The 72,089-nt window shown below is 42.9% G+C and overlaps 4 protein-coding genes across 4 annotated transcripts; all 4 read right to left on the bottom strand.

Moving 5' to 3' along the window:
• Positions 1 to 9,797: 9,797 nt before the first annotated feature.
• Positions 9,798 to 10,676, bottom strand: LOC139312449 (vomeronasal type-2 receptor 26-like; the record flags this gene model as incomplete). Its single annotated transcript, XM_070937246.1, has 1 exon — positions 9,798 to 10,676. A coding segment is annotated over one exon (879 nt), but the record flags the coding sequence as incomplete, so codon positions are not given.
• Positions 10,677 to 32,846: 22,170 nt separating this feature from the next.
• LOC139312454 (uncharacterized) lies at positions 32,847 to 43,157 on the bottom strand. The gene is made up of 5 exons (XM_070937259.1): positions 42,843 to 43,157; positions 39,896 to 39,906; positions 39,509 to 39,754; positions 38,488 to 38,779; positions 32,847 to 33,725 (listed from the first exon to the last, which is right to left on the bottom strand). Exons 1-5 carry the CDS (start codon positions 43,155 to 43,157, stop codon positions 32,847 to 32,849), a joined length of 1,743 nt encoding a protein of 580 aa, XP_070793360.1.
• A 7,740-nt stretch (positions 43,158 to 50,897) lies between these two features.
• Positions 50,898 to 58,846, bottom strand: LOC139312460 (vomeronasal type-2 receptor 26-like; the record flags this gene model as incomplete). The annotated part of the gene is made up of 3 exons (XM_070937272.1): positions 58,592 to 58,846; positions 57,377 to 57,434; positions 50,898 to 51,760 (listed from the first exon to the last, which is right to left on the bottom strand). Coding segments are annotated over exons 1-3 (1,176 nt in total), but the record flags the coding sequence as incomplete, so codon positions are not given.
• Positions 58,847 to 64,318: 5,472 nt separating this feature from the next.
• Positions 64,319 to 68,646, bottom strand: LOC139312465 (vomeronasal type-2 receptor 26-like; the record flags this gene model as incomplete). The annotated part of the gene is made up of 3 exons (XM_070937286.1): positions 68,586 to 68,646; positions 67,936 to 68,196; positions 64,319 to 65,175 (listed from the first exon to the last, which is right to left on the bottom strand). Coding segments are annotated over exons 1-3 (1,179 nt in total), but the record flags the coding sequence as incomplete, so codon positions are not given.
• Between the last annotated feature and the right edge of the window lie 3,443 nt (positions 68,647 to 72,089).

The following is a 72,089-nucleotide window of genomic DNA, read 5'->3' on the forward strand; positions in this document are numbered from 1 at the left end:
TAAAGAATAATCTAAGAGTCAAAAGCTTATTATATGTCCCTCCAAAAAAACCTACTTTTAGTTCCATCTTTGGCTTCTCTGTGTGATTTTGATCTCTCTCTACTCCATATTGTATCCAGTGGAGCTCTCTTACCTGTGGGACCTTAAGAATGCTGAAAATGGAGGCCATCAACCTTGAGGACTTGGCACTGAGACCACCAATGATGGACAGCAGAGTGTCCTGCAGGTGACATTTGTACCCTAGAACCACTTGGCCTCGTGAGGAGAGCATGGAGAAGCTGTTTAAGGAAATCTCAATCTCCCTCTGGGAATGGCGGTAGATGTGGAAGCCAAGGGTGATGTTGGGGAGCAAAAGAAAATTATTATTGACCCCGGAGACAGCAAACATCAATGCAAGGAACTGCTGGTAGTAACTGGTGAGGAATCTGTAGTAAGAAAAACATTGGAGAACATTACAGGAAAGCTTGTGCATGGTTGTAGAATTTGCTTCACTTTTTGGCAGGACCTTTGAGGGCAGAAACCCCCAAATTTCATTGGGTTGGGTTTTTTTTTCAAAGGATTACCCTTGGCTAAACTTGGATGATTTTGTGAGAAAGAAGACAAGCCTTTCCATAGATATTATGGACTGTTTTATACTCTCTATCATCCCTGCCATATTGACTTTGCTCCAGTGGCTGAAATCCTTTCCAACAGCTTCCCTTTCGCCGTAAGTATTTAAGGTCTCTCCTGGAGCAGCTTCTACAGGTGTGGTAAAGATTGCTGAGCACAGGACTACAGTGGGGTCTCCTCATAGATTTACTGAAGGATTCATCAGCAATGCTGATTCCTAAACTGAGAGGGATTTTTGTAACTCCTGAACACTGGAAGAGGATTGAGCTTCTTTTTGAGTTATTATCCACAAGTTACTTTTCAGATTATTATTATAATTCGACTTCTTCACTAGGCCAGGACAGCTTCCATTTTTATTTTTCTTGTTTATCATCTATCTGATGAAGAGATTGAGAATTCCAGCCTATTTGAAAAGCTTGCTATTTTATCGAGAAAAGTGCAACATGTGCACTACACCAGGACAGTTCAAAGCACTAGAAGTAGTATTTCTGAATTTAAAGCAAAGAAAATAATTATCTGCATGTTTCACCTCCAGTTGAGACTTACACATTCTGTAGATGATGATTCACTGTATTAAACTCTAGGATAGGAGACTCTAAAATGGTTCCCAAGGGCAAATTCCCACCAATAATGAGATCACCAGGCCTATAGTAGCTCTCCTTTAAATCGATATAATCCTTGAACACACACATGGTTTGCAGCCTCTTTGCTGTAGTTGGAGCCAGGAGCCAGACGAGCATCAGGATCAACAGTTGCATGACTCCTGCCCTTTCATTCTTATCACCTTCCCTCCTAGAACAGAAATCAAGGTTTATGCAGAAACTGATTTAAAAGTTGCTCCTGAAATCTCACTGGAACTTTAGCAGATCAGACACCACCTGTGCTACCTGGATGGCCTCAAAATAACTTTATATCAAAAATTATTCCTTTTACCTGTGTTTGGGCTGTGACCATAGAGAGAACAAAGGCATGTGAGTCTCTTCAAACCCAGGAGTGAGCTCTTTGCAAGACAGGCTCACGTGACATGTTCTGCCCTCCATCTGGTGAACTCAGAGATGTTTTTTAAAGCAGGTTTTATCCTGGAAGATCTTTGTGTCTAGAAATCCACAGGGGACACATGAAGAATGACTGTTCTTCTGATAATTGCAGGGAAAGACCATTGTCTTATCCCAGTTGAAGTCCACAGGGTGTGAAAGAGCCAAGTTTGCCTACCACTGTCCTCTCCCCTTAGCAACAGCTTCTCTTCATGCAGCAGAATGGAAAACATGTTGGTGTCTCTTCTTGTAATTCACAGAGCAGATGGAGTCATGGGGAAGCTGTGTAGTTGACCTACATGAAAGTGACCCCTGCACACAAGGTGGATTCTGGCTTATGCCCTAGTTGGGTCAGATAATAGGAGTGCTACTTGGGTATAATGGCACAAACCAGAAATGTAATTTGATGAAGTTTCTCAGGATATTTGCACAAACTAGGGCATTGTGTGTGGGATGGTGGGCAGGTTGCTTGTCCCACGTTTCTGGCGGAGCTGGAGTAGGAGATTTGGATGGCATGGGCTGAGCCCTGTGGTGGCAGCACCAACAGTAGGTGGAAGCAGATGCATGGAGGGTGGAATGAGATTTGGCCTGCAAGGTGGCCATGTGGCTGGCTGCTATGTCTCAGCCAGGATGGCCATGGGCAAGCAAAAACAAATGGTAGGACAAGAATGGGTGGGTCAATGGGCAGCCGCCAGTGCATTCAGCAGGCCAGATCACTTGCCTCCTCTATGCCTCTGCCACCACCTGCTGCTTGGATGGCCAGCCTGGCATTCCCAGTGTTTGGACTCAACTGCACAGCATGGGATGTGGAGCCCAGTGGGCTCCAGGAGGCTGTGGCTACTGCCAGACCATTGACCCCTGTGCACTCCTCACCTCCTATGCATGCACGGGCCTTGTGTTTGACCTATCTGAGCTAGAGCTTCTATTAAGGCCCACCTCATGGCAGTATAAGCCACAAAATGTCCCAGTGGTCTTCCGGGTGCGCTTCAAGGTGTTGGTTATCACCTTTAAAGCGCTCCATGGCATAGGGCCTAGCTATCTTCGAGACCGCCTGCTGCCACCGACGATCTCCCATCGACCTGTGCGCTCCCACAGAGAGGGCCTCCTCGGGGTGCCATCAGCCAAACAGTGTAGGCTGGTGACCCCCAGGGGGAGGGCCTTCTCTGTGGGGGCACCTACCCTCTGGAATCAATTGCCTCCAGAGATAAGGAGAATCCAAGACCTCGGTGCCTTCCGCCGTGCCCTTAAAACCTTCCTTTTCCAGCAGGCCGGGCTGGCCTAATTTTTTAAGTGTTTTTAAGTGTTTTGTTTATTGTTTTTAATTAATGGGGCCAAATTTATATATGTATATTTTAATTGTATTTTAATATTTGTACTTGATGTTTTTACTTGGCTGTTCACCGCCCTGAGTCCTCAGGGAGAAGGGCGGTATACAAATTCAAAATAAAATAAAATAAAATAAAATAAAATAAATATTTATCCATTCGTATTGCACTTCTTATTGCACTGAGTGATACCCTATCGTCTTTTTAAAGATTATCCAGAACCTTCTGAGTAAGCCTCACATGTAGGTTTTCCTTCAGGCCTCACAGAGGAATTATGAGCACCAGCTTCTCCCTCCCCCCTCCCACTTCCAAGAAAGTACAAACTCTTGAGAACTTTGTATTTCAAAAGGAACCTTTTATTGAAAGGGATGAAAGCTAGTCAGAACTCAAAGCAGGCTCTGGGGTCCCTCAGGGCATGCAGTTCAGGATAAAGGAAATTAGGAACCCCCTCCCTACCTTCTGATATGGATTATGACCAATCTGCTGGTGTGAATATGAATTGCACCAGCCTCTCTGACAAACAGATATGAAGAGCTTTGTTCTGTCCCCCTTCCCCACACAGGCAAACACACCACCAGGCACGCCTGCCAAGATTTTATTAAGCAATCAGACTAGAAACTCTTGCAGATAAGAGTTTTGGCAGTAAACTGCGAAATGCCTGCCAAGTCAGTTTCCATTCACAGTTAGCAAGAAAGAGTTTATCCTCAGTCCGGTTCAGTAGCAAAAAATAATCCACGAAGCAAGAATTAGCCAAGGTCCAGCCCAAATATGCACAAGCCAGATTTCAGGTAACACGATGTGACTCTCAGGTTTTTAACTTTGACCATCACAAAGGCTGAAGAGCAATCACACCCACTTTTATTCCTTGTGGGGTGTGGCTCAGTGACTCAGCTCAATCTCTGGCCCTCCCACGCCTCTTTCGTTGCTGTGCACACTTCTCCCTCCAACACTGCCTGGGATGAGGATTCATCATCCTCCCTCCCTATCTGTTGTTGTTCTGATATGCTTTCTTCCTGGCATATCCCAGGCTGTTCCTCTTGGCCTTCAGATGGAACCTGAGGCATTGCCAGAGAGGAGGGTCCTGGAGAGGGAGGCCTTGTCAGTTCCTCCCCATCACCTTCTGAGTCCTCTTCCTCTTTTAGGACAGGCTCGGGAGTCGGGGTCACAACAAGCTTCTCACGGTCATTTTACAATCCACTGCCCCCCCATCTTCCCTTTCATTTCTAGAGGTGTGAGAATTCTCCAGGCATTCCTGGGACCAGGCAATGGTTATAAATCAGGGTAAAGTTTATACAAAGAGGATCAGGCAAGAAATTGGATACTTATGATACATAGGAAAAGAACTAAATGTGACAACTCCAAATCCCCCCCTTGTTCCATGAAGAATGGCAGATACATAGATCTGACAGGAATTCTCTATGCATCTGGTTGATAAAACTGGATCTGTTCCCAGTTGGAGGCCAAGCATGGTGTAGATCCTCTGGAGATGGTGGGGAAAGGATTTACCCAATTATCTAGGAACAGTTTGACATTGTTGAGCCCAAGGAAGTCAACAGAGTCCTTGGGATGTAGATGTGACCACTTGTGAACTAGATCCATGTCCCTCTTGGCTGGTCAAGGTTACCTGGAAGATGGATCCAAATGATGGTTAATTCATCCTTGAGAAAGAGGTTTTCTCATCATCCTTTAAAGAGATGCTGTTATGGCGTCTGCTCAATAAATCTTTACTAGACCCCACCATGCTGATTATTTCATCGATTCTCCTACCTCCTCTTTTAAGGGAAGGTGATTGAGAAAGTGGTAGGGCTGCACCTTGAGAGGATCCTGGATTAAGTGGATTATCTAGATTTCATATGGTCAGGTTTCAGAGCCAATATGGGATAACAACATCTTAGTCATGGTTTTGTATGATCTCTGGTGGAAGTAGGATGAAGGTCATGAATCCATTCTTGTTCTTGTGGACCTTTAGGTTTCTTTTGATATGATTGATCATGTATACTTTTGAATTGGTTCCAGGATTTAAGGAAGTGAAGTAGAATTTTGTGCTGGTTCATCTCCTTCCTCCATGGACAGTTCCAATTATCACAAGATTATCTCTAGAGGGAATGAGAGTTCCACCACACAGCCTCTTTGTGAGATGCCAGAGGACTTGGTGCTCTCTCTGTTCCTGTTTAACACCTACATTTTACCATAGAATGAGATATATCTGTATGCAGATAATATCCTGTTGTATATCTGTGTCCCAGGTGAACTAGCAGGTACAATGGATGTTCCTTCATGGTGCCTGGATGCTGTGGGGATCTGGATGGGGAACAAAAGGCTTCAACTGAACCTTGGTAGGATGGAGACTGTGTGGGAGGCTGGAGGGCTCCTCTATCTGAGTGTTTATCATCTTTGGGTTTTAAGGGTTGTAATGCCTCAGACTGAGCTGGTGTATAATCTGAGGGCCCTCCTGGACTCACAACTCTTCCTTGAGGAACAGGTGACAGTTGTGACTAGTCAATCCTTTGTGAAACTTCCTTGAAGAACATGAATTCATATGATGTATATTTAATGGAAATAGTATGTCAACACTAACAAAGAGAACGATTAGGGTTAAAATGATAGCAAAAAGATAAAGATTTCCTTTTCAATTACGTCTGACTCTTGGGGATGATGTTTCTTGGTTGAGGGAACAAGTATTGTCTGAAAACAATTTCCATGATGATGTGGCCAGCATGTATGTACTATCTATGTACCAAAGGTGCATAGATAGCACTCTTCCAATATTTGAGGTGCTGTCCCACCGAAGAAGGGGTTAATTTATTTTCCAAATCATTTGAGGAAGGAGAAGAAGTAATGGTTGGAAACTTATCAAAGAGAGACCCAACCTAGAATGGGGGAGAAATGTCCTGATAGAGAGAGTAATTAATCCATGGAATAGGTTGCCTCCAGAAGTTATGGGTGCTCCATCACTGGAAGTTTCTAAGAAGAGATTGGACAGCCATTGGTTCAAAATGTACAAGGACTCCTGCTTTAGGTAAGGGGTTGGATTACGACACCTCCAAGTTTCCTTCCAGCCCTATGATTCTTTGATTCTATCTGGGGAACCATCTCACCCCAATGTTATTCGCCCATCCCACCCAAATTGGCAGAAGGGCCATACTGTAGGCCTTCTTGGTCAGAGCTTCAATTTTCAGGGTCTAGTAGGAGAATCTTTTCTGTGATGGAATATTTTGCTACCTGAGATGAGGTCTGTCCCTTCCCATCTTGACTCATGCGGTGTTTCCCCTGTTCTCTGGGCAGGAGGTGGAATGACTCCCCATGGCAGAATCAGGTTCAGGTGCCTCCTCTAGTCTCAAGTCAGCTGAGGACACCCATAGACACTTGCTTGATGCCCAGACTGTTAGTTTCTGGGCCTCAAATGCTATAAAATGTTTTATAGAGTTTTAAATTCCTTTTGGCTTTAATTTTTATATTTGTTATATAGTTCTTGAATTTGTTTTAATTTAGATCAATATAATAATTTTAAATAGCATATTTTCTCCTTTTAATGTAAGATGTCCTGGACTCAGAAAATAAAATAAATAAATATAATCACTGTTGTTGACCCCACCTGAAACTTCACCTTCACTGGAGCTCCAGAATATTCTGCAATGCTGCACAAACAGCAAGAGGGAAGCAAAACTAATCACTTTGTCACACGGCCACATGGTGCAATTACAGAAGCGGCCACCAGATTCCATGTGACCACAACCGAATGAAGCCACTGGTGGCTGCTTTCAAAATCATGCTGGAAAAGTTTGCTAGGCAAAACTGTCCCAACACTTATGGAATGAGATCAGTTTTCATATACTTTATGGACCTGTGAATATTGTCAGTATAGGGTCTCCCACAATTTCCTGCAGCCCTAACCCTAAGCTCACCATGCCACCCACTCCAATGAACCATTTCCCCCACTGCCTAACCCCAGGCTCCCATCCCTGGTGCTTCTTCCTATCCACCCCTCCCCCACTGCCTCTCCCTGGGCAATTCACTGTGGCACAATTTCCTTGACAGATTTACCATGTGGGACAATTAGCCATGTGCATCTTAACTGTTCCCAGACAAAAACTGGTCCCAAAAGGTCCTTCCCACCACACCGAACTCTTCCTTCTCTGCTGCCTGCTGGAATTAGAGTCCCTTCCCAATTCTCTTTGTCTTCTCCCACATAACGTTTCTCTAGATGAAGAGGGATTGGGGCAGGTGGGCTGGAGAAAGTAAAGGGTTCTGTCTACCAGAAAAGCTGGCAAATGTGGGAGGTGACTGGTGGTCCCTGTGGACACACCTACAGGTTACTTGCTAGGTTAGGGGCCCCTTCCAGAGAGGAGGCACCCTTTGAGTCCCTGTGAGCTGCCCTGCTTCAGTCTCATCTCCTTCCCTCCAGGAGTGATTGAGAATTTGCTCTCCCAGTATAGTTGTATGGAGAGCACAGTCCTGCCCTGCACCCACAGTGGGCTACAGCTCTTGCGCCCTTCTTTGCAAACTGGACACCCTGGGCCACAGCAGGAGTGATACTGCTTGCCCCTCAACTCCCCCTCAGCTGCCCACCTTTGGTTGAGGTGAATGGGGTGAGCACGAGGGCAGGGAAGGTTCTGTCCTTACCTCACAGCACTCAACCCGGAGCTTCAGTATGCTAATGAACGACACAGCCCAGAGGGTCCAGTTTGCAAAGCGGGGTGCATGAGCTGTCATCCACTGTGGGTGCAGGGAAGGACTGCATTCTCCTTACAACTACCTGCTGGGAGTAAATTCTTGATCACTCCTGGATGGAAGGAACCAAGACAGAAGTGGGGCAAATCACGAGGCATTCAAGAGGACCCTTCTCTGGAAGGAGCCTCTGATCTAGGAAGTCCTCTGTATCAGTCTCCATCTGAGACCACCAGTCATGTCCTGCCTTTGCTGGCCTGCTGGTGGACAGAGCCTCTTCCTGCCTGCTGTCCGCCTGGCCCCAATTCTTCTTTGCCAAGAGTGACTGTCATGTAGGAGGAGATGAAAGAATGGGGAGGGCCAGGGACCCCAATTCCAGGAGGCGGTAGTGGAGGAGGAGCTCAATGTGGTGGGAAGGATGTTCTGTGACCAGGTTGAGACACACATAGCTAATAGTTCCATGTTGCAAATCGGCCAGGTCAAATTGTACTGTGGCAAAATTCCTAAGGCAAGGCAATGAGGGAGGGGATGATGGGAAGAGGCTGTGGTGGGTTGGTAAGGATGGGGAAGGTGTGGTGGGATGACTAGGGTGAGGCGATGTGGCCAATTGTCCCATTCCCATAAATGTGATGTATTGCAAAGTTACTATTTCATCATTGTTGCTAAAAAAAAGGACTGTCTGTCATGTTTATGTGGCTATTACAACTGCTTAATCCTTAATCCTCCCAAGACCACAGTGGATTCAAATGCAGGACCAAAAATCAATAATCAAGTCTCACAGCAGAATTATTTGTTGCACCCTGAATAAATTCTCTCCAGAGAATAGTGGGAGGAACTCTTGAAGACCAACGGATGCACTCATATTTCTACAGTTGAGAAAGGAGGAGAAATTGAGTTATGCATAAGAAATAGATGATGTAATCATACTTATTCATAATTTATTTATTTATTATTTATTAGTTCAATTTATATGCCGCCTTTCTCCGGAGACTCAGGGCGGCTTACAATTAACAGTCTATCAGTTATTTTCCCACCAATCTACTTTATTTTTATTTTACTTCAAATTTATATACCGCCCTTCTTCCTGGGAACTCAGGGCGGTGTACAGCCAGATAAAAACACATAATATAAACATTAAGAACAGATTAAAAGGAAATATCTCAATTTGGCCAAAAAATTTAAAAAAACATACAAATTTAAAATCATTTATAAGGATTTGTTAGGCCAGCCCGGCTTGTTGGAAAAGGAAAGTTTTAAGGGCACGGCGGAAGACACGGAGGTCTTGGATTCTCCTTATCTCTGGGGGCAGCTGATTCCAGAGGGTGGGTGCCCCCACAGAGAAGGCCTGCATTGCTTGGCTGATGGCACCCCGAGGAGGCCCTCTCTGTGGGAGCGCACGGGTTGATGGGAGGTCGTCAGTGACAGAAGGCGGTCTCGGAGATAACTAGGTTCTATGCCATGGAGCGCTTTAAAGGTGGTAACCAACACCTTGAAGCGCACCCAGAAGACCACTGGGAGCCAGTGCAGCTCGCTGTAATACTGTTACTATTGTCAATCAAGAAGTATTTCTTTAATAAAATAATATATCAGTTACATTACCTTACATTGCCATAGACATTTTGTTAAAGCTTATGGAAAACCAGAGAATTCAAGTTCACTATTTTATGGGTCAATTTGGAAATACTCCTTCTATGTTTCTTTTTCTCACATGACAGACCATTTGAAGGAAAGGGAGATGTTGTCAAAAATAACTTAATACTGTTAGGGGACTCCAAGAAGCCTCAGACATCTAAGGAAACATCCATATATGCTTAAAAAAACTGATATTGAACCAAACCCTTTAAAACACTATATTAAAAAGTAATTAGATTAAAAAGATTAAAATGAAAAAAATTCCTCATTGAAATAATAAAGACACATCTAAAAATTAGCTTTCCATCCACACAGGGCACTCAACAACACAAGGATACTTTGAAGACATGATAAACAAAAGGTTGGGTGTTGTTCCTTAATGCAGTCATATTGTATCCAGTTGGAGCACTTGAAAAGCAATTCTTTTATGGACATGTTTCTACTTCATGTCATCATTTTTTTCTGAAATCTTATCACATTCTAAAAATGCCTCAAAGACAAATATAAATGTGGCCAGCTATTGCATTAGTTAGAAATTCTTGTTTCTTATTATATTTTCTCTACAATTCAGATCAGGCCTCAGTAGAATAATGTAGCATTTGGGGAAAAAGATACAAGCCAAGAGAGCAGCTCCAGAGGCCAAAATGGAGAAGATCTCCACAGCCACCATGGACTTCCCTTTGGTGCTCAGGTAGGTGGGGAGGAAGCTGATCCAAACACTGCAAAAGACCAGCATGCTGAAAGTAATGAACTTGGCTTCATTAAAGCTGTCGGGCAATTTCCTAGCCAGAAAGGCCACTGAGAAACTAACGAGGGCCAGAAAACCTAGATAGGCAAGGACACCGTAAAACATTAAAACTGAGCCTTCCTTACATTCCAAGATGATCTCTCCAAACAAGGAGTGGAAGTCCAAGTTAAAAAATGGGGGAGAGGTTCCCAGCCAGGTGGTACAAAGGACTGCTTGGATCAGGGGACACGCTAAGACAATGGAGTTGGTCAGTGGTTTTCCTAAGAGTTTCCTTGTCTTGTTCCCCGGTTTGGTGGCCATGAAGGCCAGAACCACCATGACAGTTTTTGCCAACACAGAGGAAACTGCCAGGGAAAAGAGAATGGCAAAGGCAGATTGTTGTATAAGACAGGTGACTTTCCCTGGTTGACCAATGAAGAGGAAGGAGCAGAGGAAGCAGAGCAGGAGGGAGACCAGGAGGATGTAGGTGAGTTCTCTGTTGTTGGCTTTAACAATTGGTGTGTCATGATGTTTATAGAAAATCACCAGGACTGCAGATGTGCTCACAGAGAGAAAAAGAGTGAGAGAAACTAAAGTGTATCCAAGAGTGTCTTGATAGGCAAGGAAGTGGATCTTCTTGGCAATGCATTGGTCCTTGTCCTTGTTGGGATATTGGTCTTCTGGGCAGGGTTCACAGTGAGCAGCATCTGAAATCAAGAATCTTTGGTTAAGAATTCATTCATTCAAGCAAATCATGCTGCATTTATAATGGTTCTAGGATAGATTAGCCAGTGACGAGGATTAGTTCAGTTCTAGCTATCCATTCACTGTGGACTTCCACAAGTAATGTGGCTTTCAGTTTGAGATTGCTGCCTGTTTTCTCCCCTACTTTATAATGGAACACACAGAAGATCGATAGACCTGTTATCCAGGAATGTTGCTATTTGTTTATCTGTACATGATCCCTGCCTTAACCTCTCTGCTTTGTGCTTCAAATGTGTTCATTCAGACTTATTTGATTCCTCCTACTCTATCAAAGAGACACAGATCGATGAATCTCCTCTTTCTCTGGCAGAACTATTTCCTCAGAGGTTGATAGTATTGATGGATGAAGCATGCATTAAGTAATAAGAATTAAAGCTTGGACTGAAAACCCCACTTCTTCAGGAAAAGATTAGAATTTGGTTTTCACAATCAGATATTACAGGAGGAGTTGAAATGCAAGTTGGAGATTCATAAATTCTGCCCTAAAACTATCCTGCATGGAACTGCTGAGGATTAGGAAAGGTGACTTCTGTGGCCAGGACAATTTAGATCCATCAACTGAAAGGTTCTGCTGAAAAGTACGAGTGCATGTCAATCATATCAAAAATGATCACAATAAACAAAATAGATTTAATGAATGTGTTATGGAGGTTTGTGGACCGCAACCTTATCTCTTTACAATTCACCAAACAGATAAGTCTCAGAAGACCTTAAACTAAACTGTTTTTATTTGCATGAATAAAACAAAGTCTATTAAAAGAACATCAGTAGTCACTTTCCTTTTGCAATGTCTGGTCAGCTCTTTCTACAGTCGCCCTGTGCGATTGGAGTTTGGGCCTTTCTTCCTCAGAAGGGAGAGGCTTTAGGGACTTCAGCTCTGCCTCTGATCCCGAACTGGGTTAGCCTGCTGGCAAGCAGCTCCTTATATACTGACAGTTAGTGACAGTTAGTGACAGTTAGGGAAGGCATAGAAAAAGCCCCGGAGATTCAAAACCAGGAGCTGCGCTCTGATTGGCTTATTCAATTATTTAAGCCAAAGGTCATTAATAGGCACAGCAACTGGGAGGGAATTTTTCTCTCACAGAATGTCTTCTTTGATCCTGGAAGATAGCTCAAAGCACATTCCTTCCCCCCTCCCTAGAATGATCTAAGGCACATTCCTTCCCCACTCCCTTTTTCCCACAAGGTACAGCAAAGCAATGCAAATGAAACCCTGCACAACCCCCCCCCCCCAAGCCTCCCCCTCCCACCAGTATGGCAGCATCCCAATAGAGATCTATGGGACCGGACATGTAACCAGTTTCAGCACATGAGAAGGAATTTTTTAATGGACAAATTCCTCCTTCTTGTCAACTTTTTTAAAAAAAATCAGAGTCTAAATGTGCCTGAAAGACAAATATAAATGAGGCCAATCTTTGCATTAGTTAGAAATTCTTGTTTCATACTATATTTTCATTTCCTCAGAGGCTGATAGTGGGGACGGAAGGAGTTTATCCTGAATAATAAAAATTAAAGCTTGGACCTCACACCCCACTTCCTCAGGAAAGATTGGAAGGCAGTTTTTCCAATTGGATGTTAGAGTAGGAGTGGAAATCCAAGTTGGACATTCATAAATTCTGCCCTAAAGCTATCCTGCATGGAACTGCTGAGGATCGGGAAAGGTGTCTCTGTGGCCAGGGCAGTTTAGATCTGTAAACTGAAAGGTTTTCCTGAAAAAAATATTGTTTCATGTCAATCTTCTTAAAATGACAAAAATGACGTAATGAATGTTTTCTTTGATCCTGGAAGATTAACATTTGAAGTCTTGTCTACCTGTCTGATTAGAAATGGTCCCTTCGGGACAACCTTCACAATGGTAGCAGCAAACTGGCTCTCCCTCTGGAACTCTTCTCCTCTCTCCTACATGGCATCTCTTCATGCCACACCTGGCAACGGGCAACTTCTGAAAGACAAAAGATAAATACTTGAGATGACCTAAGCAATCAACCTGCTGCATTCATTCTTTTCCCCATTCCTATTTCCCTCCTGTATTCCTTCTTCTGTGTTCAGATTCTCTTCTAAAGAAACATATTGCCACTGTCTATCAGAAATCAAGAACAGTCCTGAGGGATTCAGGCCAGTGGCATTCCTGACACACCCATGGATGTGGGAGATTGAAACTGGAGTCTCAGCCTGCAGAGTAAGTCTTGTGATGGGACAAGAGAATTTCTAAAAGAAAGAACTGTCAGGATACAACTGAGAGGAAGTGATTCACAGAAATCACTTTTGCTTCCTTTTAATTGCATCCTGTGTTTCAAGCAGAAGTCAATTCCAAGTCTAATTCTTTATGGAATGACATAAATCAGACCTCAAACGTGTTGTGTACAAAGCAGATTTTTCACCAAATGCCATAATTTCTGATTCAATTGATTATTTTTCAAGTTAGAAAGATGTTCTGCATCTCAGGAAGAGAATGAATCTTTCCCTGAACTTACAACATCCTTGAAGCTCACCTTTCTGGCCCAGATGATTCCATCCGAGTTAATGGTGAAATCTTGGCCTGGGGAAGCCTTAGGATTTACTTGCCCAACTTTTATGGGAACAAAGGATCGATTCGGGAGGAGAATCCAATTCAAAAGATCATAACGAGCAGATCCCAGTCCATCTTCTGAGATGGAGACTTCATCTCCAGCGCTGTTGTTGAACTGCACATTCCTCAAATAGGCAAGAATCTGGAATAAAAGAGACCTTTAGAAATAGGACTATTTAGTTAGAGCTACGGTTATGGCCCTCTTTATGGATTACTGCCTTGTCGTGGCAAAGGGGTTTGCATAGCTCAATGAAGCTATGAGCTATGCCATGCAGGGTCACCCAAGATGGAGAGGTCATAGTAGAGAGCTCTGACAAAATGTGACCCACTGGAGAAGGAAATGGCAACCCTCTCCAGTATCTTTGCCATGAAAACCCCATGGACAGTCGTACCAAAAGGCAAAAAGATATGACGCTGGAAGATGAGCACCTCAGGTTGGAAGGTGTCCAATATGCTACTGGGGAAGAGCAGAGGGCTAGTACTAGTAGCGCCAGAAAGAATGAAGCGACTGGGCTGAAGCCAAAAGGAAACTCTGCTGTGGATGTATCTGGTGGTGAAAGGAAAGTCTGATGCTGAAAAGATTTTTTCTCCATAGGAACCTGGAATGTAAGATCCATGAACCAAGACAAGCTGGATGTAGTCAAACAAGAGATGACAAGACTGGACAATGACATCTTAGGAATCAGCAAACTAAAATGGACAGGAATGGGTGAATTTAATTCAGATGACCATCAGGTATACTACTGTGGGCAAGAATCCCTCAGAAGAAATGGAGTAGCCTTCATAGTCAATAAAAGAGTAGGAAAAGCAAGACTGGTACACAATCTCTTTTCATTTTAACATTAGTAATATTATTAAATATTAATATTATTATTATTAATATTAAATAGAATTAGAGCAAACCAAGAGATAAAGGGAATGAAAATTAAAAGAGAAGAATACAAGGCACAGGCCTTTGCTGACAATATGTATTTATTATTGAGGAACTTCTGGAATCTGGCCCCTCCCTAATATGGGAAATAGAAACATATGGGGAAGTATCAGGACTTAAAATTAATAGAGGGAAAACCAAAATGATAGTTAAAAATCTAACAACAACTCAGAAAAAAAGAATTAGAAAAAGAAATGGACTTATAAATTGTTAAGAAAATTAAATATCTAGGGATATGCTTAACAGCGAGGTGTTCCTCGTTAAAGGAGGATATGGTGTTGGTCCAACAAATTAAGAAAGATTTGGAAAAGTGAGAAATGTTACAAATATCACTTATAGGTAGGATAGCGACTATTAAGATGAATATCCTACCTAAACTATTACATTTATTTCAAACAATCCCCATCCCATTAGATAGAAATTTTTTTATGGAACTTAATAAAATTATTACTAAATTTGTCTGGTCTGGAAAAAAGGCAAGGATAAAATTACACTTTCTCCAAGACAGTAGAAGTAGGGGTGGTTTTGGTCTTCTGGCATGGGAACTATACCACAAAGCAGCGACGTTAGTTTGGATAAGGGATTGGGTCAATTTAAGGAATAGAAGAAGAATCTTAATTCTGGAAGGACACAATTTACAAAAGGGGTGGCATGTTTTTATGTGGGACAAAGGGAATAGGATACATACTATTTACAGACATAAAATAAGAGATGTACTAATATGATATAAAGATATAAAGAAGAAACATTATATGAAAATTCCCGGTTGGCTATCTACCATGGAAGCTATGATCCACCCCAACACATTAGACATTAGTAAAATGCCTAGATACGCAGAAATCTTAGATAAACAGGGAAAGCTGAAAAGTAACCAGGTATTAAAAGAACAAGGAATATCCATTAACTGGTGGCCATACTTACAACTACAATCCAGATACAGAAACGACAAGGAGGAATACGGAATAGATTTGGATCCAAGACAATTAGATAAATTGCTGATTGGCCCTGAAAGAAAATTAATATCTAAATTATATAATTATTTATTAGAATTTGATAGAGCAGAGGAGGTGGTAAAAGAACCGATGATTGCATGGGCAAAAAATGTAGGGCATAACATAAATCTAGATGATTGGGAAACTATTTGGAATAAAAACTACATATTAACAAAATTGGTGGCTTATAAGGAAAATCAGTATAAAATGCTATATCGTTGGCACCTAGCTCCAGCAAGGCTGGCCAAAATGTACCCAAATTTAAGCCCCAAGTGCTGGAAATGCAACGAACACCAAGATACCTTCTTTCACGCTTGGTGATTATGCCCCGAAGCGAAAAAATATTGGACCAAAACACGAGAGTGGCTACAAGATCTAACAAACTGCCAATTGAGTTAATTCCGGAAATATTTCTCCTGGGAATATTAAAAACCAAATTTGATAAAAAAAAAATAAGATATCTGATCCTGCATACACTAACAGCAGCAAGAATTGCATTCGCGCAATACTTACCACCAGAGGGATTGATTATTCAAAAAAGATTTGAATGTGCCGAAATGAATAAACAAGCTCCAAAGTGACAGAATGATCTCAGTTCAAATCCAAGGCAACCGATTCAACATCACAGCAGTCCAACTCTATGCCCCAACCACTGGTGCTGAAGATGATGAAGTTAACCGGTTCTATGAAGCCCTACAACACCTTATAGAAATAGCACCAAAAAATGATGTCCTTATCATCATGGGGGATTGGAATGCTAAAGTAGGAAGCCAAAAGATAACTGGAATAACGGGCAAGTTTGGCCTTGGAGTACAAAATGAAGCAGGGCACAGACTGATAGAATTTTGTCGAGAGAATAGGATGGTCATAGCAAACACTCCTTTCCAGCAACTCAAGAGATGACTCTACACATGGACATCACCAGACAGTCAACACAGAAATCAGATTGACTATGTGCTCTGCAGCCAAAGATGGAGAAGCTCTTTACAATCAGTAAAAACAAGACCAGGAGCTGACTGTGGCTCAGATCATGAGCTTCTCCTTGCAAAATCTAGGCTTAAATGGAAGAAAGTATGGGAAAGCACTAGGCTACTCAGGAATGAACTAAATCATATCCCTGATACAGTAGAGGTGACAAATAGATTTAAGGAATTAGATCTCGTAGATAGAGTGCCTGAGGATCTATGGACGGAGGTTCGCAACATTGCAGAAGAGGTAGCAACTCAAACCATCCCTAAGAAAAAGAAATTCAAGAAAGCAAAATGGTTCTCTGAGGAAGCTTTATAAATAGCTGAGAAAGAAGGAAAGTGAAAGGCAATGTCAGGCCTGGAAGCCATCTTTTGTATTAGGCCTTCAGACCTGCTACATTTACTTCTGTGGGAAATTGGGAGGGGGGATTGTATGGAGCATGGGTGATGTATAGTAATACTAACATTCCTTTCTCAAGAAGTCAAAGACACCTTGCCCTGCACCTGGAAGGCTGGAACTGAGAGGCATCTCCAGTTGGAACAATGTTTGATTGGACCATGTGATGGACATGTGGGTGTTGGGCAGGGACTTGAACTTTTCTGTGGGTGGAGAAAACTTGGAAACTTTCAGATTCAGGTTTTCCCAGATGTGTCAATATGACATCTCTAATAAAATGCAACTTTAAAGAAACTCAAGCCTTGGAGTTTTCATTCATTGGAGATGTTACTTGGAACCCTGACAGGCAAGGGAGAAGGAGAAAGATACACCCAATTGAATGCAGAAGTCCAGAGAATAGCTAGAAGAGATAAGAATGCCTTCTTAAATGAACAGTGCAAATAAATAGAAGAAAACAATAGAATCAGGAGGACAAGAGATCTCTTCAAGAAAATTGGAGATATGAAGGGAACGTTTCATGCAAAGATGGGCATGATAAAGGACCAAAATGGCAGGGACCTAACAGAGGCAGAAGAGATTAAGAAGAGATGACAAAATTATACAGAGGAACTATACAAGAACGAGCTTAGCGTCCTTGATAACCACGATGGGGTGATCACTGACCTCAAGCCAGACACCCTGGAATGTGAAGTCAAATGGTCCTTAGGAAATGTGAGCAGCAACAAAGCTAGTGGAGGTGACAATATTCCAGCTGAGCTATTCAAAATCTTAAAGACGATGCAGTAAAAGTGCTACACTCAATTTGTCAGCAAATTTGAAGAACTCAACAGTGGCCGCAGGATTGGAAAAAGTCAATTTACATTCCAATGCCAAAGAAGGGCAATGACAAAGAATGTTCAAACTACCTCACCATTGCACTCATTTCACATGCTAGTAAAGTTATGCTCAAAATCCTACAGGCTGAACTCCAGCAGTATGTGGATCGAGAACTACCAGAAGTACAGGCAGGATTTCGAAGAGGCAGCGGAACTAGAGATCACATTGCCAACATACGCTGGATCGAGGAGATTCAGCTAGGAAGTTCCAGAAAAAACATCTACTTCTGCTTCATAGACTATGCTAAAGCCTTTGATTATGTGGATAACAACAAATTGTGGCAAGTTCTTAAAGAGATGGGAGTACCAGACCATCTTATTTGTCTCTTGAGAAACCTATATGGGGGTCAAGAAGCAACAGTGAGAACTGGACATGGAACCACTGATTGGTTCAAAATTGAGAAAGGAGTTAGGCAAGGCTGTCACCCTGCCTATTTAACTTATATGCAGAGCACATCATGAGAAAGGCAGGGCTAGATGAATTGCAAGATGGAATTAAGATTGTTGGAGAAATATCAACAACCTCAGATATGCAGAAAATACCACTCTAATGGCAGAAAGTGAAGAGGAACTACAGAACCTCTTGATGAGGGTGAAGAAGGAGAGTGCAAACTTTGGCTTGAAACTGAACATTAAGAAAACTAAGATCATGGCATCCGGCCCTCTCAATTCCTGTCAAATAGATGGGGAAGAAATGGAGATAGTGACATATTTTGTTTTCCTGTGCTCCAAGATCACTGCAGATGGGGACTGCAGCTAAGAAATTAAAAGACGCTTGCTCCTTGAGAGGAAAACTATGGCAAATCTAGATAGCTTACTAAAAAGCAGAGACATCACCCTGCCAACAAAAGTGTGTATAGTCAAGGCTATCTTTTTCCCAGTTGCAATGTGTGGCTGTGAAATTTGGACCATAAGAAAGGCTGAGCATCAGATAATTGAGGCCTTTCAACTCTGGTACTGGAGAAGACTCCTGGAAGTCCCTTGGATTGCAAGGCAATCAAACCAGTCAGTCCTAGAGGAGACTGCTCTTTAGAAGGTCAGGTCCTGAAGATGAGACTCAAATACTTTGGCCACCTAATGAGAAGGAAGGACTCACTGGAGAAGAGCCTAATGCTGGGAAGGATTGAGGGAAAAGAAGAAAGGGACGACAGAGAATGAGGGGACTGGATGGAGTCACTGAAGCAGGAGGCATGAGCTTAAATGGACTCCAGGGGATGGTAGAGGACAGAAAGAATTAGAACAGTGGGACAAACTATGGACAAGGAACTATAAACTTACAACAGCAGTCGCCTACAAAGAAAACCTCTATAAAATGTTTTATAGATGGCATTTGCCGTCAGCGAGTTTGGCCAAAATGTACCCAAATTTATCCCCCAAATGCTGGAGATGTAACTACAAATTTGGAACATTCCATCACATGTGGTGGACGTGCCCCATCACAAGGAAATATTGGTGCAAAATTCAAAAATGTCTGGAAGAAATTATAGAGCAAAAAACAGATTTGAAACCAGAACTATTTTTATTAGGAATACTGGACCCGAAAATGAATAAAAAACTTCAATACATCACACTACACATACTCACTGCAGCAAGAATCATATTTGCACAAAACTGGAAACAAAATAATATACCCTCAAACAAAATAGTAATTAGAAAAATTGAATGCACAGAAATGGATAAAATGATTATGGAGCTAAAAGAGAGAGATGATTTGGATTTTTATGAAGTATGGAATAAAATGTACAGTTGGCTCGAAAATAGAAACCAAAACAGGAAATGTTTAACTTAGTACTCATGAAACCTAAATTGGAGTAATTGAAAAACATTAAACAAAGAGATGTAAATATAAATGAATATAAATCGGTAGACAAGAATAATGAATACTACTATATGTGTTTATACCAGTGGTTCCCAAACTTTTTCAGTCCACCGCCCCCATGGTGCTACAAACTCATCCTCAGTGCCCCTCACCCCCACCCCTATAAATAGCATTGTTCGGAATAGCAGTTTGCACGACCCACTAAGGAAGATAGTAACAGTAAAATTCAAAACTGTAACAATGAATTGCACATTTATTCAAAATCCAATTTAAAAATCTTTTGTTAATTCAACAAAATTGTTGAACACGATCCAGTGATTCCAGGTTTTCAAAGCCTGATAGTCATTTATCAAGAACCCTAGGAACTACTAACTTAGTAAACTCAGTAAAATTTAGTAACTACTTCACTGTTCAGTAAATTCTTAATGTGATGGATGGGCTTGATGAAATGATACCAGTTTCCCAATGTCTGGTTTTAAGTCACTTAGCAGGAGTCTTAAATCACCACATTCAGTAATCTGGAGTCGATTTCTTTGCTTGGAGAGAAGTTGGATGACCACACTGAAACCATGTTCCACCAAATACGATGTTGCAAATGCAACAAGGAGCTTCTTAACCACTGTCCATAGTGCAGGATAGCAATCAGAAATTTCCTTCTGTAACCAAAACTCTTGGTACGATTTCTTAAACTTTGGCTTCAGCTCAATGTCATTTTGCAGCTCTATTAGTTGTTCCTCCACTACCCCATCTTCCTCAGTATCTAAAAATGGATTTATCACCCAATCTGGAATTTCCATCAAAAGAAGATCCTGATATCGCTCAGACATATCTTTATGCAGCATGTCCAAATGGTCACAAAAACCTTGCAGATCATCATCTTATATCCTACCTTTCTCTTCCAGCTCGGACAAGCTCGGAAATTGGTATAGCTCACGACGGCCTATTTTGCGCTTGAATAGGGTTAACTTTGAAATAAACGTAGAGATGACAAATTTGGCCTTAATAAGATTGACCTCATTTCCTTGCAACTGCAAATTTACTTCATTGAACTTTGCAAACAGTTCTGATAAATAAGCAATGCCATGCCTGATCTCTTTGAGTTCATCACTAAGGTAATGACTGATGGCCAACTAATGTCTTCGCCTCTGCAGGTTCTCAAAGATTTCTGAGACCAGTGTTGAATATTTAAATTTCAGTAGTCACCAATCCCAGTCTTAAAATGAGTTTAGAATCAGTGGGAGTCACTGATAACAATGAACTATTAGCTACTGAAAATGAGTCCAGTCCTGCCTTTCTTTTCCTTCTGTCCAAGTTTTGCAAGTATTTTTTCAAAGCATATGTTTTATTCCACAGTATACAAACCATTATTGTTAGGGGAAAAATTGCTCTTCCAAGCAATTTTAAAAGACGCTGTCAGAATGACTCTGCTCTCAGCCCCCTTTGTGACTCCTTGAAAAGCATCCCCCCCACACGCTCCAACACCTGAGGAGGCAGGAATGGGCTGCAGGTGTCTAGAATTAAAAGGTCGCTCGAATCCCTAGTATAGTCCTCCTGCGTGAGAAGGGGGTTGCTAGATGACGTCCAAGGTCCCTGCCAACTCTTACTGATACTGGCCCTGGCTTTCCTTGCAGAATGGCAGTGGCGGCACCAGCAGCCAGCCAGGCATGCCACCCCACCAGGCCCTCACCCCACGCGGCAGCCCACCTGCAATTTACCAAAAATTAGGAAGGCGACCCCCTTGCCTCTTAGCTCTCTCCTAAGTCATCCCACTACCCCCCCAGGGGGCAGTACTTTGGTTTATACATTGATATAAAGTTATTATACTACTATCGAGAAGTAAATAGATAGGATAGAATAGAGAACCACAAAAGCAAAATAAGTATGAGGTACACAAAGCTCTAAAATGACCTTAGATGGCATATATTGTTTGCTGTGTTTAGTTTTGTTTTTATGTATTTGTAGTTGTTTTTTAGGTTATTTTTAAAGACAAAATTGTTTAATAAAAATTATTTTAAAATAACAACAATGGGTCTTATGGACAGCTCCTTTGTTTGCATCTCTTCCCCCCCCCAAAAACTCTTCCAACAAAACATTATTCTTAATTCACATTTTTCTAATAATTGTTTTTAATATGCATTGATATAATAACATGCAGACATTTAATCAGTAATTGAAGGAATGCATATGGGAAGCTTCCTCTCTAAGGAAGCCAAAGAAATTACCTGCCATGACTGGAGATTTGAGATCCTCTTTCCAAGCCTCATCATGGTCAGTTGGGCTCTGGATGCAAACATTGCATGTAAAGCGTGTGCCACAACATAAATGGCATTGTAGATCTTGTAACTTTCACTTGTCATGATCGTTTCAAAAACGTAATTTGGCAGATTCTGCAGATTCTCCTTTCCTGTACATTGTTTTGTCCCCATTGGAGGGATCTTGCCTGGTTTGTGGAGTTTGCAATGAAAGACATGTTCCCACAATCCTGGGAGAAAGATGGCTTCTTGTGGGTTCCAGGGGTCTAAAGACAGGAGGAAATGGCTGAATTCAGAGACATCCCCGATGTGGTCCCTAAAATGCAGCACTCCATGGAAAGGCTTTAGAAAGAGCAATGTGTCTTCAGATTCATGCAAACTAAGTTTCCAATGGGAGGTTAAGATCCAAACATTCTGCAATGTTGTGTTGTTCAATTTTTCATGTAAATATAAATGTGACTGTACAGTGTAACTACAACCATAGTCTCCAAACAGAATAATCACTTCAGTTTTTGACCAAGTCTGTAACTTGAGAAGCATTTTTTCTATTCCAATCTGAAGATCATCTAATTTCAACCTTTCAGTGAAGGCCAGGCAGATCTCCTTCTCCTGGAGCATTGGTGTCAGAGTTGAGATGAAATGTTCTCCTCTGTCATCTTCAGGGGCCAGAAGCCCAACCCAGTTCCACTGGAAATACAGGAGCAGCTGCACTAAACCCACATACTGAGGAGATTCCTTGGCATTAATCTGGAAGAAGGAAGGATAAACTCTTCTCTCTCCCTGAGAGAACTCAAAGCCAACACCGAGCTGAAAAACAATGAGATTCATCTTTCAAAGACAAAGTAAAGTCTTAGGGCAACTTTAGGAGTCACCATTGTAAGGATTTTGCTCCACCAGTCAACTTTGCAAGCTTCATCTCCTTCCCTTCTTAGGGAGAGTCACCACTTACACATCTTGACTGATTGTGATATATCAGAAGACAAGAGAAGAACCCAACAACCTGATACAGGAAATAAATGGCACTAAAATGATGGCTACTCTTTTATGAAGAATAAATGAAGAGTCACAGGCTCATGATGTGCCTCCCCCAAACTACTTTTAATTTCCTCTTGGCTTATGTGTGTGTTTTCATCTTTGTCTTATCCATATTGTATCCAAGGGAGCTCTCTTACCTGTGGGACCTTGAAGATGCTGAAGATGGAGGCCATCAGCCTTGAGAGTTTGGAGTTGAGATCACCAATGACAGACAGCAGAGTGTCCTGCAGGTCACATTTGTACCCTGGAACCACTTGGCCTCGTGAGGAGAGTATGGAGAGGCTGTTTAAAGAAATAAATATCTCAGTCTGGAAATGTGCATAGATGTGGAAGCCAAGGGAGATGTTGGGGAGCAGAAGAAAATCCTTATTGATCTCGGAGACAGCAAACATCAATGCAAGGAACTGCTGGTAGTTACTGGTGATGAATCTGTAGTGAGCAAAACATTGGCAAACATTACAGGAAAGCTTGTGCATGGCTGTAGAACTTGCTTTACTGTTTGGGGGGACTTTTGAGGGCAGAAACTCCCAAATTTCATTTGGGAGTTTGGGTTTTTTTTCAGAGGATTTTCCTTGGCCAAACTTGGATGCCTTTGTGAGAAAGGAGACAAGTCTTTCCGTAGATATCATGGATTGTTTTATACTCTTTATCATCCCTGCCATATTCACTTTGCTGCGGTGGCCTTTCCAACTGCTTCACTTTCAATGTAATTATTTAAAGTCTGTCTTGGAGCAGCTTCTTCAGGTAAAGATTGCTGAGCACAGAAAAACAGTGAGGGTCACCTCCAAGATTTACTGAAGGCCATTATTCATCAACAATGATGATTCCAACACTGAGAGCGATTTTTGTAACTCCTGAACACTGGAAGAGTGCTGAGCTTTTATTTGAACTTTCTACCAGAAGTTTCTGTTCAGATTAATATTATAATTCAACTTCTTTACTAGGCCAGCACAGCTTCCCTCTTCATTTTTGTTCTTTATCATCTTCCTGATGAAGAGATTGAGAATTCCAGCCTCTTTGAAGAGCTCGCTACTTTATGGAGAAAAGAATAAAATGTGAACTACACCAGGACAGTACAAATAGTAGAAGTATTTTTGGAAAAAAAGTCCCTGAATTTAAAGCAAAGAGAATAATTATCTGCATGTTTTCCCTCCAGCTGAAACTTACCCAATATGGAAATGATGATTCACTTTATTAAAGTCTTGGACAACAGACCCGTAAATGGCTCCTATGGGCAAATTCCCACCAATAATGAGATCACCAGGCCTATAGGAGCTTTCCTTTAATGGGATATAATCCCTGAGCACACAAATGGTTTGCAGTCTCTTTGCTGTAGTTGGAGCCAGGAGCCAGAAGAGCAGCAGAAGCATCAGCAATGACTCCTGCCTGGTCATTCTTATCACCTTCCCTCCTAGAACAGAAATTGAGGTTCATGCAGAAACTGATCTGAAGGTTCCTCCTCAAATCTCACTGGAAGTTTAGCAGATCAGACACCACCAGTGCCACCTGGATGGCCCCAAGACCACTCTATAGCACCAATGTTTTTTCTTACCTGTGTTTGGGCTTTGACCATAGAAGAAATAAAGACATGCGAGTCTCTTCAATCCCAGGAATGAGTACTTTGCAAGGCAGGTTAAGGTGATATGTTCTTCCCCACATCTGGTGAACTCAGAGATATTTTGTAAAGCAGGTTTTATCCTGGAAGATCTTTGTGTGTAGAAATCCACAGGGGATACATGAAGCATGTATCTGTTCTTCTGATAATTGCAGGGAAGAGCCATTGTCCTATCCCCTTAGCAACAGCTTCTCTTCATGCAGCAGAATGGAAAACATGTTTGTGTCTCTTGTAATTCACAGAGCAGATGGAGTCATGGGGAAGTTGTCTAGTTGACCTACATGAAAGTGACCCTTGAACACAAGATGGATTTTGGCTGGTCCCATAGTTTGGTCAGATAGTAGGAGTGCTACTTGGGAATAGTGGCACAACGCAGAGATGTAATTTGAGGAAGAATGTCAGGATATTAACTGCAATTTTTTGGCAAGATTTGAAAATTTCTGTTGCTGTATCCTAAGGGTAGGAATTGTCATCTGGTTGTCTCTTTTGGTCATTTGGGGTGCTGCTCCCCAAATTGCCAGGTCTGAAATTCTTTTCTAGAAGATTCATTCACAGGACCAGTTGGAATCAATACTACTGTACCAGCCTTCTTGCTGCAAAGCAACTTCCATGTCTGAATCTCTGGAGGGCATTTCACGGTTGATTGTAGTGTTCCCTAGACTTAAGATCTTGAGATATGTCAATTTGCCATCTCTAGAGCAATCCTTAGAGGCATTTCAACATGGCCACCATCATTCATGGCTCAATTCAAAACAGACCACTTCCAACGTGATCTGAGGAGGAGCTATCCTGGTCCCCTTTGTCCTGGCCAGATCATGGCCTGATGACTTTGAGATTCTTTTCTGCTGCCTCTGTCTGCAAGGAGGCTGGATCTCTTTGACCAGTCCACTCTTTGTGTCTGATGGGGTTCCAAAGGGAACTGAGGATTATACCCCAAGCTCTGCTGCATGGTCCTTCTGAGGCCTTGGCCCCTGCCTGGAATAGGAAAGCTACTGAGGTCTTGGATGGGATCAATCACATTATTTATTTATTTATTTATTAGTTTGATATTTATTTATTTATTTATTTATTTATTTATTTATTTATTTATTTATTTATTATGCAATTTATATGCCGCCCTATCTCCAAGGACTCAGGGCGGCTCACAATGGTAAAGATGCACAGTTCCTCATTAAAAGACAATAGAAAATTAAAATTCCAATTTAAAACCATTTAAAATTCATTAAGAAACCCCCCATCAGTCCAGGCTGTGGAAAAACCAGGTCTTCAAATCACGGTGGAACGAGCGAAGGTCAGGGGCCATCCGGAGCTCCAAAGGAAGTTGGTTCCAGAGGGTGGGTGTGCCCACAGAGAAAGCTCTCCCCCTGGGGGTCGCCAGCCAACACTGTCTGGCCGATGGCACCCTCAGGAGACCCTGTCTGTGGGAATGCCACAGGGGCCAAATTTATATATATATATATCATTTTAATAGTATTTTAATGTTTGTAGTTTATGTTTTTATTTGGCTGTACACCACCCTGAGTCCTCAGGGAGAAGGATGGTATATAAATTTGATATAAAATAAAAATAAAAAATTAATGCACCGGGTGATTGGGAATTGTCGCTGGCTGCAGGGGTCCGACAAATATCCTGGCCTAGGCCATGAAGGGCTTTGTAGGTAATAACCACAGTCTTCTCCAGAGGCTCAGGGCAGCTTACAATGCTTTAAGCAATAGCCTTCATACTTTTGTATATACCTGCTTAGTAGGGCTTTTGGCCCCCCCCCCAAGCGGTGTTCTATTTTATACAAAGTCTGCTTATTGCCCCCACAAACCGGGTCCTCATTTTACCTACCTCGGAAGGATGGAAGGCTGAGTCAACCTTGAGCCTGGTGAGAATTGAACTCGCAGTAATTGCAGGCAGCTGGCAGCTAAGTGCTACTTTAACAGCAGTTTAGTCTGCTGCACCACCAAGACACATGCAACCTCTCTTGGTCCATTGTCCCCAACATGCCCCATGATTCAATTGAGGGAGCTGAAAAGGATCAAGGGACATCCAGAGCTCTGCTGAAGGAACATGAGGGATGAATCTAACTGAACATGAGCTGGAGCAGGGGTGTTCAACTCCATTTCACTGAGGGCCAGATCAGGATTGTTGTTGCCCTTAGGGGAGCTGGGTGCGGCATGGCTGTGTGGTTGTGGGTGTCTGGGTGGGTGTGACCAGGGTGGACATGGCGAGCTTGATGTCCCTCATGTTGGGGGGTGGGATCAGGCTGATCCACCGGAGGAGACTCACTGACCCTCTTGGGCTATGTGAGGGGTACAGATGGCAGCATGAGTCATCTGACCTTTGAGCTCCCAGGGCACCAGGACTCCACAGCCCTGCCCCACTTCCCTGAGGGGCTCCCTGGGCTCACTTGCCTCCTGCTCCAGGCTCACTCTCCTTGCCCAGACTGGGCTTCCTGGATTGGGAAGAGGGGCTGAGGGACAGTGGGGCTCCTGCTGGTGGGCTCTGCTACTGCTGGTGCCACTGCTTGAAGGCAAGCCAGGGGGTGAGTGGAGGTGGCCTGACTGAGGGGTCCCAATGTATGCTGGTGTAGGGTATGTAAGTCAGTTCTAGGACTCAGCTCAGGCAAGGCAGGGTAGGGAGGGGAGTCCTGGCTGCCTCTTGGGGATGGGTCTCTCTGCCCTTCCCTTAAACTGGGGCCATTCCAGGTGGGGAGGTGGGTGGGAGGCTCATCCCACGTATCTGGTAGAGCTGGAGGAAGAGGTTTGGACAGCAACAGGAGCATGTGGAAGAAGATGCTTGGGGGAAGGCATGAGGTTTAGTCTGCAAGGGGGCCATGCAGCCGCCTGCCCCGTCCCAGCTGGGATGGTTGTGGGCAAGCAAAAACAAATGGTGGGACAGAGTGGGTGAGTGAGTGGGCAGCCACCTGGTGCATTCAGCAGGCCTGATCACGTGCCTCCCCCCATGGCTCTGCCTCCCCCTTTTGCTTGGAGGACCAACCTGGCAGTCCCAGTGCTTGGACCCACCTGCCCAGCATGGGCTGTGACTACTGCCAGACGCTGTTGGACCCTGTGCACTCGTCCCCTCCTGTGTGTGGACTGGGGTGGGAGGGGCCTTGTGTTTGACATATCTGAGCTAGAGCTTCTATGAAGGCCCACCTCATGGCACTACAAGCCTCAAAATGTCAACATTTCTCCATTCTTTTTGCACTTCTTATAACACTGAGTGACACCCGTGGCCTTTTTAAAGATGATCTGGAACCTTCTGGGTAAGGGTCATGTGTAGCTTTTCCTTCAGGCCTCACAGGATGTTATAAAGATGGTGGACCATAACTTTATATGTTTACAATCTATTAAATAAATGAGCCTCACGAAGATTTTTAAACTTAACTGTTTTATTTACGAAAATAAACAAAGCCTATTCAAGAGAATATCCGTTGTCAGTCTCTTCCTTAAGTATCTTGTCAGCTCTTTCTCCAATCGCCCTGTACGATTGGAGTTTGGGCCTTTCTTCCTCAGAAGGGAGAGGCTTTAGGGCCTTCAGCTCTGCCTCTGATCCCGAACTGGGTTAGCCTCCTGGCAAGCAGCTCCTTATATACTGACAGTTAGTGACAGTTAGGGAAGGCATAGAAAAAGCCCCGGAGATTCAAACCAGGAGCTGCACTCTGATTGGCCTATTCAATTATCTAAGCCAAAGGCCATTAATAGGCAGAGCAACTGTGAGGGAATTTTTTTTTCTCACACTCACAGAGGAATTCTGGTTGATAAAATTGCTTGGATCTCTTCCCACTTGGAGGCCAAGCATGATGTGGATCCTATGGAGAAGGCTGGGGAAAGGACTTTTGCAGTAATTTAGGAACAGTTTGATCCGGTTGATCCCAAGGATATCGACAGAGTCCATGGGATGTAATTGTGACCACCTGTGAACTAGATCCATGCCCCCCTGTTAATGACATGGTTGTTAAATGAATCTAGTTTCCCCATTGACCTGGTTTTTTGGAAAGTCAGAAAAGAGGACCCTGGGACACTGCAACCGTCATAAATATGAGCCAGTTGCCATGGGCCCAAATTTTGACCACATGCCCATGGGAATGCTGCAATGGTCATAAGTGTGAAAAACAATCATAAGTCACTTTCTTCAGTGCCTTTGTAACTTTGAACAAGAATGGCCTGTATAATGTCTCATACAGTTTTTAAATTCCCTCTGCGTTTAATTTTTATATTGATTGTATAGTTTTTGGTTTTTGGTTTATTTAGATCAATAGGCCAATTTTAAATAGCACATTTTCTCCTTTTATTGTAAGATGTTCTGCACTCAGAAAATAAAATAAATAAATGAAATCACCGTTGTTTACTCCCACCTGAAACTTCACCTTCGCTGGAGCTCCAGAGTTTTCTGCAATGCTGCACAAACAGCCAGAGGGAAGCAGAAAGAATCTCTTTGTCACAAGGCCACATGGTGCAATGACAGAAGCGGCCACCATATTCCAAGGGACCACAACTGAATGAGGCCACTGGTGGCTGCTCCCAAAATCATGCTGGAAGTGCTTGCTTAGCAAATCTGTCCCAACATTGATGAAGAACATCATTTATTTATGCTTTACAGACCTGTGAACATTGTCAATGTGTAGTCTAGGACATTTGCCTACATCCACTTCATCCCAGCCCCCTCACCCCAGCTGACCCATGGCATTCACCCCTCCCTAGCTTCTATGGTTCATGCAACCCTCTTTGCAAAGTAAACAACCCAGCCAGGCCGTGGCAGGAGCGATCATGTTTGCCTTTTGACTCCCTTTGAGCTGCTCAACTTTGGTGGAAATGCATAAGGTGAGCATGTAGGCCGGACAGCTCTGCCCCCACCATGCAGCAGCCAATCCAGCGCTTCAATTTGGTGACCAATTCTATGGCCTGAGGTGTCCAGTTTGCAAAGAGGTGCCCACAAGCTGTAGGCTGCTGTCAATGCAGGGCAGGACTGTGTTCTCTGTATAATTATCTGGGAGGAAAAAAAATTCAATCTCTCCTGGAGTGACAGAGCCTCTAATTTAGGAAGCATCATCTATGGCTCTCCAGTTGGGACCACCAGTTGTATAATGCCTTTGTTGGCCTTGCTGGTGGACAGAATGTCAGCTGTCCCAGCTTAGACATTTAGGAAAGAAAAATCCTTGACTCTATTTGTAGAGTTGGGTATACTTTTCCTAAAAGTCAAGTAGTTGCAGTGTAAGCAAAGTCAGATCTGAAGATTCCCGCATAAACCATGTGATTTTTCCTTCTCCCAGGTCTTTCCCCACATGTCATCCGGGTGTCTCTTTTGGTCTTTTGGGTGCTGCTCCCCAAATTGTCGTGTCTGAATTTCTTTTCTTGAAGATTCATTCACAGAACCAGTTGGAATCGTTGCCACTGTACAAGCCTTCCTGCTGCAGGGCAACCTCCCTGTCTGAGCCTCTGGAGGGCATTTCACAGTTGACTGTGGGGTTCCCCAGAGTTATGGTCTTGAGAGATGTCAGTATGCCATCCCTGGGGCAGGCCTTATAGGCATCTCAAAATGGCCACCATCATTTTTGGCTCAACTCAAAGCAGACCACTTCCAATGAGATCTGAGGAGGAGCTATTCTTGTCCCCTTTGTCCTGGCCAGATCATGGCCTGATGGCGTTGATGTTGTTTTATTCTGCCTCTGTCTGCAGGGAGGCCACATCTATTTGACCAGTCCAATCTTAGTGACTGATGGGGTTCCAAAGGGAACTGAGGATTATACCCCAGGCTCTGCTCCATGGTCCTTCTGAGGCCTTGGCCACTACCTGGAATAGGAAAGCTACTGAGGCCTTGGAAAGGATCAATCACATGCAACCTCTCTTGGTTCATTGTTCCCAACCTGCCCCATCATTCAATTGAGGGAGCTGAAAAGGATCAAGAGACATCCAGAGCTCTGCTGAAGGAACATGAGGGATGAAGCTGACTGAACATGAGCTAGATCAGGGGTGTCAAATTCCATTTCATTGAGGGTCAGATCAGGATTGTTGTTGCCCTTGGGGGGCCAGGGTGATGGTGACTGGGTGGTTGCAGCTGCCTGGGTGGGCATGGCCAGTGTGGGTGTGGCCAGTTCAATGTCCCTTGTGTTGGGGATGGGACCAGGGTGGGCGCCAGGCCCTGATCCACTGGCGGACTCTCATTGATCCTCTCAGGCCATGTAGGCAGGCCCTGGAGAGCAGCATGGGATGCCTGGAGACCTGGGCAGCAGGTACACAAAACCTGAGTTCCCAGGGCACCGGGACTCTTCTGCCCAGCCCCACTTCCCTGAGGGGATGCCCGGGCCTGCTTGCCTCCTGATCCTGGCTGCTGCTGGTGGTGGTGCCACTGCTGCAAGGCAAGGCAGGAAGGAAACTGGGGTGGCCTGGCTGTGGGGCCCCAAGATACAAGCAGTGTGTGTGGGTCAGCTCTGGAGCTTTGCTCGTGTGCGGAAGAGTGGGGAGGGGAGTCCCAGCTGCTTCTCGGGGATGGGGCCTTCCTGCCCTCCTGGACTCACAACTCTTTCTAGTTGCATAACTTCTTATAGTGAGCAGTTGGACCTTTTCCTGGATCGGGATTCCCTGGGCTCAGTCACTCATGCCCTGGTCCTCTTGCATTTGAATTCACACAATGGGCTCTACGTAGGGCTACCTTTGAAGAGCATTTGGAAGCTACAGCTGGTGCTGAATGAAGCAGGGTGGACAATGTTAACTACCCTTAGTATGGCTCATGTCATAGCTCTGTTTTACAAGCTGCATTGGTTTCTGCTTTGCATCCATGCCCAACTCAAGGTTTGGGTTATCAAATTGAAGGTCCTCCATGGCATCTTCTTTGATACAATAAACACATCTTTTTGCAGTTTAACGTTTTTTATTAGGTTATTAGATAAAATACAAAATACAAAAGTAAATAGGAAGACACACTGTGTGTGAGGGGGAAACAGGGAGAGGAAAACGAGGAATGGAATAGAATAACAGAGTTGGAAGGGACCTTGGAGGTCTTCTAGTCCAACCCCCTGCCCAGGCAAGAAACCCTACACCAGGAGAAATTGGGGAAAAGAAAAGAAGAAACATTGACTTCTAACTCTCTAAAAGCATTAACTTCAAACCACAACTTTTTTTTTTCCATAGTAATATAAACTATCAATTTCTATAAAAACATATCAATCTAATAGGTAAAACCCAAACTCAAAGTTTCATTTTTTTCCACCTCAAGCACAAAGTTCAGAAGCGGTTTCCATGTGGAAATAAAGGTACTTATATTCTTTCCTTTAACCAAAATGATCAATTTTGCCACTTCTTCCAACTCCATCAGCTTCTGTAGCCATTCATCCATAGTGGGAATCTAAATGTCATTCCATTTTTGTGCGTATAATACTCTTGCTGCTGTCAATATCTATAAGATCAAAATTTTTCTCCAAGTCTTTTTCCATTAAACCGAAAGGAAAAGTTTCTGGTTCCATTTTTACTTTCATTTGAAGAATATTCTGTATTATAATATGAATCTTACTCCAAAATTTCTTTGCTTTATCACATGTCCACCATAAATGGGAAAACTTCCTTTTTTCTTTTACATTTACAACATTCATTTGAAATACCTTTATACATTCTGGATAACTTATCTGGTGTTAAATGCCAGCGATACATCATCTTATAAAATTTTTCTTTTAAATTATAGTTTAGTGTAAATTTTAAACCTTTCATCCACATATATTCTAATTGTTCAAGCATCACATTATATACAAAATTCCTTAACCAGTGAATCATACAGTGCTTTACATGTTCACTTTCCAAATTCCATTTCAATAACATTTTATAAATCTTAGCAATAATATGTTCATCACTACCACACGGTAATATTTCCAATTCATTCTTTAGCAAAATCAAACCCACAACTCTTTTTATTTGATTTAAGCCATTCTTTCAGTTCTTGATATGTAAACCAATGGCAAACATACCCTTCTAATTCAAATTCTTCCCTCAACTTTAAGGTAGGTTCACCAGAGTTGAAAAATAATATTTTACCATACGTCTAGCGGTCTGGCTTCGCCACTATTTATTTTCTTAAAAAAGCTTCTTGAGGGGACACCCAAAGAGGCAACTTCGTATAGAACCTTGTTTTATATTTATTCCAAACTTTAAGTATGGCACATCAAGCAAAGTAATTATTAAAATCAACATTAACTTTAACTTTATCATACCATAAATAACCAAATCTTTATTCCTGGCCCCCTAATCCAAGTAGCCTCTTATTCTGGAGGTTCACCCACTCTTTTAACCAGGCCAGACAACATGCCTCAAAATACAATTTCAAGTCTGGAAAACCCAACCCCCCTTTTTCCTGAGCATCTTGCAGTAGTTTGTATCAGATTCTTGGTTTTTTCCTTTGCCATATAAACTTAGAAATATCCAAAATGATAAACAAATCTTTAACAAGAAGTTTTCCTTCCATACAGGGCACTGTACCTCACTAAGGACACTTTGAAAACATGAAAAACAAAAGACTGACCAGAGGAATATTGTAAGCAAGGATAAGGAATTCTTTTATGGATAAATTCCTCCTTCATGTCATCATTTATTAGAAATCTTATCACATTCTAAGCATGCCAGAAAGACAAATATAAATGAGGCAACTCCTTGCCTTGGTTAGATATTCTTGTTTCTTACTATATTTTCTCTACAATTCAGATCGGGCCTCAGCAGAATAATGTAGCATTTGGGGAAAAAGATACAAGCCAAGAGACCAGCCCCAGAGGCCAAAATTGAGAAGATCTCCACAGCCACCATGGATTTTCCTTTGGTGCTCAGGTAGGTGGGGAGGAAGGTGATCCAAACACTGCAAAAGACCAGCATGCTAAAAGTAATGAACTCGGCTTCATTAAAACTATCAGGCAATTTCCTAGCTAGAAATGCCACTGTGAAACTGATGAAGGCCAAAAAAGCTAGATAGATGAGGACAATGTAAAACATGAAAGCTGAACCTTCCTTACATTCCAAGATGATCTCTCCAAACAAGGAGTGGAAATCCAAGTTAGGAAATGGGGGAGAAGTTGTCAGCCAGGTGGCACAAAGTACTGCTTGGACCAGAGGACAGGCTAAGACAATGGAGTTGGTCAGTGGTTTTCCTAAGAGTTTCCTTGACCTGTTTCCAGGCTTGGTGGCCATGAAGGCCAGAACCACCATGACAGTTTTTGCCAACACAGAGGAAACTGCCGGGGAAAAGAGAATGGCAAAGGCAGATTGTTGGAAGAGACAGGTGAGCTTCCCTGGTTGACCAATGAAGAGGAAGGAGCAGAGGAAGCAGAGCAGGAGGGAGATGAGGAGGATGTAGGTGAGTTCTCTGTTGTTGGCTTTAACAATTGGTGTGTCATGATATTTATAGAAAATCACCAGGACTGCAGATGTGCTCACAGAGAGAAAAAGAGCGAGAGAAGCTAAAGTGTATCCCAGGGTGTCTTGATAGGCAAGGAAGTGGATTTTCTTGGCAATGCAGTGGTCCTTGTCCTTGTTGGGATATTGGTCTTCTGGGCAGAGTTCACAGTGAGCAGCATCTGAAATCAAGAATCTTTGTTTAAGAATTCATTCATTCAAGGAAATCATGCTGCATTTATAATTATTCTAGGATAGATTAGCTAGTGACGAGGATTAGTTCAATTCCAGCTATCCATTCACTATGCAATTCCATGAATATTGTGGGTTTCAGTTTGAGATTGCTGCCTGTTTTCTTCCCTACTTTATAATGGAACACACAGAACATCGATAGACCTGTTATCCAGGAATGTTGCTATTTGTTTATCTGTACATGATCCCTGCCTTAACCTGTCTGTTTTGTGCTTCAAATCTGTTCATTCAGACTTATTTGATCACTCCTACTCTATCAAAGAGGCACAGATAGATGAATCTCCTCTTTCTCTGGCAGAACTATTTCCTCAGAGGTTGATAGTATTGATGGATGAAGCATGCATTAAGTAATAAGAATTAAAGCTTGGACTGAAAACCCCACTTCCTTCTTCAGGAAAAGATTAGAATTTGGGTTTCACAATCAGATATTACAGGAGGAGTTGAAATGCAATTTGGAGATTCATAAATTCTGCCCTAAAACTGTCCTGCATGGAACTGCTGAGGATTAGGAAAGGTGACTTCTGTGGCCAGGGCAATTTAGATCCATCAACTGAAAAGTTCTGCTGAAAACAGAACTCAATCTTATCAAAAATGATCACAATAAACAAAATAGATTTAATGAATGTCTTCTTTGATCCTGGAAGATCTATTTTTGAAGTCTGCTCTACCTGTCTGATTTGAAAATGTCCCTTCTGGACAAGGATCACACTGGTAGCAGCAAACTGGCTCGCCCTCTGAAACTCTTCTCCTCTCTCCTGCATGGCATCTCTTTGTGCCACATCTGGCAAAGGGGATGGTCTGAAAGAGAAATATTTGAAATTACTTAAGCAATCAACTTGCTGCATTCATTCTTTCCCTCATTCCTATTTCCCTTTTTTATTCCTACTTCTATTTTCAGATTCTCTTCTTAAGAAATAGATTGCCACCATCTATCAAAAACCAGGAACAGCTGCTGGGGGACTCAGGCCATTGTCACTCCCAACCTACCATCAGATGTTGGAGATTGGAACTGGGATCTCAGCCTGTAGAGGAAGGCTTGTGACTGAACTACAGCATTTCTGAAAAAAAGAACCACGAGGATACACTGAACATCAATGGTCCATGGAAATCACTGTTGCTTGCTCTAATTGCATCCTGCATTTCAAGCAGACATTGTTCCCAAGGCTAACCCTTTGTGGAATGACACAAATCAGGCATCAAACGTGTTACATGCAAAGCTGATTTTACACCAAATGACTGCCAAGATTTCTGATTCAATTGATTATTTTTCCAGTTAGAAAGATGTTGTACATCTCAAGAAGAGAATGAATCTTTCTTTGAATTTACAACATTTCCTTGCAGCTCACCTTTGTGCCCCAGACAATTCCATCAGATTTAATGGTGAAATCTTGTCCTGGGGGAGCCTCAGGATTTACTTGCCCAACCTTCTTGGGGAGAAAAGATTGATTGGGGAGGAGAACCCAGTTAAGAAGATCATAACGAGCAGATCCCAGTCCATCTTCTGAGAAGGAGACTTCCTCTCCAGCACTGTTGTTGAACTGCACATTCCTCAAATAGGGAAGAATCTGAAATAAAGGAGACCTTCAGAAATAGGAGTATTTGGGCTAGAGCTATGGTTATGGCTTCTATCAGAACATGGTGACCATCTTGAGAAGATGAGTTCATGTCTAAAAAGCTAGAGGAGTTCTCTTGGTGGAGAACTGAGGAATCTGCAGTAACACCAAATATTTAACTCTGAAACTACAAAAGGTTTTCCTTTGGTCCTTGGTATCATGTTTGCCTCAAATCAAGCTTTATCAGAATAAGTACACTGAAAGATTTTAGTGCCACATTCCAAAATTAATCATATGTTTTAAATTAATTAATTGAATTTATTTATTTGTCAATCATATATAAGATAACAGGTAAAAGTATAAACAGAATTTGGATACATGAAAAAATTAAATAAAAAGGAATATAAGGACAGGGACATTAGGCTTGTTGGGATGCTTATGCACGCCACTTACAGACGTCTTGGGAATGGGGTGAGGTCAACAGTAGAAAATCTAAGGTTAAAGTTTTGCGGGTTTGGGGAAGTAACCACAGAGTCAGGTATTGCATTCCAGGCATTGAGCACTCTGTTGCTGAAGTCGTATTTTCTGCAATTGAGTTTGGCGCGGTTTACCTTGAGTTTGTATCTATTGTGTGCTCATGTATTATTGTAGTTGAAGCTGAAGTAGTCATTGACAGGTAGGACACTGTAGCAGATAATTTTGTATACTACACTTAGGTCAGACTGAAGGCGGCGTAGTTCTAAATTGTCTAATTCCAAGATTTCAAGCCTGGTAGCATAAGGTATTCTGTTGTGAGCAGAGGAGTGGAGTACTCTTCTCGTGAAATATCTCTGGACTCGCTCAATTGTATTAATGTCTGAAATACAGTGCGGAGTCCAGGCAGATGAGCTGTATTCAAGAATTGGTCTAGCAAAGGTTTTGTATGTCCTAGTTTGCAGTATAATATTACCAGAAATGAAGCTTTGCAAGATTAGATTAACAACTCTTAATGCTTTTTTGGCAATGTTGTTACAGTGAGCTCTGGTACTTAGATCATTTGAGATGAGTACTCCAAGATCTTTGACAGAATGAGGGTCGTCTACGAGGTCATATATGGTTTTCCTCCTGTAATACTTGATTACATGTAGTTTTAAATATTTACTTTGTCCTGGGGTCTTGTAACCGATAAATTCACTTTAGCAACAATGAAATAATTTGTATGAGAACAGAGTACAATTCCTCTGATTTTCTCTGTCTGAGAATTGAACAGAGCAAGAACAATGTCTGATGAAATGGACATCAAGGAAAAGGAAAGGCTTGCCCTGGTTTTTCTCTTCACTGTTCAGAGAAGTTCAAGGTCTATCCATTAATGCAGAAAAGTCTGATGTGTTTGAGACAAACAACCCATTAAGACTATTTTGAGTCCTGCTTTATGTGCTCAGGTGAACAAAGATTTGCTGCATTCACACTACAACCTGAGCAGTACGATAAATGTAAAACTGGACAAATTGGGTGGGGTCAAACAGGATGTTAACTGATAGAAACATAAACCAAGGGTAAAAGGAATTGAGTGTCTTTCTACAAGTTGGATTTGGGTTATATGCTGAGGGAAACGGAGGTTGTTATGCAACTGTCTCAAGTAGGACTTCTACTGACTTCTGGAAGCTTCTTTCTCAAAAACAGCCAGATTGTTCTTTTGGTCTCAGCTGACATATACTCCCTGTCATGGTTACCTCTGAAACTCTGGCAACTATTGAAGCCTTTCAGGACTTTACGAAGGTCTTTCTTCTATCAATCTTATGGACAGCTCATTTGGTTTACTTCTCTTCTCCCCCCCCCCAAACTCTTCCAACAAAACATTATTCTTATTTCATATATTTGTAATAATTGCTTTTAATATGTTTTCCTTTCTAAGGAAGCCACAGAAATTACCTGCCATGACTGGACATTGGAGATCCTCTTTCCATGCCTCATCATGGTCGGTTGGGCTCTGGGTCCATACATTACATGTAAAGCGTGTGCCACAGCAAAAATGGCATTGTAGATATTGTAACTTTCAGCTGTCATGCTTGTTTCAAAAGTGTAATTGGGCAGATTCAGCAGATTCTCCTTTCCTGTACATTGTTTTTTCCCCTTTGGAAGGATCTTGCTTCGTTGGTGAATCTTGCAGCGAAAGACCTTTTCCCACCATGGAGGGAGAAATACATCCCCTTGTGGGTTCAAGGGGTCTAAAGACAGGAGGAAATGGCTGAATTCTGAGACATCCCTGATGTGATCCCTAAAATGCAGGACTCCATGGAAAGTCTTTAGAAATAGCAAGGTGTTTTCAGTTTCCTCCACACTAAGTTTCCAATGGGAGGTTAAGATCCAAACATTCTGAAATGTTTTCTTCTCTGATTTTTTATGGACAAACAACATTACCTGTATACTGGAACTACAATTGGGGTCTCCAAACACAATAATCACTTCAGTTTTTGAGCAAGACTGGAAAATGAGAAGTAATTTTTTGAATATAATCTCAAGATCATCTAATTTCAACCTTTCAGTGAAGGCCAGGCAGATCTCCTTCTCCTGGAGCATTGGTGTCAGAATTGAGATGAAATGTTCTCCCCTGTCATCTTCAGTGGTGATAAGTCCCACCCAGTTCCACTGGAAATACAGGAGTAGTTTGACTAGACCTACATACTGAGGATATTCCTTGGGATTAATCCAGAAAAAGGAAGGATAAACTCTTCTCTCTCCCTGAGAGAACTCAAAGCCAACACCGAGCTGAAAAACAGTGAGATTCATCTTTCAAAGACAAAGTAAAGTCTTAGGGCAACTTTAGGAGTCACCATTGTAAGGATTTTGCTCCACCAGTCAACCTGGCAAGCTTCATCTCCTTCCCTTCTTAGGGAGAGCCACCACTTACACATCTTGACTGATTGTGATATGTCAGAAGACAAGAGAAGAACCCAACAACCTGATACAGGAAATAAATGTCACTAAAATGATGGCTACTCTTTTATGAAGAATAAACAGAGAGTCACAGGCTCGTGATGTGCCTCCCCCAAACTACTTTTAATTTCCTCTTGGCTTATGTGTGTGTTTTCATCTTTGTCTTATCCATATTGTATCCAAGGGAGCTCTCTTACCTGTGGGACCTTGAAGATGCTGAAGATGGAGGCCATCAGCCTTGAGGACCTGGCATTGAGACCACCAATGACGGAGAGCAGAGTGTCCTGCAGGTGACATTTGTACCCTGGAACCACTTGGCCTCGTGAGGAGAGCATGGAGAGGCTGTTTAAGGAAATAAATATCTCCCTCTGGAAATGGCAGTAGATGTGGAATCCAAGGGAGATGTTGGGAAGCAGAATCAAATCCTTATTGACTTCGGAGACAGCAAACATCAATGCAAGGAACTGCTGGTAGTAATTAGTGATGCGTCTGTAGTGAGCAAAACATTGGCAAACATTACAGGAAAGCTTGTACATGGCTGTAGAATTTGCTTCACTGTTTGGGGGGCCTTTTGAGGGCAGAAACTCCCAAATTTCATTGGGTTGGGTTTTCTTCAGAGGATTTTCCTTGGCTAAACTTGGATGACTTTGTGAGTAAGGAGACAAGTCTTTCCGTAGATATCCTGGACTGTTTTATACTCTTTATCGTCCCTGCCATATTCACTTTGCTGCGGTGGCTGTAATCCTTTCCAACTGCTTCACTTTCAATGTAATTATTTAAAGTCTCTCTTGGAGCAGCTTCTTCAGGTGTGGTAAAGATTGATGAGCACAGAAAAAAAGTGAGGGTCACCTCCAAAATTTACTGAAGGCAGTGCTGATTCCAACACTGAGAGCGATTTTTGTAACTCCTGAACACTTAAAGAGTGCTGAGCTTTTATTTGAACTTTCTACCAGAAGTTTCTGTTCAGATTAATATTATAATTCAACTTCTTTACTAGGCCAGACAGCTTCCCTCTTCATTTTTGTTGTTTATCATCTTCCTGATGAAGAGATTGAGAATTCCAGCCTGTTTGAAGAGCTTGCTACTTTATGGAGAAAAGCACAAAATGTGAACTACACCAGGACAGTACCAATAGTAGAAGTATTTTTGGAAAAAAGTCCCTGAATTTAAAGCAAAGAGAATAATTATCTGCATGTTTTCCCTCCAGCTGAAACTTACCCAATATGGAAATGATGATTCACTTTATTAAAGTCTTGGACAACAGACCCGTAAATGTCTCCCATGGGCAAATTCCCACCAATAATGAGATCACCAGGCCTATAGAAGCTTTCCTTTAACTGGATATAATCCCTGATCACACAAATGGTTTGCAGCCTCTTTGCTGTAGTTGGAGCCAGGAGCCAGAAAAGCATCAGCATTAGAAGCAGCATGACTCCTGCCCCCTCAGTCTTCTCACTTTCCCTCCTAGAACAGAAATCAAGGATTATGCAGAAACTGATCTGAAGGTTGGTCCTGAAATCTCACTGGAAGTTTAGCAGATCAGACACCATCTGTGCCACCTGGATGGCACCAGGACAAATTTATGTCAACAATATTTTTTCTTACCTGAGCTTGGGCTGTGACCATAGAAGAAATAAAGACATGCAAGTCTCTTCAATCCCAGGAGTGAGTTCTTTACAAGGCAGCTTAAGTTGATATGTTCTTCCCCACATCTAATGAATTCAGAGATATTTTTAAAGCAGGTTTTATCCTGGAAGATCTTTGTGTCTGGAAATCCACAGGGGATACATGAAGAATGACTGTTATTTTATTTTTTATTTTTTTTGGATAATTGCAGGGAAAGCCATTGTCCTATCCCTTTAGCAACAGCTTCTCTTCATACAGCAGAATGGAAAACATGTTTGTGTCTCTTGTAATTCACAGAGCAGATGGAGTGATGGGGAAATTGTGTTGTTGACCTACATGAAAGTGACCCCTGCACACAAGATGGATTTTGGCTGGTCCCCTAGTTGGGTCAGATAATAGGAGGGCTACTTGGGAATAGTGGCACAAGGCATGAATGGAATTTGAGGAAGAATCTCAGGATATTAACTGCAATTTTTTGGCAAGATTTGAAAATTTCTGTTGCTGTATCCTAAGGGTAGGAATTGTCATCCGGGTGTCTCTTTTGGTCTTTTGGGGTGCTGCTCCCCAAATTGCCAGGTCTGAAATTCTTTTCCTGAAGATTTATGCACATGACCAGTTGGGATTGTTACTACTGTACCAGGGGTGAAATCTAAAATTTGTTACTACCGGTTCTGTTGCCGTGTCTTGGTGTGTGTGTGTGTGGGGGGGGGTAATGTGATTGGGTGGGCGTGGCCAATTTTTTTTTTTACTTTTAAAACCATTTTTTACATGTAAAACCATGTAAAAAAATGCTTTCAAAAGGCTCTGACGATCCCAGCTGAGTTGCCTGATCAGCAGGCAACTCAGCTGGGATCGTCAGAGCTTGGATCATCAGAGCCATTTAAAATAAAAAAAAAGGCTCTGATGATCGCGTGGCTCAGCTAGGCATGGGGGGGGGCAGGGGCAGGGATTTTTGCTACGGTTCTCCGAACTGCCTGCTGCCATTGCTCACCCGAGCCGGTCCGAACCGGGAGCATTTCACCCCTGTACTGTACGAACCTTCTTGCTGCACAACAACCTCCATGTCTGAGCCTCTGGAGGGCATTTCACAGCTGCTGAGGGACAGTGGGGCTCCTGCTGGAAGTCTCTGCTTCTGCTGGTGCCACTTCTTGAAGGTGAGGCAGGGGGTGAGGTGGGGGTGGCCTGGACGTGGGGTCTCAATGTACGCTGGTGTAGGGCATGTAGGTCAGCTCTGGGGCTGGGCTCAGGCAAGGCAGAGTAGGAAGGGGAGTCCCGGCTGCCTCTTGGAGATGGGTCTCCCTGCCCTTCCCATATACTGAGGCCATTGTGGGTGTGAAAATGGGTGAGAGGCTTATCCCACATGTCTGTGGAGCTGGAGGAAGAGGTTTGGAAAGCACAGGCTAAGCCCCATGATGGCAGCAGCAGGAGGTGGAAGCAGATCCCTGGGGGAAGGCATGAGGTTTGGTCTACAAGAGGACCATGCAGCTGCCTGCCCCGTCCCAGCTGGGATGGCCATGGGACAGAGTGGGTGAGCGAGTGGGCAGCTCTGCCTCTCCCTTTTGCTTGGAGGGCCAGCCTAGCAGTCCCAGTGCTTGGACCCACCTGCCCAGCATGGGCTGTGACTACTGCCAGACACTGTTGGACCCTGTGCACTCGTCCCCTCCTGTGTGTGGACTGGGGTGGGAGGGGCCTTGTGTTTGACATATCTGAGCTAGAGCTTCTATTAAGGCCCACCTCATGGCACTACAAGCCTCAAAATGTCAATATTTCTCCATTCTTTTTGCACTTCTTATAACACTGAGTGACACCCGTGGCCTTTTTAAAGATGATCTGGAACCTTCTGGGTAAGGGTCATGTGTAGGTTTTCCTTCAGGCCTCACAGGATGTTATAAAGATGGTGGACCGTAACTTTATATGTTTACAATCTATGAAATAAATGAGCCTCACGAAGATTTTTAAACTAAACTGTTTTATTTACGAAAATAAACAAAGCTTATTCAACAGAATATCCGTTGTCAGTCTCTTCCTTAAGTATCTTGTCAGCTCTTTCTCCAATCGCCCTGTACGATTGGAGTTTGGGCCTTTCTTCCTCAGAAGGGAGAGGCTTTAGGGACTTCAGCTCTGCCTCTGATCCCGAACTGGGTTAGCCTGCTGGCAAGCAGCTCCTTATATACTGACAGTTAGTGACAGTTAGTGACAGTTAGGGAAGGCATAGAAAAAGCCCCGGAGATTCAAAACCAGGAGCTGCACTCTGATTGGCCTATTCAATTATCTAAGCCAAAGGCCATTAATAGGCACAGCAACTGTGAGGGAATTTTTTTTTCTCACACTCACAGAGGAATTCTGGTTGATAAAATTACTTGGATCTCTTCCCAGTTGGAGGCCAAGCATGGTGTGGATCCTATGGAGAAGGCTGGGGAAAGGACTTACCCAGTTATCTAGCAACAGTTTGATTCAGTTAATCCCAAAGATGTCAACAGAGTCCATGGGATGTAGTTGTGACCACCTGTGAACTGGATCCATGCCCTCCACCCCTGTTAATGACATGGTTGTTAAATGAATCTGGCTTCCCCATTGACCTGTCTTGTTGGAAGGTCGCAAAAGGGGATCACGTGACCCCAGGACACTGCAACCGTCATAAATATGAGCCAGTTGCCAAGGGCCCGAATTTTGACCACATGCCCATGGGAATGCTGCAATGGAACATGGAAACTTCCGTCTTCAACATGGCCGCTGCATGTTAAGCCTCTGCCAAGGGGTAGCGATTTTGGTTAAACAGGACTGCCGAGGGGGGTGTTGTTACAGCACACACCCCCCGACATGGGTGGAGAGAGGTTTTACCGGAGGAATGGACTAGCTGTCTGGGGTCTCTGAGGAGGCTCGCTGCTGCCTGGGCGAGGGGTGAGATGGCTGCGGTGGGACTCACCGAGTCGTGGATGGTGCCTGGGCTCTCAGCGACGGAATCGGGCGGTCGGCGACAGAGCTGCGAGGTCTGGAGAGGCTGTAGCAGCGGAGTCGGCAGGCCAGGTCGTTGGGAGGCTGAGGAGTGAGGACGGTGCGGACCCTCTCCAGGAACGTCGGAGAGGGTCTCTTGGAAAGCCTGAGGGGTCTCGAGCCGATCGGCGGAGGAGACGAAGGCTGGAGGGGCAGAGCCGAAGGGAGTTGGAGGTGGCTTGCTTCCCTGGGCCTTGTTCTGCTGATGCCGAAGGCGATTGTGAGCCCTGCTGTACCCATGGAACATCAAGGGACCACCTCTGCCCTCTGCTGGTTGCCGCTGAGATTATCCACTGGAGCTGTATTAGCTGTGCCCATTGTGTTTCCTGGGCACTCCCTGGGCAAGAGGGGTCTTTGGAGGGCAGTAACCCCACAAGACTTCTCTACCCCCCCCCCCGAGAGGGGGCATTAGACCTTGGGCCCCATTTAGTCCATCTGGGGATTCCGCCCAGTACCAGCGAGCTGGAACTCAGACTTGGACGGCTGTGAGGACGCTGGTTTTACCTCCTCCATGGAACTGGCTTGTCCTCTGCGGGGACTCCCACTGCCGTGAGAGGGCAGTGGTGGTTCTATGTCATCGAACTGGCCATGCAGAGGTGGGAGCTCTGCAGGGGCTGAGAAAACCGCTGGACAGAACTCCCAGTTGACGTTCAGGATGCCGTCGTGATGTGAGGACGACGGTAGTTACCAGCTATACCTCACCCAGGTGTTGTGAGAGGATGCCTGGGTGAGGAGGTTCCTGATGTTTGGGAGAATTTTAACCAGTTCCCAGTCCACTATCAACATCTTCTGTTTGCCATTTGTCGCACCCTCTTCCATGGTTGTTATGGCTCCGCGACTATATGCAAGATTGGACTTATGGGCTTTGAGGAATGCCCCCCATTCCTGGAAGTGGCCTATTGGCCTTGCCAAAAAGTACCTCAAAGATGGGTCCTGGGATCCCAAGAGGTGGCACGAAGGCATTGGGGATTTTAAAAGTGCTTTGTATTCATTTTTAATTCGTTTTTTAAGGGGTGGGAGGGAAAATGTAATTTGTACGACCGGAGTGGGTTTGGGGGCCAACCCACAGGTGTCGGAGGGTGTTGGGAGGCTCAGTTCCTATAGGGGGGAGGGTGTTTCCATCGGCATTGTGGGTGGGAGGGGCAGATATGGCAGGAGTAGGGGGCCACATCGTGTTAGGGGAGGACACACTCTCTACTTGCGAGCGATTGCGTGCTCCGGCCCCCAATGCTCTTCTCTCTCCCCAGGTTGTTCAGACCCTCAGGCCCAGGGCCTACGGTTGATGTTGTGCAATGCCAGGTCTGTGGTAAATAAAGCCCCCCTCATTTGTGATCTGACTGAGGAGGGGGGTGCGGACCTGGTAGGTATTACGGAGACCTGGTTGGGCCAGGAGGGGGGGTCCCCCTCGTTGAGATGTGCCCAGCAGGTTTCTGTGCATTCCATCAACCAAGGGCCCAGGGGATGGGCGGGGGGTGGCGGTTCTTGTGAAGGAGGGTCTCGTCCCAAGAGAGGCCACTGCACCTCAGATAGCCGGATGTGAGTCTCTCCTGGTGAAGTGGGGACAAGGGAGGCAGATGGGCTTACTGATTATGTACCTGGCTCCCTGCCACGTTTTGGCTGCCCTGCCCGAGCTACTCAACGTGATTGCCGAGGTGGCAGTGGAGACCCCCAGGCTTATGGTCATGGGGGACTTCAACCTGCCATCTGTTGGCGAAACGTTGAGGTGGCTCGGGAGTTCATGGCTTCCATGATGGCCATGGACCTGACCCAGTTAATTCATGGACCCACTCACACAGGAGGACACACTCTGGACTTGATTTTTGTCTCTGGGCAGTGGATGAATGATCTCGAGATAGGGGCAGTAGCGATTGAGCCCTTTTCATGGTCGGATCATTCCCTTCTTAGGCTTGACTTTCTAACCGCTACACCCCGCTGCAGGGAGGCGGAACAAGCTAGATGGTTCCGCCCCAGGTGCCTGATGGATCCTGATAGGTTCCAGATAGAGCTTGGGCCATTTCCTGAGGCTCTGACTCATGACTCGGCTGAGGAACTGGTGGCTGCCTGGGATAGGGCGGCCGCTGGCGCTTTGGACCGAGTCGTGCCTTTGCGGCCTCTGACCCGTCGCCGAGTCTACTTGGCTCCTTGGTTCTCTGAGGAGCTGAGGGAGATGAAGCGCCGGAAAAGACGCCTAGAGAGCAGTTGGAGGTCTAGCCGGTCTGAATCTGACTGAACACGAGTAAGAGCTCATATTAAGACCTAACTAGTGGCTTCCGGTTTCTCTGCCTTCGGCGACGGCGGTGCCTTTCGGAGCTCCGCCAGCCCCGCCGCCCGTAGAGCCGCTTCGCTACTCAGAAGCGGCTTGAAAGCTTCAAAATCCCAAGGATTGAAGAAGTAGAGATCGCAGGGCACAGGTTGAGCCCCCGTTGTCCCCCAGGGAACTGTTTCTGGGGTGAGAACGGGCGAGGCTCCCTCCCAACCTGCGGAAACTCCGGGCGACGTGGGACGACTTTGCTCTCGCAAAACAAGCCGGCTGCAGGAAACGTAATTTGAAAAGAATAAGTTTTAATAAACAGCGAACCTATCGGAACCCTCAAATTTGGAGACGCAAGTATTAGCGCTTTGCTGATTTTCAAACTGAGACATTTGAGTGAGTGAAAGTGCTTTGGGAAAAAACATGGCGCTTAGCCTTAAAGTTAACGAGCCAATGAGTGTGGATTGGTGAAGTTATTTTGTGTTACAAGTCTTCAAGTTGTTGCAAAGTTGCCTTGTTTGTTAGAGAAGCAAGTGAAAAATTTCTCCCTTTCTAATATTGGACTTTGCTCTACCTTAGCTTTTAATTGAACAAATCTGGGGGACTTTTTTAGAAGTCTTTGTGCAGGAGGGAAAGGAAAAGGAACTTCCCTCTTTAGAAAAACTAGATCACGAGCCAGGATGGCTTCAAAGAAGCAGGAAGGGAAGGCATTAGGGGGGGGATCCCCCACACACAAACATGAAACGCAACTTCCCCCTGCTCAACAGTTACAAACTCAGAAAAAAGAATTTGATGTGGGAGATTTAAAAGAATTTATTTCTAAAACTTTGGATGATAAATTTCAAAAATCTCAACAGGAGATAGATGATAAACTTCAAAAATCACATCAGGAATTTATGCAGGAAATTAATGAAGTTAAAGACATGGTGAAACAGAATCAAAATAAGGTGACCAAAAAAATTTCAGAAGTGGCGTCTGGCCTGGCAAAATTTATTGGGACAGTTGATTTTAAAGTTGAAGAATTTAAATCAGAAGTTAATGTTAAAATGAAAGACAATGATTATAAAATTGATGAGGTTGACAATAAAATGCAGAGAATTGAAGATGAGATTGTTATGATACAATTCCGGGCGATGGAATTCGCCATACGGCTTCGGGGAATTCGAGAGGAGGAGAGACAGGATTTGAGACAAGTTTGCTCTGAAGCCTTGGCTAAGATTTTACAAGCTAATCCTGATTTGGTATTTCATAAAATAGATAAAATATACAGAGTGAACTCTTGGGTGGCCAGACAAAGACAACTGCCCAGAGATGTGGTCATATACTTTACTGATAGAGAAATTAGAAATGATATCCTGCAAAAATCTTTTCACACCTCTGTACAAGTGGGGGGTTCACGACTTGAAATTTTTAAAGAATTACCTCCTAAAATGCTGAAAGCTAGAAAAGAATTTGGTTTTCTTGTTAAGGAATTGAAAAACTTACAGATACCCTTCCGGTGGGACGCACCAGCTGGGATAATTTTTAGATATAAGGGAGAAGGATATCGATTGAATACCGTGGAGAAGGCACAACACTTTTATAGTACTATTCTTAAGGAAAGAACACCATCTCCACGTACATCTACAGTTTTGGAGATTAAGGAGAGTGAAGAGAGGCAATTGAAAGAACAGTCTAAGCAGGAATTAGAAATAGTGCAAGGTGCAGAAGGAGGTTTTCTGAGTGAGCCCTTGCTGGATTCTTCTCCAATTTTGGATTTGATTCAGTTGACTGAAGTTAAAGATCAACGTATAACTAGAGCTCAATCCAAGCTACTTAAACAAAAGCAACAACAACAACAGGAAAGACAAGACAAGAAGGCAGTTAAGAGTACCGTACAAGAGAGTGGCGCTATGGGAGGAGCGAGATCGAAGCTCTCGGATGAACTTCAAATATTTTGCTCTGCGTTACAGAAAGAGGCTGATGACCTTTAAATGTCTATCTTGGAATGTTAATGGGTTGAATTCAGCACAGAAAAGGAAGAAATTATTTACATATTTGAAACAATTTAATAATGATATAATATGTTTACAAGAAACGCATATCACAATTCAAGATCAAAAATATTTGATAAATCCAAAACTAGGAGTACATTATATATCTTCAACTTCGCAGAAAAAGAATGGTGTGGTTATTTATGTAAATAAAAAATTAACAGCGAAAGTTATAGAAGCAGTTCTCCTCCTATCTCTCCGACCGGACGCAGTCAGTGTTGGCAGGGGGGCAGAGGCTGACCCTGAGGCGCCTTGTGTGTGGGGTGCCACAGGGATCGGTCCTCTCACCCCTTCTGTTCAACATTTATGTGAAGCTGCTGGGCGAGATCATCCGTGGCTTCGGGGTGGAATTCCATCAGTACGCTGACGATACTCAGCTGTAGATCTCCACTCCAGGCCATCCCAACGATGCCCTTGAAGTGATGTCCTGGTGCTTGGAGGCTGTGCGGATCTGGATGGGGAGTAACAGGCTTCAACTCAACCCTTCCAAGACCGAGTGGCTGTGGCTTCCAGCGTCCCGATATAGCCAGCTGGCACCATCGCTGGCTATTGGGGGCGAGTTATTGGCCCCCATGGAGAGGGCTCGCAACTTGGGTGTCCTCCTGGATGCACGACTGTCTTTAGAAGAGCATATGACGGCCGTGGCCAGGGGGGCTTTTCATCAGGTTCGCCTGATTTGCCAGTTGCATCCCTTTCTGGATCGGGACTCCTTATGCACAGTCACTCAGGCACTCGTAACTTCCCGCCTGGACTACTGCAATGCTCTCTACATGGGGCTCCCCTTGAGGTGCACCCGGAGGCTCCAGCTGGTCCAGAATGCGGCTGCATGGGGGATTATGGGAGCAAGAGGGCGCTCCCATGTGACACCTCTCCTGCGCGAGCTGCATTGGCTCCCGGTGGACTTCCGGGTGCGCTTCAAGGTATTGGTTACCACCTTTAAAACGCTCCATGGCATTGGACCTGGGTATTTGCGGAACCGCCTTCTGCCGCCAATAGCCTCCCACCGGCCAGTACGCTCCCACAGAGAGGGACACCTCAGGGTGCCGTCAGCTAGGCAGTGTCGGCTGGAGACCCCCAGGGGGAGGACCTTCTCTGTGGCAGCACCTGCCCTCTGGAACGATTTGCCCCCGGAGATACGGAGGATATCAGATCTCTGGGCTTTTTGCCGCGCCCTAAAAACTTTTTTCTTCCATAAAGCAGGGCTTGCGTGAAACTCCCCCCCCCGTTTTTGAGATATTAGATTTTTTAATTGTTTAATGGGTTTTAGTCGTAAGGTTCTTAATTTTCAGCCAAAGGATATAATTCTTTTAATTTTTTAAATTTTGTATTGGATGCTTTTTACTTGGCTGTGCACTGCCCTGAGTCCACCAGGAGAAGGGCGGTATACAAATTTAAATAAAATAAATAAATAAATAAATAAATAAATGAAATGGTCATAAGTGTGAAAAACGTTCATAAATCACTTTTTTCAGTGCCTTTGTAACTTTGAAGGAGGATGGCCTGTATAATGTCACATACGGTTTTTAAATTCCTTCTGCGTTTAATTTTTATATTGATTGTATAGTTTTTGGTTTTTGGTTTATTTAGATCAATAGCCAATTTTAAATAGCACATTTTCTATTTTTATTGTAAGATGTTCTGCACTCAGAAAATAAAATAAAATAAATGAAATCACTGTTGTTGACCCCCACCTGAAACTTCACCTTCTCTGGAGCTCCAGAGTTTTCTGCAATGCTGCACAAACAGCCAGAGGGAAGCAGAACGAATCACTTTGTCACAAGGCCACCTGGTGCAATGACAGAAGCGGCCACCATATTCCAAGGGACCACAACTGAATGAGGCCACTGGTGGCTGCTACCAAAATCATGCTGAAAGTGCTTGCTTAGCGAATCTGTCCCAACATTGATGAAGAACATCATTTATTTATGCATATTAAACCTGTGAACATGGTCAATGTGTAGTCTAGGACATTTGCCTACATCCACTTCATCCCAGCCCCCTCACCCCAGCTGACCCATGGCATTCACCCCTCCCTAGCTGCAATGGTTGATGCTCCCCTCTTTGCAAACTGGATACCCCAGGCTGTGGCAGGAGTGATCACGATGGCTTTTTGATTCCCTTTGAGCTGCCCCACTTTGGTTCAATTGAAAGGGTGAGCACATGGGCCAGACAGCTTCTGTTCCCACCATGCAGCAGCCAATTCAGTGCTTCGGTTTGCTGATCAATTCCATGGCCTGAGGTGTGCAGTTTGCAAAGAGGGGCCCACAAGCTGTAGCCTGCTGTCAGTGCAGGGCAGGACTGTGCTCTCCATACAACTATCTGGGAGGGGGAAAAATTCAATCTCTCCTGGAGTGACAGAGCCTTTAATTTAGGAAGCATCATCTATGGCTCTCCAGTTGGGACCACTGGTTGCATAATGCCTTTGCTGGCCTTGCTGGTGGACAGAATGTCAGGCCTGTCCCAGCTTAGACATTTAGGAAAGAAAAATCCTTGACTCTATCTGTAGAGTTGGGTATACTTTTACTAAAAGTCAAGTGGTTACTGCGTAAGCAAAACCAGATCTGAAGATTTCTGTATCAACCATCTAATTTCCCCTACTCCCAGGCCTTCCCCCATATGTCATCTTGTTAGTGTCCAATGAGGTTAAAATTAGTTGTTTTGGTAATAGTTCTAAAGTTTGATGCTTATTAGGTGGCCCTTTGCATTCTATTCCCATGCCTCTTTCCTTAGATCGTTCAGTCATTGTCTCTGGTTGCAAAGTTACTATTTTATCATTGTTGCTAAACAAGCACTATCTGTCATGTTTATGTGGCTATTACAACTTCAGGCTCCAAATGCAGGACCAAAAATCAATAATCAATTCTCACAGCAGTATTGCTTGTTAAGAGTGTGCCCAGGGTAAATTTTCTCCAGAGAACAGTGGGAGGAACTCTTAAAGACCAAAGATTGCACTCATATTTATACATTTGAGAAAGAAGGAGAAAATGATTTATGCATAAGGTGGTATAATCATACCTATTCATAATTAACAAACTATCAATTATGTTGCCACTCTTCTACTGTTACTATCTTCAACAGAGAAATATTCTCTTAATAAAAAAGTATATCAGTTACGTTGCCATAGAAATGTTGATAAAGCTTATTGAAAGCCAGAGAATTTCTATTTTATGGGCCAGCTAGCACACATTTCTCCATTCTTTCTATTTGCCACATGAGAGGCCATTTTATGGAAAGGGAGATGTTATTAAAAAGAACTGAATACTGGTAGAGAACTCTATAAAGCCTCAGACGTTGAAGGAAACAACCATATAGGCCTAAAAACACTTATTACAACTCTTTAAAACACTATTTTAAAATATAATTAAATTAAAAAGAATGGAATGAGAAAATGTCCTCCTTGAAATAATGAATACATCTTTAATAACTAGTTTTCCATCAACATTAGGCACTGGACAACATGAGGATATTTTGAAGGAATGATAAAGAAAAGGCTGAGTGATTGCTGTTGACCACAGATAAATTCTAACCAGTTGCAGCATTTGATAAGGAATTTTTTAATGGAGAAATTCCTCTTTGAAGACATTATTTTTTTTAGAAATCATCATATTCTAAACATGCCACAAAGAGAAATATAAATATAAAAAGCAGATCCCAGCATTAGTTAGACATTCTTGTTTCTTACTATATTTTCTCTACAATTCAGATCAGGCCTCAGCAGAATAATGTAGCATTTGGGGAAAAAGATACAAGCCAAGAGAGCAGCCCCAGAGGCCAAAATGGAGAAAATCTCCACAGCCATCATGAATTTCCCTTTGGTGCTCAGGTAGGTGAGGAGGAAGGAGATCCAAACACTGCAAAAGACCAGCATGCTAAAAGTAATGAACTTGGCTTCATTAAAACTATCAGGCAATTTCCTAGCTAGAAATGCCACTGTGAAACTGACAAGGGCCAAAAAAGCTAGATAGGTGAGGACCATGTAAAACATTAAAGCTGAACCTTCCTTGCATTCCAAGATAATCTCTCCAAACAAGGAATGGAAATCCAAGCTAAGAAATGGGGGAGAAGTTCCCAGCCAGGTGGCACAAAGTACTGCTTGGACCAGAGGACAGGCTATGACAATGGAGTTGGTCAGTGGTTTTCCTAAGAGTTTCCTTGTCTTGTTCCCTGGCTTGGTGGCCATGAAGGCCAGAACCACCATGACAGTTTTTGCCAACACAGAGGAAACTGCAAAGGAAAAAAGAATGGCAAAGGCAGATTGTCGTATAAGACAGGTGACTTTCCCAGGTTGACCAATGAAGAGGAAGGAGCAGAGAAAGCAGAGCAGGAGGGAGACCAGGAGGATGTAGGTGAGTTCTCTGTTGTTGGCCTTAACAATTGGTGTGTCATGATATTTATAGAAAATCACCAGGACTGCAGATGTGCTCACAGAGAGAAAAAGAGTGAGAGAAACTAAAGTGTATCCCAGGGTCTCTTGATAGGCAAGAAAGTGAATCTTCTTATCAATGCATTGGTCCTTGTCGTTGTTGGGATATTGGTCTTCTTGGCAGGGTTCACAGTGAGCAGCATCTGAAATCAAGAATCTTTGTTTAAGAATTCATTCATTCAAGCAAATCATGCTGCACTTATAATGATTCTAGGATAGATTAGCCAGTGACAAGGATTAGTTCAATTCCAGCTATCCATTCACTATGCACTTCCATGAGTAATGTGTCTTTCAGTTTGAGATTGCTGCCTGTTTTCTCCCCTACTTTATAATGGAATCCACAGAAGATTGATAGATCTGTTATCCAGGAATGTTGCTGTTTCGTTTATGTGTACATGATCCCTGCCTTAACCTCTCTGCTTTGTGCTTCAAATGTGTTCATTCAGACTTACTTGATTGCTCCTACTCTATCAAAGAGACATTGATAGATGAATCTCCTCTTTCTCAGACGGATCTATTTCCTCAGAGTTTGATAGTCTAGATCAGTGGTTCTCAACCTTCCTAATGCCGCGACCCTTTAATACAGTTCCTCATGTTGTGATAACCCCCAACCATAAAATTATTCCTAAGACCATTGAAAATATGTGTTTTCCGATGGTCTTAGGCGACCCCTGTGAAAGGGTCATTTGACCCCCAAAGAGGTCCCGACCCACAGGTTGAGAACCACTGGTCTAGATGGATGACGCATGCCCTAAGTAATAAGAATTGAAACTTTTACTGAAAACCCCACTTCCTTAGGAAAAGATTAGAATTTGGTTTTCACAATCAGATATTACGGGAGGAGTTGAAATGCAAGTTGGAGATTCATAAATTCTGCTCTAAAACTATCCTGCATGGAACTGCTGAGGATTGGGAAAGGCGACTTCTGTGGCCAGGACAATTTAGATCCATCAACTGAAAAGTTCTAGTGAAAAGTACGAGTGCATGCCAATCATATCAAAAATGATCACAATAAAGAAAATAGATTTAATGAATGTCTTCTTTGATCTTGGAAGATCTATTTTTGAAGTCTGCTCTACCTCTCTGATTTGAAAATGTCCCTTCTGGACAAGGGTCACACTGGTAGCAGCAAACCTGCTCGCCCTCTGGAACTCTTCTCCTCTCTCCTGCATGGCACCTCTTTGTGCCACATCTGGCAAAGGGGATGGTCTGAAAGAGAGATATTTGAAATTACTTAAGCAATGAACTTGCTGCATTCATTCTTTCCCTCATTCCTATTTCCCTTTTTTATTCCTCCTTCTATTTTCAGATTCTCTTCTTAAGAAATAGATTGCCACCATCTATCAAAAACCAGGAACAGCTGCTGGCGGATTCAGGCCATTGGCACTCCCAACCTACCATCAGATGTTGGAGATTGGAACTGGGATCTCAGCCTGTAGAGGAAGGCTTGTGACTGAACTACAGCATTTCTAAAAGGCATTGATGATCCATGGAAATCTATGTTGCTTGCTGTATTTGCATCCTGCATTTCAAGCAGACATTGTTCCCAAGGCTAACCCTTTGTGGAATGACACAAATCAGGCATGAAACGTGTTACATGCAAAGCTGATTTTACACCAAATGACTGCCAAGATTTCTGACTCAATTGATTATTTTTCCAGTTAGAAAGATGTTGTACATCTCAAGAAGAGAATGAATCTTTCCTTCAATTTACAACATTTCCTTGCAGCTCACCTTTGTGCCCCAGACGATTCCATCAGATTTAATGGTGAAATCTTGTCCTGGGGGAGCCTCAGGATTTACTTGCCCAACCTTCTTGGGGAGAAAAGATTGATTGGGGAGGAAAACCCAGTTGAGAAGATCATAACGAGCAGATCCCAGTCCATCTTCTGAGAAGGAGACTTCCTCTCCATCACTGTTGTTGAACTGCATATTCCTCAAATAGGGAAGAATCTGAAAGAAAGGAGACCTTCAGAAATAGGAGTATTTGGGCTAGAGCTATGGTTATGGCTTCTATCAGAACATGGTGACCATCTTGAGAAGATGAGTTCATGTCTGAAAAGCTAGAGGAGTTCTCTTGGTGGAGAACTGAGGAATCTGCAGTAACACCAAATATTTAACTCTGAAACTACAAATGGTTTTCCTTTGGTCCTTTGTATCATGGTTTCTTCAAATCCAGCTTTATCCAGCTTGGAAGGCAGGGCGGAGGATTTCGGACAATACCTGTATGACAAAATCGCTCAGATCCGGGGGGATTTGGACTCTGACTGGGTAGATCAGGGCAGGGTGACGAGGAATAGTCTTGAGAATGTTACCTGGGAGGAGTTTGATGCTGTGACTCTGGATGATGTGGACAGGATTTTGGGGAGACTTAGTGCGGCCACATGTTTACTGGACCCGTGTCCCTCCTGGTTGGTACTGGCCTCCCGGGAGGTTACACGAGGCTGGCTCCAGGGTGTTATCAACGCTTCGTTGAGTGAGGGTCACTTCCCCGCCGCCTTGAAAGAAGCGGTGGTGAGGCCTCTCCTCAAGAAGCCGTCCCTGGATCCGGCAATATTGGCCAACTATCGTCCTGTCTCCAACCTTCGCTTCCTGGCGAAGGTTGTTGAGAATGTGGTCGCGCGACAGTTTCCACAATTCTTGGAGGAAACATCCTATCTAGATCCATTCCAGTCGGGTTTCAGGCCTGGACACAGCACGGAAACGGCATTGGTCGGGTTGGTTGATGATCTCTGGAGGGCTCGGGACAGGGGTTGTTCCTCTGTTCTGGTCCTGTTAGACCTCTCAGCGGCTTTTGATACCATCGACCATGGTATCATGGTGCACCGGTTGGAAGAGTTGGGGATGGGGGGCACCGTATTACGGTGGTTCTCCTCCTTTCTCTCTGACCGGTCACAGTTCGTGTTGGCAGGGGGGCAGAGGTCGACCTCAAGGCCTCTTATATGTGGAGTGCCTCAGGGGTCGGTCCTCTCGCCCCTCCTGTTCAACATTTATGTGAAGCCGCTGGGCGAGATCATCCGTGGCTTTGGGGTGAGATACCACCAGTACGCTGATGACACCCAGCTGTACATCTCCACTCCAGGCCACCCCAACGATGTCCTTGAAGTGATGTCCCAGTGCCTGGAGGCTGTGCGGATCTGGATGGGGAGGAACAGGGTAAGGCTCAACCCTTCCAAGACTGAGTGGCTGTGGCTCCCGGCATCCCGATATAGTCAGTTGACTCCATCACTGACTATTGGGGGCGAGTCGTTGGCCCCCACAGAGAGGGCTCTCAATCTGGGAGTCCTCCTGGATAGGCAGCTGTCCTTGGAGGAACATCTGACGGCTGTAACCAGGGGGACCTTTTGTCAGGTTCGCCTGATCCGCCAGTTGCGGCCCTTTCTTGATCGGGATTCCCTGTGCACAGTCACTCATGCCCTCGTCACCTCTCGCCTTGACTACTGCAATGCTCTCTACATGGGGCTCCCCTTGAGGAGCACCCGGAGGCTCCAACTGGGCCAGAATGCAGCAGCGCGGGTAGTGACGGGAGCAGCCTGGCGCTCCCATGTAACACCGCTCCTGCGCAAGCTGCACTGGTCCCAGTGGTCTTCCGGGTGCGCTTCAAGGTGTTGGTTATCACCTTTAAAGCGCTCCATGGCATAGGGCCTAGCTATCTTCGAGACCGCCTGCTGCCACCGACGATCTCCCATCGACCTGTGTGCTCCCACAGAGAGGGCCTCCTCAGGAGGCCATCAGCCAAACAGTGCAGGCTGGTGATCCCCAGGGGGAGGGCCTTCTCTGTGGGGGCACCTACCCTCTGGAATCAATTGCCTCCAGAGATAAGGAGAATCCAAGACCTCGGTGCCTTCCGCCGTGCCCTTAAAACCTTCCTTTTCCAGCAAGCCGGGCTGGCCTAATTTTTTAAGTGTTTTTAAGTGTTTTGTTTATTGTTTTTAATTAATGGGGCCAAATTTATATATGTATATTTTAACTGTATTTTAATATTTGTACTTGATGTTTTTACTTGGCTGTTCACCGCCCTGAGTCCTCAGGGAGAAGGGCGGTATACAAATTCAAAATAAAAAATAAAAAAAAAAAATCAGAATAAGTACACTGAAAGATTTTAGTGCCACATTCCAAAATTAATCATATTTCTAAAATTAATTAATTAATTAATTAATTAAATTTATTTATTTGTCAGTCATATATAAGATAACAGGTAAAAGTATAAACAGAATTTGGATACATGAAAAGATTAAATAAAAAGGAATATTAGGAAAGGGACGGTAGGCTTGTTGGTATGCTTATGCACGCCACTTACAGACGTCTTGGGAATGGAGTGAGGTCAACAGTAGAAAATCTAAGGTTAAAGTTTTGGGGGTTTGGGGAAGTAACCGCAGAGTCAGGTATTGCATTCCAGGCATTGAGCACTCTGTTGCTGAAGTCGTATTTTCTGCAATCGAGTTTGGAGCGGTTTACCTTGAGTTTGTATCATTGTGTGTTCGTGTATTATTGTGGTTGAAGCTGAAGTAGGACATTATAGCAGATAATTTTGTATACTACACTTAGGTCAGACTGAAGGCAGTGTAGTTCTAAATTGTCTAATCCCAAGATTTCGAGCCTGGTAGCATATGGTATTCTATTGTGAGCAGAGGAGTGGAGTACTATTCTCGTGAAATATCTCTGGACTCACTCAATTGTATTAATGTCTGAAATACAGTGCGGATTCCAGGCAGATGAGCTGTATTGAAGAATTGGTCTAGCAAAGGTTTTGTATGTCCTAGTTTGCAGTATAATATTACCAGAAATGAAGCTTTGCAAGATTAGATTAACAACTCTTAATGCTTTTTTGGCAATGTTGTTACAGTGAGCTCTGGCACTTAGATCATTTGAGATGGGTACTCCAAGATCTTTGACAGAGTGAGGGTCGTCTACGAGGTCGTATATGGTTTTCCTCCTGTAATACTTGATTACATGTAGTTTTAAATATTTACTTTGTCCTGAGGTCTTGTAATTGATAAATTCACTTTAACAATGATGAAATAATTTATATGGCAACAGAGTACAATTCCTCTGATTCTGATTTCTCTGCATGAGAATTGAACAGAGCACAATGCAGGAACCATGTCTGATGAAATGGACATCAAGGAGAAGGAAAGGCTTGCCCTGGTTTGTCTCTTCACTGTTCAGAGAAGTTCAACGTCTATCAATTAATGCAGAAAAGTCTGATGTGTTTGAGACAAACAATCCATTAAGACTATTTTGAGTCCTGCTTTATGTGCTCAGGTGAACCAAGATTTGCTGCATTCACATTACAACCTGAGCAGTACAATAAATGTAAAACAGGAGAAATTGGGTGGGGTCAAATAGGATGTTAACTGATAGAAACATAAACCAAGGGTAAAAGGAATTGAGTGTCTTTCTACAAGTTGGATTTGGGTTATATGCTGAGGGAAACGGAGGTTGTTATGCAACTGTCTCAAGTAGGACTTCTACTGACTTCTGGAAGCTTCTTTCTCAAGCACAGCCAGATTGTTCTTTTGCTCTCAGCTGACATCTACTCCCTGTCATGGTTACCTCCTGAAACTCTGGCAACCATTGAAGCCTTTCAGGACTTTATGAAGGTCTTTCTTCTATGGATCTTATGGACAGCTCATTTGGTTTACTTCTCTTCTTCCCCCCGCCCCCAAACTCTTCCAACAAAACATTATTCTTATTTCATCTCTTTCTAATAATTGCTTTTAATATGTTTTCCTTTCTAAGGAAGCCACAGAAATTACCTGCCATGACTGGACTTTGGAGATCCTCTTTCCATGCCTCATCATGGTTGGCTAGGCTCTGGAGCCATACATCACATGTAAAGTGTGTGCCACAGCAAAAATGGCATTGTAGATATTGTAACTTTCAGCTGTCATGCTTGTTTCAAAAATGTAATTGGGCAGATTCTGCAGATTCTCCTTTCCTGTACATTGTTTTTCCCCATTGGAGGGATCTTGTCTGGTTGGTGAATCTTGCAGCGAAAGACCTTTTCCCACAATAGAGGGAGAAATGCATCCCCTTGTGGGTTCAAGGGGTCTAAAGACTGAACAAAATGTTTGAATTCTGAAACATCCCTGGTGTGGTCCCTGAAATGCAAGACTCCATGGAAAGACTTTAGAAATAGCAAGGTGTTTTTAGATTCCATCGCACTAAGTTTCCAATGGGAGGTTAAGATCCAAACATTCCGAAATGTTTTCTTCTTGAATTATTTATGGAGAAACAAAATTGACTGTACACTGACACTACATTTGGGGTCTCCAAACAGAATAATCACTTCAGTTTTTGACCAAGTCTGGAAATTGAGAAGTAATTTTTTGTATGTAATCTCAAAATCATGTGATTTCAGCCTTTTAGTGAAGGCCAGGCAGATCTCCTTCTCCTTAAGCATTGGCATCAGAGTTGAGATGAAATGTTCTCCCCTGTCATCTTCAGTGGTGAAAAGTCCAACCCAGTTCCACTGGAAATACAGGAGTAGTTTAACTAGACCTACATACTGAGGAGACTCCTTGGGATTAATCCAGAAGAAGGAAGGATAAACTCTTCTCTCTCCCTGAGAGAACTCAAAGCCAACACCGAGCTGAAAAACAGTGAGATTCATCTTTCAAAGACAAAGTAAAGTCTTAGGGCAACTTTAGGAGTCACCATTGTGTGGATTTTGCTCCACCAGTCAGGCTGAGTGACCTTCAGTGCCAAGCTTCATCTCCTTCCCTTCTTAGGGAGAGCCACCACTTACACATCTTGACTGATTGTGATATGTCAGAAGACAAGAGAAGAAACCAACAACCTGATGCAGGAAATAAATGTCACTAAAATGATGGCTACCCTTTAATGAAGAATAAATGAAGAGCCACAGGCTCATGATGTGCCTCCCCCAAACTACTTTTAATTTCCTCTTGGCTTATGTGTGTGTTTTCATCTTTGTCTTATCCATATTATATCCAAGGGAGCTCTCTTACCTGTGGGACCTTGAAGATGCTGAAGATGGAGGCCATCAGCCTTGAGAGTTTGGAGTTGAGACCACCAATGACAGACAGCAGAGTGTCCTGCAGGTCACATTTGTACCCTGGAACCACTTGGCCTCGTGAGGAGAGTATGGAGAGGCTGTTTAAGGAAATAAATATCTCACTCTGGTAATGGCCATGGATGTGGAAGCCAAGGGAGATGTTGGGGAGCAGAAGAAAATCCTTATTGACCTCAGAGACAGCAAACATCAATGCAAGGAACTGCTGGTAGTTACTGGTGATGAATCTGTAGTGAGCAAAACATTGGCAAACATTACAAGAAAGCTTGTGCATGGCTGTAGATTTTGCTTCACTGTTTGGGGGGACTTTTGAGGGCAGAAACTCCCAAATTTCAATGGGTTTCGGGTTTTTTCAGAGTATTTTCCTTGGCTAAACTTGGATTACTTTGTGAGAAAGGAAACAAGTCTTTCCGTAGATATCCGGACTGTTTTATACTCTCTATCATCCCTGCCATATTCACTCTGCTGCGGTGGCTGTAATCCTTTCCAACTGCTTCACTTTCAATGTAATTATTTAAGGTGTCTCTTGGAGCAGCTTCTTCAGGTGTGGTAAGGATTGCTGAGCACAGGAGCACAGTCGGGTCACCTCATAGGTTTACTGAAGGCCATTATTTATGAGAAATGCTGATTCCAACACTGAGAGGGATTTTTGTAACTCCTGAACACTTGAAGCGTGTTGAGCTTTTATTTGAATTTTCTGCCAAAAGTTACTGTTCAGATGAATATTATAATTTGACTTCTTCACTAGTCCAGCAAAGCTTCTCTCTTCATTTTTGTTGTTTATCATCTATCTGATGAAGAGATTGAGAATTCCAGCCTATTTGAAGAGCTTCCTAATTTATCGAGAAAAGCACAAAATATGCACTACACCAGAACAGTTCAAAACACTAGAAGTATTTCTTGAAAAAAGTCCCTGAATGTAAAGCAAAGAAACAATTTATCTCCATGTTTCCCCTTCAGCTGAAACTTACCCCTTTTTAAAAACAAACTTCACTGTATTAAACTCTAGGACAGGAGACTTGTTAATGCTTCCTAAGGGCAAATTCCCACCAATAATGAGATCACCAGGCCTGTAGTAGCTTCCATCTGATTCGATATAATCCCTGAACACACACAGGGTTTGCAGCCTCTTTGCTGTAGTTGGAGCCAGGAGCCAGAAGAGCATCAGCATCAGAAGTAGCATAACTCCTGCCCAGTCTTTCTACACACACATATGGTTTGCAGTCTTTTCAGAGACGTTGGAGATAGGAGCAGGAAGGGCATCAGCAGTAGCATGACTCCTGCCCCATCTTTCTCGTCTTCTTCCCTCCTAGAACAGAAAAGAAACTTTGTGCAGAAACTCATTTGAAGGTTGCTCCTGAAATCTCACTGGAACATTAGTACCGCAGACACCACCTGTGTCACCTGGATGGCACCAGGATAAATTTATAGCAACAATGCTTCCTCTTACCTGTGTTTGGGCCATGAACATAGAGGAAACAAAGTCATTCAAGTCTCCTGAAACCCAGGAATTAGCTCTTTGCAAGGCAGCCTAAGGTGAAATCTTCTGCCTTCATCTGAAGAACTCAGAGATATTTTTTTTAAAGCAGGGTTTATTTTGTAAGATTTTGTATTGAGAAATCCACAGGGGACACACTATCAATTACTGTACTTCTATTAATTGCAAGGAAAAGCAATTGTTCTACCTATGGAGCAATAGCTTCTCATTCTGGTGAATGAAAAAACATGTTTATGTGTCTTGTAATGCACAGGATAGAGGGAGCTGAAGTTGTGAATCTGACCTCCATGAAACTGACCCCCTGGAAACAAGATGGAGTTTGGCCTGGGCCATAGTTGGTCAGCTAGTGTGAGAGTCATGGGGTTTGGTGGCATACAGCTATCAGTTGTCCCCTTGTAACTTTGAGCAGTCATGCCAATGCTTGGATGGAGTAACCATTTTTTTAATAACCACATGGCAGTGGATGAAATCAGAAATTGGGATAACAAAGGACGGGTAAATAGTGTTAGGTGAGTCTCTCCTTCACCTGAAGGTGGTTCCATTCAGTGTTGGTTGCAGGAGTGAGACTGAGCCAAATCCATTGACTTTCAGGATCCATCTGGAAAGCCTTTTCAGTTTGAGGTCAGGTATCATTTGCATGCTGATGATATTCAGTTGTACAACCACAGATTGACCAAGTGGTGCTATGAAGGTTTTGCCCTCGTGCATGAAGGTTGGATGGGAAGGGAGAGTCTCAGTTTGAATCCTAGCAAAAACAGGCAGCTGTGCATGATTGGTTCTCCCAGAAGTGGAATTTTTCATCTTTGGTTCATCATGACATTGAACTGTAATGCTTAGGACTCTTCTTCACTCTAGGATCTTCCTGGACTAATAGTTTCTGCTCAAGGAGCAGAATGGTACCTATCTCAAGAAAGAAGCGTGCCTGCTTGGAGAATAAGTCTCCACTTAGTGGGGGCCAAAAGCAGGTATACTAAGCAGGTATATACAGAAGTATGAAGGCTATTGCTTAACGCATTTTAAGCTGCCCTGAGTCTCCGGAGAAGGACAGCATATAAATCGAACCAATAAATAAATAACAAATAAATCACAGTGCAGATCATGGCTAAATTCTGGAGGGAGTTCCTGCTATCCATTGGGTCATCCCAAGGCCTTAGCTTGGTCTTTCATCTGAGCACCAATGGGAGGGTAGAGAGACTGAACACCATGGTAGAACAATACCTGAGGTGTTACGTGAACTACCAGCAGTCCAATTAGGCAGACCTCTTGCCATTCACTGAGGTCGGGTACAATAATGCTGTTCACAGTAGCACGGAACTAACCCCTTTCAAGGTAGTCAGTGGTATAGGCTTCGTCCCAATGCCAGAATATCCAAGAGATCCCCTTTCTTCAATCAGCCTGACGGATTGGCTGTCAATGCCTAATAAGAGCAGGAGCCTCAAGCAAAGTTTCAAGGAAAATCCAGTTGTTTATTAGGTGCATCATGTCAGCACGGACCAAGTGAAGCCAATTTCACTCAATTTATGTCTTGCCTCTGACCCTGTTTCCCCCTCCCACCAAGGTGTGTCATCTGTCACAGTCCCCAACGAATCAATTTTGCAGGTCGTAGAAGTCACTCCCTCTGGTCATTACTGGTTTCTATGGCGATGGCCTTGACTTTGGCCAGCTAGGTCTTTGTAAATGTTCTGTCAGGTGCAAAACATTTGGAGCACACATGAACCTCCAACTAGACTGATTAATTTCTCATCATATGAGCAGTAACTTTCTCAATTAATGTTTAGCACTAAGGGTTAATGGAGTTCATGAGGGATTGGACTTAGTTTATTTGTGGCTATGTAGAGAATTTAGGCTGATTCCTCTTTTAACTCCATGCCCAGGTTCTGCCACTCCTCCAACAAGTTAAGTTTGTTAAACAGAACGAAATTGAGCAGTGGAGAGTCAACTTGCATGAGAGCAACAGAGGCGATGGAGGCAAGAGGGGTGGAAGAGTGGAGGCAGAAAGTCAGGAGTTCTTGGGAACAAAGCTACAGTTGAGAGATTCCCAGCATGAATTCATCCTTGAAAGATGGATGTGTTCATCCACCTATGAATGATTACTTGGTTTGGCTAATATTCAAGAAACAATTCATGGGTCTTACCATACTGGACAATTTTAGTGGAACTTTGATAAATCCTGATTTCTGTGAAAGTTCAGGCCTTTAATGGGATGGAAATGGCATGAGTTGAACTTTTAGATGAACTTTGGAAGGAGCAGGATGAGGCCAGTGCATCCATTCTGGCTCAATATGACCTCTTGGTGGTCTATAATGTCATCAACCATCAAACACAGCTGCATGGCACAATTACAGAAGTGCTCACTATTTTCTAAGTGACCATAATTAAATGGGATCAGTGGTGGCTGCTTTGAAAATCATGTCGGAAGTGTTTGCCAAGTGAAACTGTTGCAAGAATTATGACTTCAGTTTTTGTGTGCTTTACAAACATTCAAATGTTGTCAATGTGATAAGTTGCAAAGTTACTTTTTCATCATCATTGCTCAACAAGAACCAATTGTAATGTTTTTGTGACTATTACGACTGTTTAATCCTTCAGGCCCCCTCCATCCAAAACCCACTGTGGAATGAAATGCAGGACGGAAAACCAATAATCAAATCTCATTGGAAAACAAACCACTGCCACAATCTAAACCTGAGCTATAAACAATCTCTTCTGTTTCATGCTGCAATGTTCTTGCATTAGGGCTACCCTTGAAGACCCCTTGAAAACTGCAGCTGGTCCAAGATGAAGCCCACAAGATTGGACCCTTCTAGATTCACCCATTTCAGACTTCTGTTGCATAAATTGCAGTGGCCTCCAGGTTCCCCCAAGGCACCATTCAAGGTGCCGGTTATCACCTTTAAATAACTACATGTCACAGGACTGGGTGATTGACAGATGCCTCCTGATTTACATTAAGAAGCTGAGATGACTCTCATGCTCTGGATGGCATTGCTAGTAACAGATACCCATTAAGAAAATTATGTTGTGATCCTGGGTCAAATTATTCCTTTGCAGACTCTCTGTGCACAAAGATCTCATAGACCACCTTCGTTCACCAAGGATGTCCAAGAGATGAAATATCATGAGAGGTTATTTATATAATGGAAACAGTTAAGACATACTTTGCTCATCCATCTCAGGAAAATTCTGCCTGACATTGACAAGGAAGTATAGCAGATCTGGATGTGAGAGAGATTCAAACTCCACCATTTCAAAAATCATTGAATAGTGGTAGGCAATTCTATAATGCCTCAGTTATCTAAGGAAACAACCATATTTGCTTAAAAACATGAATACTGAACACATCCCTTTAAAATACTAACTTAAAAATGAACTAAATTAAAAGGAATAAAATGAGAAAATTCTCTTTTTAATAATAAACACATCTTTATGAACAAGCTTCCCATCAAATCAGGGCTCTGGACATCACTGAGGACACTTTGAAAACATGATAAACAAAGACTGGAGGATCGTTGCTGACCACAGGTAAATTGTAATGTAAGGTCCTGCCTCACCAGTCTTCTCAAGAAAGCAGATCTCTTGAAACAATTATCATTTGAAAGGGAACTTTTATTGAAAGACGGTGATAGCAAAGGAAATATAGGCAGGAACTAAAGTTTCCCACTCAAAGCATTAGGCTAAACTGCTACAAGCAAAGCCCCTCCCAATGTCCAGTTCAACTTTGACCCAATCCCAAAGTGCAAAGATGTTTTGAGAACCTCTGGTAGAGATGGTGATAACTGTAAATTCCCAGGTGCTTCAATTTCACTTTCTCTAGTGGTGAGATAAAGCAGATGGCTCAAAGCACATTCCTTTCCCCCTCCCTATTTCCCACAAGCAAATCAAAGTGAATGAAACCCTGCACAAAGAATCTCACACAAGCCTCCCCCTCCCGCCAGAATGGTACTTTCCCGATAGAGATCTATGAGACCTGACATTTAACCAGTTGTAGAACTTGATAAGGAATTCTTTAATGGACAAGTTCCTCCTTCTTGTCAATGTTTTTTTTTTTAAAAAAAAAAAATCAGATTCTAAATATGCCTGAAAGACAAATAGAAATGAGGCCAATCTTTGCATTAGTTAGAAATTCTTGTTTCTTACTATATTTTCTCTACAATTCAGATTTGGCTTCAGTAGAATAATGTAGCATTTGGGAAAAAAGATACAAGCCAAGAGAGCAGCCCCAGAGGCCAAAATGGAGAAGATCTCCACAGCCACCATGGACTTCCCTTTGGTGCTCAGGTAGGTGGGGAGGAAGGTGATCCAAACACTGCAAAAGACCAGCATGCTAAAAGTAATGAACTTGGCTTCATTAAAGCTGTCAGGCAATTTCCTAGCTAGAAATGCCACTGTGAAACTGACTAGGGCCAACAGTCCTAGGTAAGAGAGGACAGTGTAAAACATTAAAGCTGAGCCTTCATTACATTCCAAGATGATCTCTCCAAACAAGGAGTGGAAGTCCAAGTTAATAAACGGAGGAGAGGTTCCCAGCCAGGTGGCACAAAGAAGGGCTTGGACCAGGGAACAGGCTATGACAATGGAGTTGGTCAGTGGTTTTCCTAAGAGTTTCCTTGTCTTGTTCCCTGGTTTGGTGGCCATGAAAGCCAGAACCACCATGACAGTTTTTGCCAACACAGAGGAAATTGCGAGGGAAAAGAGAATGGCAAAGGCAGATTGTTGGAAGAGGCAGGTGATCTTCCCTGGTTGACCAATGAAAAGGAAGGAGCAGAGGAAGCAGAGCAGGAGGGAGACCAGGAGGATATAAGTGAGATCTCGGTTGTTAGCTTTGACAATCGGAGTGTCATGATGTTTATAAAAAATAAGCAGGACTGCAGATGTGATCAGTGAGAGAAAAAGAGCAAGAAAAACTAAAGTATATCCAAGGGTGTCTTGATAGGCAAGGAAATGGATCTTCTTGGCAATGCATTGGTCCTTGTCCTTGTTGGGAAATTGGTCTTCTGGGCAGGGTTCACAGTGAGCTGCATCTGAAATCAGAGGTTTTTATCTAAGGATTTCTTGAGCAACTACCATGCACATTATCCCTCCCGCATAAATCACCCACAGTGCAACTTATGGGTCATGAAAAAGAGCAAATCATCCTTCATGTATCATGGCGCCTGCTACCACCAATAGCCTCCCATCGACCAGTACGCTCCCATAGATAGGGGCTCCTCCAGGTGCCGTCGGCCAAACAATGTCGACTGGCGGCCCCAAGAGGGAGAGCCTTCTCTGTGGGGGCACCTACTATCTGGAACGAGCTCCCCCCGGAGATACGGAGGATCCCGGATCTGCGTACCTTCTGTCGCGCGCTCAAGACCTTCCTATTTCATCAAGCCGGCCTGACCTAAGTCTTTCCCCTTTTTATATGGAAATTTTAAATCTAGTTTTAAAACTATTGGGGTTTTAAATTTGTTCAGCCAAATTATTTAATTTGTTTTAATCTATTTTAAATTTTGTATTTATATGTTTTATTCCATGGCTGTACACTGCCCTGAGTCCTTCGGGAGTAGGGCGGTATACAAACTCAATAAAATAAAATAAAATAAATAAATAAATAAATGATCCTGGGGGTAGATTAGCCAGAGACAAGGATTAAGTTCCAGATGTCCATTCACTGTGCAATTCCATGACTAATGAGGCTTTCAGTTTGAAATTGCTGCCTGTTTTTTCCTCCCATTTTATAATGGAACCCACAGAAGACAGACAGATCTGTTATCCATGAATTCTGGAGTTTTGTTTGTGTGTACATCATCCCTTAACCTTACAGTCTTTATCTCTCTGCTTTGTGGGTCAAATCTGTTCATTCCTCCCTCCTGCTCTGTCAAAGAGACATAAATAGATGGATCTCCTCTTTCTCTGACAGGTCCATTTCCTCAGAGGTTGATAGAGATGCCGGAAGAAGCAGGCACTAAATAATCAAATCAAAGCTTATCTCTCATATCCCACTTACTCAGGAAAAGATTGGAAGTTTGTTTCCCAATTGGATGTGAAAGTAGAAGCAGAAATGGATGTTGGGGACTCATAAATTGTGCCCTCAAACTATCCTTGCTGAGGGTTGGGAAAGGTGGCCTCTGTGGCAGTTTAGATCTATAAACTAAAACATTTTATTGACAAGTATGAATGCATATCAATTTTATAAAAAATGATCAGAATAACAAAAATATATTGATTTAATGGATGTCTTCCTTGATACGTAAAGATTTAGATTTGAAGTCTCATTTACCTGTCTGATTAGAGATGGTCCCTTCTGGACAAGCATCACATTGGTAGCAGCAAATCTGCTTGCCCCCTTCTCCTCTCTCCTGCATGGCACCTCTTCATGCCACACCTGGCAATGGGGATCCTCTAAAAGATCAGTATTTGAAATTACTTAAGCAACAAATCTGCTGCATTCATTCTTTTCCTCATTCCTACTTCTATGTTCAGATTCTCTTCTAAAGAGATACATTGGCATGGTCTATCAGAAATATGGAACAGCTCCTGAGAGATTCAGGCCACTGGCATTATTGACATACCCATAGATGGGGGAGATTAGAACTGGGGTTTCATCCTGCAGAGGAAGGATTGTGACTGAACCATAGAATTTCTAAAAGAAAGAACCATGAGGATGCAACTGAATTCCATGGAAATCACTGTTGTTTGCTGTAATTGCATCCTGTATTTCAAGCAGATGTTGGTCCCAAGCCTAACCCCTTGTGGAACGACACAAATCAGACTTCAAAGGTGTTACATGCAAAGCAGATTTTCCACCAAATGACTGCCATGATTTCTAACTCAATTGATTATTTTTCCAGTTGGAAAGATGTTCTGCATCTAAGGAAGAGAATGAATCTTTCCCTGAGTTTACAACATTTCCTTGCACCTCACCTTTGTGGCCCAGACAATTCCATTAGAGTTAATGGTGAAATCCTGGCCTGGGGGAGCCTCAGGATTTACTTGCCCAATCTTCATGGGGACAAAAGATTGATTGGGGAGGAGAACCCAGTTGAGAAGATCATAACGAGCAGATCCCAGTCCATCTTCTGAGAAGGAGACCTCATCTCCAGCACTGTTGTTGAACTGCACATTCCTCAAATAGGGAAGAATCTGAAAGAAAGGAGACCTTCAGAAATTGGAGTATTTGGTCTGGAGGTACAAATGAGACATCATGTCTTCTATCATAACTTGATGGCCATCTTGAGAAGATGGGTTTTCTGTCTGAGAAGCTAGAGAAGTTCTCTTGGTGAAGATCTGAAGAATCAGGAGTAACACCAAATATTTAACTCTGAAACTATAAAAGTTTCTCTTTATTACTGGGCATGGTTTCCAACTCCAGTTTCATCAAAATACAAGACATACCAAAATTTTAGTTCCAGATTACAACTTAATTATAGGGTTTTCCTATTGTGATTCTTGGCTACCTGCCATTTCAAATAGTTACTCTGGCCCAAAGTCTTGTTAATTGACAAACGAATTTTAGAAATGAATAATTTCTATTACAACCATGGAAAATTCCATTGACTTTCTCTAGCTCTTAGTCAAAGGCAGCAGAATGCAGGAACCAGGTGCATTCTGACCAAGTGAGACCATGTAGAAGGAAGCACCTTTCCTGGCTGGTCACTTCACTGTTTGGAGAGGTCCACCATTTAGCCTTTGATGCAGGAAATTCTCATGAATTTCAGATCAGGAGCCCATTAGGATCACTTTGAATCCTGCTGTTTGCTGTGGTTGATTTAGAAACATAGAACAACAGAGTGGGAAGGCACCTTGGAGGTCTTCTACTCCAAACCTCTGCTCAAGCAAGAGACCATCTACCATTTCAGACAAGTGGCTGTCCTGTCTCTTCTGAAATGCCTCCAGCAATGGGGCAGCCATGACTTCCAAAGACAAGCCATAGCCCTGGTTGTTTTCAATGTTAAGAAATTTCTCCTTGGTTCTAGGCTGCTTCTCTCCTTCGTTAGTTTCCATCCATTGTTGAACAGAAGCTGTTTTCATACAGCAAGCTGAGTAGTGCAACAAACGGTAAACTAAACAAAAAGGGCAGGGTCACACAGGATACAAAGCCATGGAAACATAAACCAAGGTTAAAACAAATTGAGTGTATTATTACGAGTTGGTTTCGGAGCACATTCTGAGCAAAATTGAGATTGTTCTGCATTGATGCCTGCTAAGATTTCACAACAAACAGACACAGATTTCTATCTAGCCTTGGGCTGACACTTCCTCCATGGAACTTGAGCAACTGCTGACATTCAACAGTTCATTCAAGACTTTAATAAAAAATATTGTTCTTAACTGTTTTTAATAATTGCTGTTTTGATATGCTTTGAGATGGATTGATATGGGAGTTATTAATCAGTAACTGAAGAAACTCATATGAGGAGCTTCCTCTCGAAGCATCTTTGGACTGACTCACAAGCTACAGAAATTACCTGCCATGACTGGACATTGGAGATCCTCTTTCCAAACCTCATCATGGTCGTTTGGGCTCTGGGTCCAAACATTGCATGTAAAGCGTGTGCCACAGCATAAATGGCATTGTAGATATTGTAACTTTCACCTGTCATTCTTGTTTCAAAAGTGTAATTGGGCAGATTCTGCACATTCTCCTTTCCTGTACATTGTTTTTCCCCCTTTGGAGGGATCTTGCTTGGTTTGTGGAGTTTGCAACGAAAGACAAATTCCCACCATCTAGGGAGAAATACATTTCCTTGGGGGTTCAAGGGGTCTAAAGACAGGAGGAAATGGCTGAATTCTGAGACATCTCCAGAGTGGTCCCTCAAATGCAAGGCCCCATGGAAAGGCTTCATATATTGCAATGTGTCTTGAGATTCTACCATGCCAGGTTTCCAATGGGAAGTGAAGATACAAACTTTCCTAAATGATGTTTCATAATAAATTCCCGCCACTGTTACACTGGAACTAACTATGGAGTCTCCAAAGAGAACGAACACTTCTGATTTAGACCACGTAAAGATATTGAGAACAAACTTTTCCACTGTAATCTTAATATTATCCAATTTCAACATTTCAGTGAAGGCCAGGCAGATCTCCTTCTCCTGGAGCATTGGCGTCAGAGTTGAGATGAAACGTTCTCCTCTGTCATCTTCAGGGGCCAGAAGCCCAACCCAGTTCCACTGGAAATACAGGAGTAGTTGGACTAGACCCACATACAGATGAGATTCCCTGGGTTTAATCTGGAAGAAGGAAGGATAAATTCTTCTCTCTCCCTGAGAGAACTCAAAGCCAACACCGAGCTGGAGAAAAAGAGATTCTTTTTTCAAAGACAAAGTAAAAGTTTTATGTTTTTTTCCCCCATGTTTTATTTATTTTATTTCTAGAACATATACAAATTCAATTTCCATCAACAGTGTGTAATCTGGGTACAATTGTTTTTTAAGCAGTCATAATCCAAATGTTTACAATAGTATTCATCACAATAATGTTGATAATATAATAACAATAATATTTAACCTTATCTACTTTAACAACTCTCCGTTTTAACATTTCCCCCTTTTATGTCTAACCATTGATAGAAGAAGTCCCATATCAAAAAATATTCAGTTTCTTCTTTATTTTATTTTTTTAAAAACAAACATTACATCATTGATCATTCAGTGTGTCATCTGGGCACAAATTTTGTGTCATCATAATGACACAAAATTTGCTTTTACATTTCAATTTAATATATCTCCTGTTAAAACATTTTTCTTCCGGATTTATTTAATTTTGCACCGCTTTTTGTCCATATTCATTTTCTATCCAATAATAAAATTGCCCCCATATGTTGTAATATTCTGATTCTTCCTTCCCTTTAATTGTTAACGTTAATTTATTCATTTTTGCACATTCTAATATTTTCTTAATTACCTCTCCCTCTATAGAGGTTTTTTCTGCTTTCCAATTTTGTGCAAATACAATTCTCGCTGCAGTTATTACATGAATAATCATTTTCTTTACTAATTTTCTCAGGTTTTCTCAATTTCCTCTTTATCCTTAATAGTAAGTGTTAGTCTATCCATTTCTGCACATTCTAATATTTTCTTAATTACACTCTCATCTGTCAGGATCTCATCATTTTTCCATTGTTGTGCAAGTACAATTCTGGCTGTGGTTAGTACATGTAAAATTAAATATATAGTCCTTTTATCATATTTTTTCCAGTAAAATGCCCAATAAAAATATCTCTGGTTTCAAGTCTATGTGTTCTTTTATCATTTTTTCCAACCAAGTATGTACTTTTGTCCAACATTGTTTAACTTTTGGGGAAGTCCACCACATATGGTAATATGAACCAGGTGTTTGATTGCACTTCCAACATTTAGCGGATCTATCTTTAAACATTTTTGCCAGTCTTGCCAGTGCGAAATGTGACATAGTCAATTGATCATTTCTATCCCACAGTTTCTGCCATTTATCTAATTCAATTGCATATCCAAAATTTTTAGCCCAGACAATTATTGTCTCCTTTATCTGCTCACTTTTAAGTTTAATACCAATACGTAATAATATATTTTCTTTATCAGTTTTTCATCCATTCCAGTTTAATATCTGGTCCAATTCTGTTAATTCTTTGTTAAAACCATAGAACCATAAAATCTTTCTCTTAACGAGATTGTATCTGCATATGTGGCCACCATGCAATATCCATCCCTTGATTACAAAGAGTTTCTTTTTTCAAAGACAAAGTAAAAGTTTTATGTTGACTTTAGTAGTTACCATTGTGTGGTTAATGGCCCACAGATTGACTCACTTTGACTGGCAAACTTCATCTTCTTCCCTTCTTAGCCATTTTTATTGGTTGTGGTATGTCAGAAGAGAAGAGAAGAAACCAACAACCTGATACAGAGAATGAATGGCACTAAAATGATGTCTACCCTTTAATAAAGAGTAATCTAAAGGGAACAAGCTCATTATATGCCCTCTCTAAAAAAAACCCCACCTACCTTTAGTTTCATCTTTAGCTTCTGTGTGTGTTTTGATCTTTGTCTATTCCATACTGTATCCAAGAGAGCTCTCTTACCTGTGGGACCTTTAAAAAGCTGAAGATGGAGGCCATCACCCTTGAGGATTTGGCACAGAGACCACCAATGATGGACAACAGAATATCCTGCAGGTCACATTTGTACCCTGGAACCACTTGGCCTCGTGAGGAGAGCATGGAGAGGCTGTTTAAGGAAATCTCCCTCTGGAAATGGCCATAGATGTGGAAGCCAAGGGTGATGTTTGGAAGCAGAAGAAAATCCTTATTGACCTCAAAGACAGCAAACATCAATGCAAGGAACTGCTGGTAGTTACTAGTGGTGTATCTGTAGTGAGACAAACATTGGAGAACATTACTGGAAAGCTTGTGCATGGCTGTAGAATTTGCTTCACTGTTTGGGGGGACATTTGAAAGCAGAAACTCCCAAATTCATTGGGTTCGGGTTTTTTTTCCCCAAAGGATTTCCCTTGGCTAAACTTGGGTGACTTTGTGAGAAAGGAGACAAGCTTTTCCATAGATATCCTGGACTGCTTTATACTCTCTATCATCTGCCATATTCATTTTGCTGCAGTGGCTGTAATCCTTTCCAACTTCTCCCCTTTCACCATAAGTATTTAAGGTGTCTCTTGGAGCAGCTTCTTCAGGTGTGGTAAAAATTGCTGAGCACAGGACTGCAGTGAGGGTCACCTCAGAGATTTACTGCAGGCCATTAGACATGAGCAATGATGATTCCAATGATGAGAGGGATTTTTGTAACTCCTGAACAATTGAAGCGTGTTGAGCTTTTATTTGAATTTTCTGCCAGAAGGTACTGGTCAGATTATATTATAATTTGACTTCTTCACTAGGCCAGCACAGCTTCCATTTTTATTTTTTATTTTTCTTGTTTATCATCTATCTGATGAAGAGATTGAGAATTCCAGGCTATTTGAAGAG

This window comes from Pituophis catenifer, unplaced genomic scaffold, assembly GCF_029215685.1.
Source record: "Pituophis catenifer annectens isolate HBS135680 unplaced genomic scaffold, rPitCat1.0.hap2 SCAF_1, whole genome shotgun sequence".
Taxonomy (NCBI): Eukaryota; Metazoa; Chordata; class Lepidosauria; order Squamata; family Colubridae; genus Pituophis; species Pituophis catenifer.

Coding starts and splice junctions, on each gene's coding strand:
- LOC139312454 (XM_070937259.1), bottom strand. CDS start 43,157: ATGTTCCATGGGTACAGCAGGGCTCACAATCGCCTTCGGCATCAGCAG. Junction 38,780..39,508: donor AATCATCATTTCCATATTGG/GTAAGTTTCAGC, acceptor TGCTCACTACAG/ACGCATCACTAATTACTACC. Junction 33,726..38,487: donor GCATCTTCAAGGTCCCACAG/GTAAGAGAGCTC, acceptor GAACTCTGCCCA/GAAGACCAATATCCCAACAA.